Source organism: Pithys albifrons, chromosome 8, assembly GCF_047495875.1.
Source record: "Pithys albifrons albifrons isolate INPA30051 chromosome 8, PitAlb_v1, whole genome shotgun sequence".
NCBI lineage: Eukaryota > Metazoa > Chordata > Aves > Passeriformes > Thamnophilidae > Pithys > Pithys albifrons.
The window spans coordinates 35995716-36064660 of NC_092465.1; the positions used below are offsets into that span (position 1 = coordinate 35995716).

The window sequence follows — 68945 nt, forward strand, 5'->3', positions numbered from 1 at the left end:
TAGCCAAGACCTCTCCCGGATCGCGGAGCGCCCGCGGCAAAGCGCGCAGAATTTACAGCAGTTTCTTTACACCGAAGCATCGAGGGGCTGAGCGCCACAATTCCTTCCCTTTTCCAGCCCAGAAGTGTGGGGAACACCTCTGGATGACCCTGCAACACAGAGCATCCTAATTTTGGATTGGGGTGGTGGAGCTTTTGAGCAGGGCTTGGGGGAACCACCCGTATGAAGAAGAAGTGGTTTGGGGAGTTGATGTTTGGGGATGAAGGTGCTGAGAAGTGCTGGGGTCAGGCTTTGTTCAAGGGTTGTGGGGCTGAGGAAAAGCAAATCCATCGTATCAGAAAGGCAAAGGTTTGCAGAAAAGGAGCCCCCTCATTAAGGTTAATTTTACCCTAAAACTGTGAGGTTACACCTACGGCCCCAGAAGTTGCAAAGATTGGGGATGATCTTGCCATTTTCCATCAATTCTCGCCTCAAACTGGGCTGCAAACACGTTCAACTCCCTCCAGCCAGAAATATGGCCCATGAGCCTGATTTTGGGGGGCAGGTGGGCAGGACTGGGGGTCCTGGTGTCACCCCAGACAGGACCACGCTGGGGGTGGAACCGGAGACATGGAAAGGCCACAGCAGAGGGTGGGAGGCTCTACCTGCAGAATATTGCACGTGCTGATATGGGGTTATGATGGGCTGTTTCATTGGGTATAAGCACAGGTAGGGATGATTTGTTGTATATGTGTTGAATCCTGGATTGTGGATGTATCAAATGCTGTATTGTACATATATTGAATCCTGTACTGTGGATATATTGAACAGTGTATTGTACATATATTGGAGCTGTGCCAGGGCAGGTATGGGGGATCTCAAGGAAAGGTCCTTCCCCCAGAGGGTGGTGGGCACTGCCCAGGCTCCCCAGGGCAGGTTTGGGTGGATCTCAGGACAAGGTCCTTCCTCCAGAGGGTGGTGGGCACTGACCAGGCTCCCCAGGGCAGGTTTGGGTGGATCTCAGGACAAGGCTCTGACCCCAGAGGGTGGTGGGCACTGACCAGGCTCCCCAGGGCAAGTTTTGGTGGATCTCAGGACAAGGTTCTTCCCCCAGAGGGTGGTGGGCACTGACCAGGCTCCCCAGGGCAGTGGGCACAGCCCCAAGGCTGCCAGAGCTCCAGGAGTGTTTGGATGATGCTCTGAGGGACAGGGTGGGATTGTTGGGTGTCTGTGCAGGGCCAGGAGTTGGAGTTGATCCCGTGGGTCCCTCCCAGCTCAGGATATCCCACGGCTCTGCGTATCTCTCTCTCCGGCACCACAGCGGGGAGTTTTACAGGAAACATCATCAAACTGCTTTGAAAGCGCGGCAGACACAGGGGCGGAGCTGGGAAAGCGCTTCCCACGCCGGAGTGCGGGAGATGGCCAGGGAATGTGTGGGTCGGGATGCGGAGACCGGCCCTGGCCCCGCCCCCATGGAGACCACGCCCACTCCCGGGCACACGTAGTCGCGCCGCGTAGGGGGCCGGGCGGAAGACGGCGTCGGACGCCGACGGAAGTGACGCCATCTCTCGGGCAAGATGCCGGTGGCGGTGGCGTCGGAGGGCGCCGGGAGCTTCAGGAGGCTCCTGGAGCAGTGCGAGAGCCGCGAGTTGGAGGTGCGTGTGTTCCATGTGTTTGTGTTCTTGTGTGTGTTCGTGTGTGCGTGTTCTGTGCGTCCGTGTGTGTCCCCAGTCTTCAGAAGCGCCCCCCGGCCTGGCCAGGGAGGCCTCGGGGCACTCGCGCGTTTCGGGCACACTGGTGTGTTTGGGTTCCATTCCGTGCCCGAGCAGCGCCCGAGCGCGGCGGGACAGGGCCCTGTGCGGGTGGGGGAGCTGGATGGGGCTGGGGGGTGTGAGGGGCATTCCCGTCCCTTGGGAGCCGTGCGGGTGCATTCCCGTCCCTTGGGAGCCGTGCGGGTGCATTCCCGTCCCTTGGGAGCCGTGCGGGTGCATTCCCGTCCCTTGGGAGCCGTGCGGGTGCATTCCCGTCCCTTGGGAGCCGTGCGGGTGCATTCCCGTCCCTTGGGAGCCGTGCGGGTGCATTCCCGGCCCTTGGGAGCCGTGCGGGTGCATTCCCGGCCCTTGGGAGCCGTGCGGGTGCATTCCCGGCCCTTGGGAGCCGTGCGGGTGCATTCCCGGCCCTTGGGAGCCGTGCGGGTGCATTCCCGTCCCTTGGGAGCCGTGCAGGTGCATTCCCCTTCCTTTGGGAGCAGGGAAGGTTCATTCCCAGCCCTTGGGAGCCGTGCAGGTCCATCTTAATTAATACTGAAACATTTGCCTGAACTTACAATGTGATATTGGAGATAAAAACCCCAAATCACTTGTTTTGGAGTGTTCAGCTTCCCTGACTCTCGACGTCCCGCTGTGCTTTGTGTCCTCCTGCTCCTAACAATGTGTAACCCACCTCCTTGTGTTTGTTTTTAGGCCCCTGGAGGGATCGCGACGCCGCTGGTTTATGGGCAGCTCCTGGCGCTGTATTTGCTGCACAACGACATGTGAGTGGCTTTGGGTTTGTCACAGCAGCTCCAGCTGCAGGGCAGGAGGGCAGGAGTTGGTTGTGAGAGTAACAAAATGCCCGTGGGCGGTGCTGTGTTTGCATACAACGGGTGATATTCCCGGGATTGTGTCTGTGGTGTCTGGATGTGAATCGGAGGAGTTGATTGTGTGAGTGTGGGCGTGCTGTGTTTACAAACAACGGGTGATATTCCCGGGATTGTGTCTGTGGTGTCTGGATGTGAATCGGAGGAGTTGATTGTGTGAGTGTGGGCGTGCTGTGTTTACAAACAACGGGTGATATTCCCGGGATTGTGTCTGTGGTGTCTGGATGTGAATCGGAGGAGTTGATTGTGTGAGTGTGGGCGTGCTGTGTTTACAAACAACGGGTGATATTCCCGGGATTGTGTCTGTGGTGTCTGGATGTGAATCGGAGGAGTTGGTTGTCTGAGTGTGGGCGTGCTGTGTTTACAAACAACGGGTGATATTCACGGGATTGTCCCTTTCACCCTCAATCTGACCGGAAAATCACTTTCCTTTGCTCTTTGGAACTCTTTGGAACTGTCGGGAATTAAGGAGTGAAGTTCTTTAAGCAGTGAAATTGGCTGTTTTGGGAAAATCACCCTCCTTTGCTGCTGCCCACCCTTTGGAACTGTCGGGAAATGAAGGAATTAAGTTCCTTAAGCAGAGAGGTTGGCTGCTTTGGGCAGTGCCAGACATTCCAGGGTTTCCATTTGCAGCTGGTCAAGGCTGCAGCTGTTCTGAGCAGCTGCTCCTGGTGCTGAAATCACAACAGGGTAATAACTCTGGGCTGTCCCTCTTAGAAATGAGGGATCCTCTTGGCTTGAAGGAGCCAAACCTGCAGGGAGAAGAGCTCCTGTGGGTCCTGCCTGTGGTGGGATTGCCCTGTCCCTGTGGGAATTTGGTTCCCTGCACTTGGGGTTTCACTGAGGAGCTGCTGATGGTTTATTCAGGCAGAATAAATGTCACTGCCAGGTTTGGATTCCCAAGCCCCAAAGGAAGCCCTGCTTTGGAGAATTGCAGGATTGGTTGGATTCCCAAGCCCCAAAGGAAGCCCTGCTGTGAGGAATTGCAGGATTGGTTGGATTCCCAAGCCCCAAAGGAAGCCCTGCTGTGGGGAATTGCAGGATTGGTTGGATTCCCAAGCCCCAAAGGAAGCCCTGCTTTGGAGAATTGCAGGATTGGTTGGATTCCCAAGCCCCAAAGGAAGCCCTGCTGTGAGGAATTGGTTTGATTCCCAAGCCCCAAAGGAAGCCCTGCTGTGAGGAATTGCAGGATTGGTTGGATTCCCAAACCCCAAAGGAAGCCCTGCTGTGAGGAATTGCAGGATTGGTTGGATTCCCAAGCCCCAAAGGAAGCCCTGCTGTGGGGAATTGCAGGATTGGTTGGATTCCCAAGCCCCAAAGGAAGCCCTGCTGTGAGGAATTGGTTGGATTCCCAAGCTCCAAAGGAAGCCCTGCTGTGAGGAATTGGTTGGATTCCCAAGCCCCAAAGGAAGCCCTGCTGCAGGGAATTGCAGGATTGGTTGGATTCCCAAGCCCCAAAGGAAGCCCTGCTGTGGGGAATTGCAGGATTGGTTGGATTCCCAAGCCCCAAAGGAAGCCCTGCTGTGAGAAATTGCAGGATTGGTTGGATTCCCAAGCCCCAAAGGAAGCCCTGCTGTGGGGATTTGGTTTGATTCCCAAGCCCCAAAGGAAGCCCTGCTGTGAGAAATTGCAGGATTGGTTTGATTCCCAAGCCCCAAAGGAAGCCCTGCTGTGGGGAATTGCAGGATTGGTTGGATTCCCAAGCCCCAAAGGAAGCCCTGCTGTGGGGAATTGCAGGATTGGTTGGATTCCCAAGCCCCAAAGGAAGCCCTGCTGTGAGGAATTGCAGGATTGGTTGGATTCCCAAGCCCCAAAGGAAGCCCTGCTGTGGGGAATTGGTTTGATTCCCAAGCTCCAAAGGAAGCCCTGCTGTGGGGAATTGGTTTGATTCCCAAGCCCCAGAGGAAGCCCTGCTGTGAGGAATTGCAGGATTGGTTGGATTCCCAAGCTCCAAAGGAAGCCCTGCTTTGGAGAATTGCAGGATTGGTTGGATTCCCAAGCCCCAAAGGAAGCCCTGCTTTGGAGAATTGCAGGATTGGTTGGATTCCCAAGCCCCAAAGGAAGCCCTGCTGTGAGGAATTGGTTTGATTCCCAAGCTCCAAAGGAAGCCCTGTTGTGAGGAATTGCAGGATAGATTGGATTCCCAAGCCCCAAAGGAAGCCCTGCTGTGGGGAATTGCAGGATTGGTTTGATTCCCAAGCTCCAAAGGAAGCCCTGCTGTGGGGCATTGGTTGGATTCCCAAGCCCCAAAGGAAGCCCTGCTGTGAGGAACTGGTTTGATTCCCAAGCTCCAAAGGAAGCCCTGCTGTAGGGAATTGCAGGATTGGTTGGATTCCCAAGCCCCAAAGGAAGCCCTGCTGTAGGGAATTGCAGGATTGCTTTGATTCCCAAGCCCCAAAGGAAGCCCTGCTGTAGGGAATTGCAGGATTGGAGTGTTTTCCTGGATTTTAGGTGTATATTCTTCCAGGAAAAATTCCCTGAATGCTGACACTGAATATTTAATGCACAAAACTTGGCTCAGATGAGTCTTTCCCCCTATTTCACTTTTTAAATCTTGTAACCATTTCAGTTTGGTTTCTGTGCTCTAAAGATCAATAACTCAGTGTTCCAATATGTCCCAGTCCCCAGGATGTGTGTGACCAAACTGGGCTAGGGAAAACATGCCCAAACAGTGTGAAATATTCCTGCTGGAGGGAACATTTTAAAGCACTGGGACTGTTCATTGCAGATCTGAGCAGACCTGTTGGTGTCTCCTTCCACCAAGCATTTGGTTGGTTACCCAGGAGTATTTTCAACTGAATTTTTGGTTTTTTTTCAGGAACAATGCACGGTATCTCTGGAAAAGAATCCCTCCTGCCATCAAATCTGTAAGTCCTTCCTCAGCTGCCTTTTGGTGTTTGAACAGGTTCATGTTTCAAGCTTGCAAATGGTGACTTTTGCCCCGAGGACTCTGTGAGAGCCTTGGGCTCAGTTCTGTGCTGGGAACAGCTCAGCCAGTGGGTTGGGGTTTAACATCTCCTGGTCTTTCCCCTCCCAAAGGATCTGGGGCAATAAAGTTCACTCAGTCTGTGGTCTTTGTAGCAGAACATCTCCTGATAACGGGTGATCAGCTGGAGAGAAGCAATGGATCAGACTCTGGGATGGGGCACATTCCACAGGTGGGGACAGAAATCTTTGGGAAGGGCAAAGTGGCTTCAGATAAAGTTGCATCTCCAACTTGATGGGCTTTCTGCAAGCACTTGTTTTCCACTTCATTTGGATCAAAGCTGTGTTTGGAGGATTCACTAAAGAGAACCCCAGAAATGCTTCCAGACTCCTTTCTTGTTAGGTTTTTAATTTGAAAAATCATACATTTTCCAAGAAAACAAGTGTTCTGTAGCCTTGTTTAAGAAATCTCGTGGTCAAGGAGGGACAGTGAGATGGTTCTGGAATAATTGTCTTTCTCCTTAGAGAGAAAAGTAGTTGATCAGTGGAGTCAGTGGTGATGTTACCTTGGAATGCTGCTGTATTTGGTGCACTGTGTGGAAACCTGGAGTGGAAATGGGTTTGTAGCTGTGGCTTCTCTAGTGAAGACATTCCTCTGGATTAACACCTGGGAGGGGTTTTGTCTCAACAGGCAAATGCTGAGCTTGGTGCAGTTTGGTCAGTGGGACAGAGAATCTGGCAGAGAGACTTCCCAGGGATCTACTCAACAATCAGTGCCCATCAGTGGTCTGAGACCATCCAGCCCATCATGGAAGCGCTCAGAGGTACGAAGGGAACTCGTGTGGCCAGCAGGGAATGGCCTGGAATGTTTTCTGTGTGCTCAAACACAGAGAGACAAATGATCAACTGAGAAATCAGAACTGTTGTCAAATTTCTGTAGGTTTTCCTGAAAGGATTTTAGGTATCAGGTGTAAATAAAACCTTCATGACAAACCTTGTAGAAACAGACAAAATTGTTTGTATTTGGGTTATGTTATTGTATATTCTTTCCTACTGGAATTTCATGAACCATGTGGTTTGTTCTGTAACAGCAAAACAGACCATTAGTTACCCAGCTTGATCAGACTTCTGAGAATCATGTAGGGAACTTGGCTTGGCATTTCAGACCCTTGGGAGGCTTTGAAAAAGGTTTCTCTGTTACCTGTGACTTGCGATGCGTTTTAGAGCCTGTGAAATGCAAGTTGTTGCCACCAGAGGGCAGCACAGACCGCCGAGAAGCCTCAGGAGGTGTTTTGCAATAACAAATTCTCTGCAGCTTTAGAAACAACTGATCTTTGGATGCCAATAGTAGTTTAACTAATTGTTTTCTTGCATCTTTTTCCTGCTTCTGAACCGTTTGACACACAAGCTTATTGGAAACAGGGAATGCCATTGGATGAGGGTTTGCTGAAGTGGTTTATGCACTGGGGGCAGTGCCCAGGATGCTGCATTTGGAGGCTCAGGGTGGTCTGAGGGGTTTTGTCCTGGCAGAGAGCGCGTTGTTGTCTCTGCCTGCTGACCGTGGTGCATCAGTGAAGGTTGGGACGGGAGGGGGAACTTCTGTTGTGCTCCCTTTTTAGCCTGGTAGTGATTTTTCCAGAGTCATCAGACTTGGGGAAATGTTCTCAGATGTTCTCCCTGTGGAGGTGAGTGTTCTGTCTGCTCACAGGTTTCTCTGCCCTCAGATGCCACCAGGAGACGAGCCTTTGCACTGGTGTCTCAGGCTTATACCTCGATAGTGGCGGATGATTTTGCAGCTTTCGTTGGACTTCCTGTAGAAGAGGCTGTGAAAGGTACTTGGCATCTCTGCCCTGAGTAGTTTTTGTCCAAAAAATACTTGCGCCTCTTCCCTGAGTAGTTTTTGTCCAAAAGGTGCTTGAATCTCTTTCCTGAGTCATTTTAATCCAAAAGGTGCTTGGCATCTCTTCCCTGAGTTGTTTTTGCCCAAAAGGTGCTTGAATCTCTTCCCTGAGTTGTTTTTGCCCAAAAGGTACTTGGCATTTCTTCCCTGAGTCGTTTTTGCCCAAAAGGTGATTGAGATCAGAGCTCTCAGTGATGATTAACAAATATGTGCCTATGGATTCTGAGACTGTTGTATTGGGGCAGTGAATAGACACCGTATCTTTGCTCTGGATGTGGCTGTATTGTTAAAAATGATTTCACACTAGTTGTTGTTTATTCTCCCCTTCCATATGTTAAAGCAATTCCATGGTGAGGGAGGAGTGAAAGCTGAGGCTGGTTCCATGTGCTGTTGCTTTCGTGGTGTTATTTGTTGAACTGCTTGTCTAACCATAGGCTTTCCAGTCAGAAACTGCCTTGGAGCTGTGGCATCCAGGCAGAGAGCAGAGATGCTTTTCTGCTGGCCTTGATGTGCATCTTTATTTTGCCAGTCTAGCAATCAGATAAGGAAATTGTTCCTCCTGCTGTAACTGCCTTTCCAGGTGTGCTGGAGCAGGGCTGGCAGGCAGACTTTGCAACCCGCATGGTGATGCCCAAAAAGCCAGGTAGGTGGAGCTGTTATTGCATGAAACCTTCAGTTCAGCCTTTCCCAGGAATTAGGGGTTAGTCTTTAATGCAAACTTTGCACAGAATTCTGTTAGATATTTTTGGAGGCTAATGCTGCTTCGAAACATGGGACTGGTATAAAGTGTAAGGGAGTACCAAGCAGTGGGTTTGGTTTGCATTTCTGAAGGGGTTGGATTAAATGACATCCTCACATCAACTTTTTTAAACAAAAGCTGTCAGGATCTGCTGTGGTTGCTGCTGCCCCTCCTCTGCTGCTGCTCTGACTCAGTGACACATTAACTGGATGACCTCCAATAACATGTCTTAATTTACTAAGGATGAGTAAAAAATACACCATTTTGAACCTGAGAATTTTTTCCAGAGAATCAGAACTTCTTTGGGCAGGGATTTATTGAATCCTTGTGTTCTGAGGGGCTCCAGTTGTTGGTTTAATTTCCTGTGCTGTTAAAATTTATTCTGCTGGATCTTTTCTTCACTGTTGTGGTGTTGACAAGAGAATCCCTGTTCCTGGACTTTCATGTGTTTTTCTTCAGGTGTTTTGGAAGCTTCCTTGAAGAGATTTATTCCTTCATCAGGTATTTTTGCTTATATATATTAAATGTGCAGTTAGATTAATCTGAGCAGTGTCACCAGCACCACCAAGTGGGAATTGAGTCCTGGAGAAGTGAATGTTGTCACTACCCCCTCAAAAAACCCAAATAAATCACCCCAATTAGGTGATACATAACCAGGATAATTTATCCCTTTGTCTTCTTCTCCCTCCTGTTTTAAGAGGTGCCTGAGACTGCTGAGTTTCCCACGTCCATAGCTGAAGGAGGGAGCAGATTCCAAGCCTCTAAAATGGAACAATTTTGGCTTAAACTGCTTCCTTGGAGGCAATTGCTTCACCAAGCAACTCTGGGCAGGTTTCATTGCTCCTGCCTGATGTGGGACAGTTAAGCTGTGCCCCCAGAAGCTGTTGAACTGTCTGATGCCTTTAATTTTCTCCTTACAGTTGTGATGGAAGGTATTGCTGATGGCTTTGCTTCCTAAATGATGCTTCTGTCTTCTCTTTCTAGAACCTGCTCCGGTCCCACCCATTCCCAACGAGCAGCAACTGGCCAGACTGACTGACTACGTGGCCTTCCTTGAAAACTGAGCACCCTGCTCCTTGTCCAGAGCAACTTGGGAATCCTGTGTACTGAGAGGGTTAGGAATCTCAGGTTTATTTTATTACCTGTTAAGCGTTACAATCTCCAGTGGATGTTGGCCCAGCTCCTGTTTTGCCAAAGCCCAGCTAGCAGTGGAAAGGCTGCTTTAACTCCTGCAACATTTTTCCAGTAGATACACAGCAGTATGATGTAGGAAATTTAACTGGCTACAAAGGGTGAGTAGTGCTGTGCTTAGCACAGAGCTGTGGCACGTTGATCTGAGGGACAGGGAGAGGGAGATGGAGTTGTCTCCGAGCCCAGATGCTGTTTGAGTGGTCCTGTGTGCACCTCTTGCCCTGGCCTGCTGTGAGTGTACTTGTGTTGCAGCTCATTAAAGTCCTTTTCAGTGGTGATTGTGATTTTGTGTGTAATTGTTTTGCCAGGGGTCGAGGGTCAGCACAAAACCCACAGACACCAACTTTAAAGAATAAGTGTATAAAGTTACTGTAGTGCAGAACAGCAAAGAATTATGAAAGAAGCAAAGAATTACAATGGGATAAGCTCAGCAATGTCCCCAGTCATTACTACAAAGGGTGTCCATAGTGATTAAGAAGGGTACAGTTACCCTGTGTTACTCCATTCCCATCACCCAGACCTGCCCATCAGTTGGGAAACCCAGCGAAGGGTTGGAGAACCACTCCTGGGAACTGGGAAATGCCAGGTCCTGTGTCCACTCAGAGGTGAGGCTTTTTATAAGGCCAAGCTTTTATACTGGTAAATAAAGCCCCTGGCATCTCCTAGTGTGGAGAATACCCAGCTTTCTTCCCTCCTTGGTTTTCACCCAAAGCCTGGCCAGGACTCAGGAACAGCAGGGAGTCGATCTGGACTAAACTCTGCCTCCATGGCCTTGCCCAGGCTGCAAACACAGACAGAGAGATTCATAACAGGCATCATCCAAGCAGACCTCCAGAGGGTTTGGGTGAGAGCTTGGGAGGAGACTCTGCTGTGAGGGTGTGAGGCAGACCCATCTCCCCCACCTTGAAGGGCAGTGTCTGCTGCCACTGCTGTCACCGTTGCTGTGTGTCAGGACAGGCTGAGCAGACCCAGAGGGGCAGAAACGTGTGTCGGGACAGGCTGAGCAGACCCAGAGGGCCAGAAACGTGTGTCGGGACAGGCTGAGCAGACCCAAAGGGGCAGAAACGTGTGTCGGGACAGGCTGAGCAGAGCCAGAGGGGCAGAACGTGTGTCGGGACAGGCTGAGCAGACCCAAAGGGGCAGAACGTGTGTCGGGACAGGCTGAACAGACCCAAAGGGGCAGAAACGTGTGTCGGGACAGGCTGAGCAGAGCCAGAGGGGCAGAACGTGTGTCGGGACAGGCTGAGCAGAGCCAGAGGGGCAGAACGTGTGTCGGGACAGGCTGAGCAGACCCAAAGGGGCAGAACATGTGTCGGGACAGGCTGAGCAGACCCATTTTCCCTAATACCCAATCTCAACCTCCCCTGACATAGCTTGAGGCTGTTTCCTCTTGTCCTGCCCCTTGTTCCCTGGGAGCAGAGCCAGACCCCCTCCTGTTAGGGAGCTGTAGAGACCAGGAAGTTCTTGGTCTGGCTCTGTCCTACAAGAACTGTCAGCACCAAAGCAAGTCCTGCCCTTAAGGAAAAGGGGAATAAATGAAATGAAGAGCAAAGGAAAGTCCCTTCCCCTCAAAAAGAAGGGAAGTTTAATTCCAAGCCTTCCCCTTAGCCTAAAACCCACAAATAGCCTTGCCCCATTCCTTTTTCCATCTCCAGAGATGTTCTGGGTTTGAATTCCCAGTATTGGCTGGGAAGCCATCCTGGGCCAGACAGCTGCTCCCAGCACAGCCACTGTCTCAACACCCCAGGAAACACCCCCAGCCCCTCTGGGCAGTAGAAGCAGAAGGAAGGGCAGAGTCAAGGGATGCCCCTGGGAGGCTGCCCACTGGTCATTGGCCTCAATGCCCAGCAGTGAGCCCCCTCCTCAGGGCAGGCAAGTCTCCTTATCCAGGGATGCCACAGACACTCGGGATCCTGACGCCCACCTCCTCAGCCCCCTCCCAGCAGAGAGGACACCCTGGGAACCACACAGGACAAAGTCACCTCCTCTCTGCTTTGCCCTTTTGCAAATGGACTTGCTCTGTGCCCTCTGCTTAATCGATGCTCTGCCCATCTCCAGCAAACAAATTGTTCTCCTGTCTCATTCCTAACGTGCTCCAAAGCGTGTTTCTGCCTGAGTTGACGCCCTTTGGGGGTACTTTGGACTTTGTGGCCATGCAGTAGCAAGAGGCAGCCCATTTCCAGGGACTGCCCAGTCAGAGTGTGCCTCTGTGCCAGGCTGCCAGGAAATACCAGCACAGAGAGCACTGAACCCCAGGGTGAGATGGGCACCCTGGCTCAGAGCAGAGCTGTGCATCCCGTGGGAATTCAGAGTCTCCAGACGGCTGCCCACGCTCCTGAAGTGCCACGCAGCAAAAGTGACTCTGCACTGATCTATTTAATCCTTTTACCTTTTGACTGAGGTTTGCTTTGGCCTTGCCTGGTCCCACTGAAGAGCAGGAACAGGCATAACTTAGTCATGGACTCACAAAAGCACCAGCACACACTGTTAGGTTGGGGTTTTTCTCTCTCCACCCACTGCACTGGTGGACAACACTCTGGGCCTGCCTGGTCTGTTTGCCTGGGCATTTTTAATTCTGCAGTGATGGATTTGTCGCCAGTCACCACACAGAACCCAGGCACCAATATTGGTACTTTCTGCAGGTTTGGGGCCTCTTGTGCATGTGGCTCCAGGTTTTTGTGTTTACAACCAACCCTCAGTTCTTGTTTACACTGTGCATTTTATTTATAAAACAGTGAAAACAATCCCAGGCTCACTAAGATTGAAAAGCCCTCTGAGAGCATCGAATCCAACCATGTCCCCAGCACTGCCAAGGCCAACACTAACCATGTCCCTGAGTGTCCCATCAGTGCCCCCAGGGTGGAACTGAGCCCACAGTAACACAGTTACCCATCCCAGGAGACCCTGCAGGGCATGAACTGCCATTTCTGGGATCAGGAATCTCCACAGTGTGTCTAACAACACAGCCATCACTTCCTGTCCCTTTTTATTCAGTGCAAGTGTGAAAATTTCTGAGATGAAACACAGTGTCACAATGTCCCGTGACCCCAAGTGCCCCTTCCCCCCCCACCTTCCCCCCCCTTCCCACCCCCTTTCCCCCCCGTATAAAGTTTGGAACGTTCAAACTCCCCCCCCCTTCCCCGTCCCCCTTCCCCCCCGACCCGCTGGGACCCGACCCCGCCCCGCGCATGCGCTCTCTGTCCCCGCACACCTGTGCTGGCCCCGCCCCGCTCACCTGTGCTGGCCCCGCCCCGCCCTCGCCCCCTTTTTCCCCGCCGCGCCGCACCCGGGGCAGTTCCCACAGGCGCCCGGAGATGGGAGGAGGGACCGGTCGGTCCTGCTGCCCACGCGAAGCCGCAGCCCCGGGTCCGGCGCTTCCCGACGCCGCGGAGCCGCAGCCCCGGGTCCGGCCACTTCCCGAGCCCTCGGAGCCGCAGCCCCGGGTCCGGCGCTTCCTCAGCTCCCGGAGCGACGAACCCTGATCCGGCCTTTGCTGACCCTGCGGAGCCCCGGCCCGGTCCCACGGCCGCGGGGAGGAGGAGCCGCGCTCCGGAGCTGGAGGTACCCGAGACCCGCCGTCCTTCCCCGCTCCCGTCCGGACTCCCGGTACGGCCCCGCCGCGGCTTTGTCGGTCCCGGGGGTGGTCGCGGCTCTCCGTCCGGTGCCGGCGGGCGGGGGTGGTCGCGGCTCTCCGTCCGGTGCCGGCGGGCGGGGGTGGTCGCGGCTCTCTGTCCGGTCTTGGGGTCTCTCCGCGCAGGTACCGAATAAAGGCTGGAACTAACGGCGGCGCCAGTGCTGCCCCGCACCGTCTGCCTGCCCGGTACTGCGGGCACATCCCTGGAGCGGCACCGGCCGCGAACCGCCCGGGAAGGCACATCCCGGTTTCAGACCCGCCTCCTGCCCCGGGACCGCGCCAGAGGAGTCCTGCCCGTGTCGGGAGCAGCCGCGGGGATTACAGAGCTGAAGCAGCGCCGGGGATGGTTCGGAGCCTCCCCGGGAGCCTCCCGGGGCCGTGTCGGGGCTGCAGGACCCACCCAGGTCAGGCTTGCCCTGTCCTCTCAGCCCCTGCCCCGCAGAGCCGGGCCCAGCCCTGCCAGCTGGGACTGCGCTCCGTGTGCCCGGCCCAGGCAGGGCTGGGGGGCTGTTCCGGACCCCCCAGCCGCAGGGTTTGGGCTTTCTGTTCCAGGCCTGCAACTGCCTGGATGGGGCTTGTTTTGTCTCCCTAAACAGGTGCAGATGTTACTCCACTGGATTCCTCCTGCAGACCTTGTTTGGGTCCAGCAGCTCAAGCTCACATCTGAAAAAGGTTTGTTGGGTTTAAGCACAGGTGAGGTGTGTTTGGGGAATCCTCTACCCAAAATGGGAAGGTTTGCTGTGCTGGGGCAGGTCCTTGGATCTCACTGTCCTACAGACACCAACAGATTCCAGGTGGAAACTGACCAATTTCCAGCCTCCCCTGAATCGAAGCCATGTAATGCAGCCTGTCTGCAGCCTGGACTGATCCTAATAATGGAATATTCTCTTCCCCAAATATACAGGTTTGCTGGGCCGCCTCGAGCGGTGCTGGTCAGTGCTGCGGGCACAGTGGAGGCACCGGGAACACCCCCGGGGCGGCTCGGGTTGATCCCAACAAAAGGGCTGGAAAATGCCAGCGCTGAGCAGTGCCCAGCAGGGGATGGGTCCTGGTGTTTCTCGTCGTGTCCCGCAGCTCAGGGTGAGGGAGCTCTGCCTGCTGCTGCCAGGGAGAACCTGCTGCCCAAGGGCACTGTCCCCCGTGGGCCTCCCCCAGGATTGCTGCGTTCCCATTCCAAGGGGCTGCCTCGCTCTTCAGGGTAAGTGTATATTTGGAAAGAATAAACCCCAAGCAGTCAAGGGCTGGGCCAGCCCCCAGTGCACAGGATGGTACCCCAGGAATGCCACCTGGGCCTGTCAGTCACATCGTGCACAGGGACTCGGTGTCAGGGGGTTTGTTCTCAGGCACAGGGGGCTTTGCCCGGAGCCAGAGGAAGATGTGGGTGCCCAAGGGGGGCCTGGCACTGGTTGTTCAGCAGAACCACAGGGGCAGCTGGAGGGAGGGGGAGAACTCACCCTGTGTTCCTGAGCACTATTGAGACACTGGCTATAAACATTCAATACTCATTTTAGGTTTAAAAAGCCCCCCACATCAGCTGACACCAAAAATCCCCCACAACTGACACCAATATGCATCCTGCCAAATACCCCCAATATCTGCAGGCTTCAAAACAAAAATAAACAGGTGGTTTTCCTTCTATGCAATTATATATAAGTAGGATTAAGAATGCCTGAGTATGTTTTCTTCCTTAAATCTCTAGGCCACTATTATGTTACTAACTAAATTTCAAAGCAGAAAGAGGTGAAAGTGATAAATGAAACCCAGTGCCCCCTGTTTGCATATTCAGCTTTCCATTCCACAAATCCCTGTACTGACCCACATGCTCTCCTGCTTGTGTTCTATTCTATTTTGTCTCACTCTGATCTCATTCCAACACCTTCAGTCTGACCTGTTCTGCCCTTTGTGCTGGAGACTTCTGTCCTGTCTCCTGACAGCAGCATGGGACACATTTTTACCAAATAGATAATGACAAACCAAATTGCATTTAGTTCTTTCTGCAATAAATAGCATAATTTAGGGAGCTGAGGCTGTGAAATGAAGTGACACAACTCATGAGAAGCTTTCAGTGTGCTGAACACGAAATCAGAGGCAAGTTAAGGCTCCAAACTCGTGAGTTTGCAGAATTTATGGTCAGGAAATGGCTGTATTCTCTAAGAAAATTTATCTTACTAGTCCTTCTATTTTTGTGAGCCAAAACTATAGTTAGTGAGGGACAAAAAACCAGAGCACATGTTTGGTTGCTCTCTCTGCTGCTCATTCTATGGACTGCTCTGGTTAAGGGGAAGTCACATTTCAGCAGGGGAATGAGTAACAAAAACCTCTTTGCCCATGTAAAGGTCAATTGGTTATTGAAAATTTGTTAAATTTTTAGAGCTTCCTCCATGCCTAAGTCTGACAACCATTGCATTAGATATCCTGAGTAACCCCTGCATGGCCACACTTAGCAATCAGATTGTCCCCACCTTTAGGCAATTACTGCCATGCCAAGCACTGCAGTTCTGGGAAATAAGGAGCAGGAGAACAGGAACATTGGGGGACTCTTTCACCAGGCACTGCAATAACCTGAGCTCACAAGAACAGACAGCTGTGATTTAAGGAAGGCTTTCAGTGTGACAGAAGAGGCTGTGAGTCACAGAGTGCTGTGGCCGCTCCAGAGGGAGGGCTGTGACACTTCCCAGCTCCAGCAGCTCATCCAAGCCAGGATGCTGCTCCTGTCAGCTCAAACTGGGTTCTGATTGGGCCCCAAACCTTCCAAACATTTCAGGATAAGGACACAGAAGCTCAGGGATAAACAAAGGTCTCTTGGAAGACAAAATAATCTATTTCATTACTACAGGGAAAATCAAATAATCTTTCTAACTTCCTGGTTTATGTTTTACATTTTCCTTGCTTGGATTTCTGCTCTTTGACTTTTGCTAGTCTTTAGCAAATGTAACTTCCACTATTTTCATCCTTTGTCCAGGCTGCCTCTGGTGCAGATCACCTGACACCGGTTAGTTTTATCTCTTTTTAACTTCAGACAGTGTCCCTTTCCACTGCTCCTCATTCCCAAGTGCTGCAGGAAGGTGAATCCCACCTGTGGACAGGCAGGGGTTTCTTGCCCTGCCCTGGAGCAGCATCCCCTGTGCCTGCATTGCAAGTGCCAGCTGGTGTTCTCTAACCCTTGGTGTTCCCAGAGCTCCCAGATCACTTGCAGGGCAGCATTTGGGAGCTGGAAGCCTGTCCTGGTGATCTCTGCTCATGGTTAGTACAAAATCAGTCCTGGATATTGAGCCCAGTGAGTGGGAAGAGGTGCAACCAAGAGCCCACAGTTCCTGCTCCCTGAGATAGCACAAACTTGAAACTGGATAAAATTAATACACCAATACATCCTCTGCTACACAACAACTTCAGTTACATTCATGAGAAGCCAAATAGAATGATCCTGAGTCTCAGTTTTGAGGCTGTGACCAAGATACATTTTCAGTAATTTTAAACAATTATTTCACCTCATTGCTGAAGTGGGAATCCAATAAGGGAGAAAGCACACACAGGGTATTGGAACCCCTTTCCTGCTAAAGCTGAGGCTCAGTGAGGTGCCCTGAGAGAAAGCACAGACAGTGCTTTGCTGCCCCTGCCCTGCTGGGATTGCTGGGAACTGGCTTCACAGTTCCCACTGAAATAATTTTGATCAGAAATAAGACTGTTGAGCATCCCTGAGCAGCAAAGGGAACACTCAGCAAACCTGATAACCCTGTAGAAATTGTTGTTGCTGACCTGAGCCCTGGGGTGAAAGGTAAAATGGTAACAGCAGGAATAGCAACACTAATATTCTTCAGTAATATTAGAAAATGCCTCTTCCACTTTGGGGGAAAGTGTCCATAGTGAATCTCCAAGTTACACCCTCAACACTCACTTGGCTTCTATAGATAATTCCTTAATTACACTCTCAACACTCACTTGGTTTCTACAGATAATTCCTTCAACATCACAAGGCATCCTCATCAGCTCCATCCTGCCTGTTGGGCTCTGTTCCCCCTCATTATTTCCCAAGTGATAGACAGGAACTTTGCAATTGGCCTTCACTGAGCTCCACTCACAATCTCTCTCATTTCTTTGCCAGGAAGGAGAAAGAGTCCAGGAAAGCCCAAAGTGTGTTCTGATCTGTGCAAGGCCAGAAAGGGGCCTGAAGAGTCACAGTTTGGACTAACTGTGGTTATGTAAACCCAAAGGCAATTAGGATTTCCTCTGAAAAAACCTTTATGATGATTCCCAAAGTTGTTTCAATAGTCTGAGTAAAGTCTGTTCCTGCTGCTCCCCAAGGTTTGGCCCTGGCCCTTCCCTGAGCAATGTGAAACACAGACTGGGAGGGACTGCACAGAACAGAACTTGGAGGGGGAATTCATTCCCCTCCAGATCCATTGGAATGGCCTTAGACAAGGGCAGCAATTCCCTTCAGACTGTCAGTCCTGCCCACTTATGGGAGGGTGACTTGGCCCACCCCCATTTGCCCTTCTAAAGCTCAGAGGCACCTGCAGGAGCTGCTGGGCCACCCCAGGCTCACTCCTTTGAAATTAGGCTTCAATTCCACTTTGAAATGCAGCACCTTTGCTTAGGAGCAGGTCTGTACATTAACTGGTTTGGGCAATTAGTCAGAGCTTTCCAACAGGCACAGGCAAACATGAGCATTCTGACAGAGCCTGGCCATGAGTTTAAACAGTTTCTGTTTGAAATCTGCTTTAAAATCACTCAGAGCCCTGCTGAGCTCTCTGTGGGCCCAAGATCAGCAAACACCAGGTGACACCAGTCCAGCAAAAACCAAGGGGAAGGGGAGTCTGAGGCTACTTCTGGGCCACAGGAACACTTGTGAACAAACTCTGTGTTTGAATCTTTTCAACTGAACTTGGGAAAGGAATGTGTTTGTGTTTTTACAGGTTTTCCTCAGAGCAGCATTCAAGGACCAAACAAACAGGTGGTTAAAATTGCTTATTTAGAGGTGATAATGATGATAATTTCTCTTTTTCTTTGCTTCTAAAAAGCAATCTTAACGTTTTCCCAACTGTTCTTATTTCCTCTCTCTGCACTCTTTAGCAATTAGTTGATTAATAAAGAATAAATCAGTTCTTAGAATTAACAGATAACTTGTTTGAGTTTGAATTTTGTTGGGGAAAATATTTTGAACCCGAGTTCTTTCTGCACTATTTCAGCAGAGTGTGAGACATGTCAGTGTGTGTGAGTGTGTGAACATGGGAGAATGTGCCCACTGGGGCACCCTCAGATAAAAGACACACAAACCCTGCATTGATTCAAGTTACTCATTTGCAGAGAGAGCTTGAATAAAGGTTTTTAGGATTGAACCCACCCTCAAATAAAGGTCTGCCACAATCTCCCTTGATTGCACATTCAGCATCAGATAAAAGTTGCAGGAACACAGAGACCCTGAATTAAAGTTACCTGTTCATTAAAGTTCCCTGCCCAGAAAAGGGGTTTGTTTGAATAAAGGTTTTCAGTTTCAGCCCCTGGTCTGCAGAGCCAGTTATGAGAAGGTCGTTTTATGCTAAGAAAAGTTTTCAAGTTGGATTGTTGTGTTCCTGGGGATGTTCCTCAGTGAGAGTTCTGGGCCCTTTGGTTTTTCTGTTCCTTATCCCACTCAACCCTGTTCTCAGCCTTTGTATCCTTATTAATTTTATGTGCCAACCCCCAGCTAAACCTGCAGTGCCACTGTGGGCATGCAAGGAACACACTGAGTTGGTTCAGGGTTTTAAAAAATACTTTAAAATCCCTTTTTCTATTAGTCAGCTCCCAAAACACATACTACAAAAATACAATGTACTTTCCTTTGGGCTCCTTTGCCAATGAGGTCCTTTAGAACTGCTCTGTCTGAGGGCACCTGTGCAGATTCAGCTCTATGGCCAAGGGCACTGATGGAGCAACCCTGAGGGGCTGGAAAACTTGGCCCCTGCCTTGGCCCCCAATATTGCTCAGATCTGACACCCATCAATTTTACAGCCTGTTGTGGGGGGCAGCTCAGGCTGAGCCTTCCACAGCCTCAGAAATGCTCATAGGGAACATCCCCAATCCCTTTCCCATGCAGAAGGGTGAGAAAAGGGAGATGAACCCATTAGGGAGGGCGTTTTCCTCAAGCACTGCTATTCTCCTTTGTCAGCTGTCCCTGGCAAGAAGCAGTTTGACCTTTAAGGCAGGAATATGTAAGATGATGCCAAAATGTGCCAGAACCTCAAATCCAGGAGGGGTGATCAGCATTGCCCAGCCTGGAGTGAGAGTTCCCTCCCTGTGCCTGCCCAGAGGAGCCCCTTGGACACAGCAGGGCCAGACCCACCAAACCCCTGCCCCCCCTGCAACATACTGGAGGGAATTTTACCAGGCTGCAAGGGAGGGGTGAACAATAAACATGGGCTGGGGCAGCCCAAGCTCTCTGCAGGGGCACAGTGGGGACCTGCAGCTGTGGTCCCTTTGCCCTGGCAGAGTGTGGGGCTGGGCATTGTGAGTGTGCAAAGGGAGTGGCAGGAGCTGCCGTGGCACAGCTGTGCCCCTTGGTCAGTGAGTGTGCAAAGGGAGTGCCAGGGGCTGCCGTGGCACAGCTGTGCCCCTTGGTCAGTGAGTGTGCAAAGGAAGTGCCAGGAGCTGCCGTGGCACAGCTGTGCCCCTTGGTCAGTGAGTGTGCAAAGGAAGTGCCAGGAGCTGCCATGGCACAGCTGTGCCCCTTGGTCAGTGAGTGTGCAAAGGGAGTGGCAGGAGCTGCCATGGCACAGCTGTGTCCCTTGGTCAGTGAGTGTGCAAAGGGAGTGGCAGGAGCTGCCATGGCAAAGCTCTGCTGACTGTGAATGTTACTGACTTCAACACACCCTCGGGTTTCTGTGGATATAACCTGTTTCTCCTGGAATTGAAGGATTGAGCTGCTCTTTTTCACACCTGATACAGCACTAATTATTACCTCATTATGTGGGACTTGGTAAGTGCAGGGTTTTTGAAATGGTCTTACAGAGTATTTCTAGAAAAGAATCTGTGAGAGATGGAAATCCCAGTGCTGAGCTTTCATCTCCTCCCAACATCCATCATGATCCAGTGGAACAATGTAAGGCCTGGCCTTGTCTTATCTCAGTAATTACCCTCATCTTCCCAATTTGCTGAATGACCATTTGCAGTTTCCTGCTTTGGCTGATCAGGAATTTATTGGTAAAGCTCACACAGAACTGGTTCAGAATCACACTGGAATTCAGTGGCAGGGCTGAAAATGGAAGCCCTGTCTCCAAGCACCCATCCCACAGCTCCTCATCCAACCAAACTTTTCCCAGGGACAATCCTGCCCCCAGGAATGGAACATCCCCAGTGCTGGGTAGGGGCAGCCCCTGGGCCTGGCTCTGAACTCCTGCAATGGGCACAAAGGGCCCAAGGAGGGATTGCCACCTGTGCCCAAATTCACTGCTCTGCTGAAGACCTGAGCCACTGCCAAAGAACTCCAACAATTCAGCAATTCCTGCACTGGTTCTGGTGCTCAGGGAATGCTGTACCCCCAGAGGACACGAGCACTGCCCATTCCCTGCTGCTGCCACTGCCCCAGAGCTGTGCCCAGCCCGGGCCATGGGGCAGGGAGTTCTCTGGCCAGGACCAGTCCCTCAGGCACAGGAGGGCTCTGCAGCCTCATGTCCCACAGTGAGGAGTGAAGGGGCTGATGCAGCAGCCTGGCATTTGTTTGGGGACAGGTAACTGTGCCCACCCAAACTGCTGCAGTCCCAGCACCGCTTGGATTGGCTCCAAACCTGGCACCAGAGTGCCCAGGAGCTGGAGGGGAACCTGCCCATTCCCTTTTCCCTGCACTCCTCCCCTATTCACAAGAAAATGTTAATTATTCACAAATTCAAACCAGTGCTTTGATGTTTCCTTTTCACAAGCCAAAGCATAATCTGCTCTGGTAAAATACAAGACCCAAAGTCATCCCACTCAGCCAAAGAAGACAAACATTTCTAATTGCAGCTTTCAAAGGGAGTTTCCTTCCTCAAGTTATTTCTTCAGATTTCCCACAAAACCCCTCAACATAATGAACAATTCTAATTAGCTCACTAGCAAAGGATTTGGCCTCTTCCCAATAAATCCAAATAGTGTCAGTAGAACAAGTTCACAGTCATTTTTATTTTCTATCCCTTGCTTCAAAACTTGACTCTTCACTTTTTTCTACTCAATTTTATATACAGATTTTAAGCTGGAGAAAAATCCTTCTCTCTGCAGAAGATTTTCTCATCAATGAGTCATATATATATTTTTTTAATAGGAATATCAAAGCCAGCCTGACAGAACAAACACCCCAACACATCCTCTGGACATGGATGTCTCTCTAAAAATATTAAAGCTCCAAAGATTGAACAGAAAGAATAAGAGCCATTGCAATCAGACAAAGTGAGGACTCAGGTCTCTGGCACACAACCCACAGCACAGGATTCCTTCAGCCCCCCTGCCCTCAGTGGGGCCACCATGCTCAGCCTCCTTTGGAAAGAAGGTTCAAATGGTCACGTCCATGGCTCCAAAATACTTACTGTTGCTCAAGTCTAAAAACCTGTACTTTACATGAGACTTCTCTCTCTGCTACAGGAATCTTTAGGGAGCCAAACAGTGAGTGAACTTCCATCATTCCTGACCCTTGAATGTGAAGCCAAAGTGCAGGATGGCAGAGCAGTCCCTGTGCCCTCCCTGCAGGCACTGATGCTGTGTCTGCTCTGGGCAGGCTGTGCTGTGCCCAGGGGGACTCGACTCTGTGCCCACCCTCTGCTGTGCCCAGGGGGACTCTGTGCCCACCCTCTGCTGTGCCCAGGGGGACTCGGTGCCCTCCCTACAGCCACTGATGCTGTCTCTGCTCTGGGCAGACCCTGCTGTGCCCAGGGGGACTCTGTGCCCACCCTCTGCTGAGCCCAGGGGGACTCTGTGCCCACCCTCTGCTGTGCCCAGGGAGACTCTGTGCCCACCCTCTGCTGTGCCCAGGGAGACTCTGTGCCCACCCTCTGCAGCCACTGATGCTGTCTCTGCTCTGGGCAGGCTGTGCTGTGCCCAGGGGGACTCTGCGCCCACCCTCTGCTGTGCCCAGGGGGACTCTGCGCCCACCCTCTGCTGTGCCCAGGGGGATTCTGTGCCCACCCTGCAGCCACTGATGCTGTGTGTGCTCTGGGCAGGCTGTGCTGTGCCCAGGGGGACTCTGTGTCCTCCCTGCAGCCACTGATGCTGTTTCTGCTCTGGGCAGGCTGTGCTGTGCCCAGGGGGACTCTCACAGATACACAAATACTTCACTAACCACATCTCCAGGATGCCCACAGTGCATTACTCAGCCAAAGCAGCAGCAGAAGGCAACACATCAACCAAGTTACTGACACCCAGAGAGACTCAGGGTCTCACCAGCACTGAGAGTGCTTAGCTGGGCTCTGCTCCTGCTTTCCTGGTTCCTCCTTTGTGCCAGCACAGTGTGGGGACCACCAATCACACAATATTTGCAAAGAAGAAACACAAAACCCAAAGAGTACTTTACTGTGTTGCCAAGTGCAGTTTGACACCATCAGTGACCCTGCTAGAAAACCTCAATCCTTGCCAAGACATCCCTCAGTGATGCTGAAGGCAAATCAGAGAGAATAGAAGCAGCTTTGAACTCTGAACTCATCACAATCCACAGTGGTAATTATGTGAAATGAATAAATGGAGCTGGATTCAGTGATGACCCTGACCAGGTTCCAAAGGGGGCATTTGCTGAACCAGCATTGAGGAAAAGGGATTAGAAATGAGGCCAACCTGTCAGGAAAATACTGCTCATCTTCACTGACATTTCAGGTAGTTTTGTGCTCTAGAGATCATTATCATTTTTCATTTCCCACCCTGTTGCTGAGGCCTCCAAACTGCACAGGAGCTTTCCATGGTGCCACCTGCCCTCTGTCCCTGCTCAGGGCCCCTCTGTAGAAGGTCCTGGAGAAGAGGAGGCTCAGAGGTGACCTCAGCACTGTCTGGAACTGCCTGAAGGGAAGTTGTGGCCAGGTGGGGGTTGGTCTCTTCTCCCAGGCACTCAGCAATAGGACAAGGGGGCACGATGGGCTCAAGCTCTGCCAGGGGAAATTGAAGTTGGAGAGCAGAAAGAAATTCTTTGCAGAGAGAGTGCTCAGGCATTGGAATGGGCTGCCCAGAGAGGGGGTGGATTCCCCATCCCTGGAGGTTTTTAAACTGAGCTTGGCCGTGGCACTGAGTGCCATGATCTGGTAAAGGGACTGGAGTTGGACCAAGGGTTGGACTTGATGATCTCAGAGGTCTTTTCCAACCCAATCCATTCTGTGATTCTATGATTCTATGGACCCACTGAGGGGCTGGGAAGGAGGGAGGAGGCCCAGGAACCTTCAAATGGTGCACAGAGAGGGCAAAGGGGCTTTGTCAGAGCACTTTATCAGGTGCACGTGGCATTATTGCTGCAGTGAGGACAGAGAGCTCTTCAAAAAGCACAACATCATAAATAAACCTCCCAGAAGTGCACAAAGAGATAGACCTTAAACATATGTCATGGTTTAACCCCAGCCAGCAACGAAACCTCCCCCAGCCACTCATTCTTTGCCCTCGTGGGATGGGGGAAAGAATCAGCACTGCTCAGCAGTAACAAAACCCCCCTGATTTACCAACAGGGTCCAGCACAAATCCAAAGCACATCCCTGTGCCAGCTGCTATGAGGGAAATGAACTCTTTCCCAGCCCAAACCAGCACACAGACCAAAAGCATCACATCTTCACCCTGAATAGCAGATTTGGTGTGTCCTGACCAAGTATTTTGATTTCATGTTGACTTACAGAAAAACATCACCCAGGAAATCTTTGGCTTCACAAATCCCCTTTCCCCACCTCCCTCTGCAGGGCAGTGTATTAGCTGTGAATTCAGCAACAGATATTCCACTTGCTGAGCTTTTAACTCCTCCTACACCTCTCACTGTAGTGCAACTTGAGCATCACACTTTAACTTCAGGAGATTTGTAACACCTGAGAAGTCTTAACACAAAGTTTACTATGAGGAGTGACACTCAGATTGTCTGTGCCCTTTGGGAATTCTCTCCCCCACAGTCAGACTGTTGGTGCAATGTGTGTTCCTGCCCCTTTCTGACATGTCCACATGGAGCTGTCAGGGGGTTCAGTCACTAAACCACACTCAGGGCAAGAGACACTTCAATGCACTGCAATAATTCCTTATAGAGCACAAGAACAAACACCTGTGGCCAACTCCTCCCAGTCCCTGCAGGCCCCAGGAGTGCTGCCAGCTCTGCCCCATTGCCACAGGAAGGCTCTCACACCCCACAGAGGGGTTGGCACCCCTGCAGGGGGCACTGCCTGAGGGCCCCAGGCTGCAGGGGAGCTGCCACCAGCAGGGTCCCTGCTTTGCCTCTCTCAGTGTCTCTGGTGGCTTTAAATCAGGGACACAGTGGCAAAAGTCCCCTGAGATTGGCAAACACATGGGGATGATGTGGGGCTGTTATTGTTGTCAGAGTGTGCTCAGCAGCACCCACAAAGCACACGCTGGTTTCTCTCCAGAAGCCAAGCAGTTCTTCCTCATGGACAAAACAAACCAAAAACCAAACTGAAACATTCCACGGTCTTTGTCCCTCTCATAAATCCCTTTTAAACCCCCATATTCTCCCTCTCATTTTCCAGCTTACACAGCCTGGATCCAAACCCTCTCCCAGCAAACATGACCAAACCAGTGACAGCTCTTTCAGAACAAACATTGCCTGCCAGGTCTGTCCAGAGCCTGCTCTGCATTCCTGCTCTGTCCTGCAGGCAGTGCCACCACTCCTGCCAGGTCTGCCCAGAGCCTGCTCTGCATTCCTGCCCTGTCCTGCAGGCAGTGCCACCACTCCTGCCAGGTCTGCCCAGAGCCTGCTCTGCATTCCTGCTCTGTCCTGCAGGCAGTGCCACCACTCCTGCCAGGTCTCCAGAGCCTGCTCTGCATTCCTGCCCCACCCTGCAGGCAGTGCCACCACTCCTGCCAGGTCTCCAGAGCCTGCTCTGCATTCCTGCCCTGTCCTGCAGGCAGTGCCACCACTCCTGCCAGGTCTCCAGAGCCTGCTCTGCATTCCTGCCCTGTCTTGCAGGCAGTGCCACCACTCCTGCAGCTTCCCTGGCAAACCCTCAGAGCTCCTGCCAGGCCTCACAACCAGTTCCACACTGACCTGCTGTGCCCTCACCAGCTCAGGGGACACTCAGGACACCTCTTGCCATTCCTGTGCACCAAGGTTGATGTCTGGATATCATGTCATTCCTCACCACCTGCCAAGCACTTGGCATTGTTTGAAACCAGGCAAATTATTAAGGAGCCTTAGGAAGACCTTCAGGACAGAACTGTCAGCCTCTTCTTTCTGTTAAATATCAGGAGCTGATTTAGTTCACTACATTTCCCATGCAGGTGGAAGTTGTTTTCTCAGCCACACCAGGCAAACCCCCAGATTTCCCTGAATTCCACAGTAAAATCTGTTCTTCAGCACACCAAATGTCACAAAGTTTACAACATGGGCAGGTAAGTGAGAGTGTGAGACTTATTGAAAAAGCTGGTCTGACCTTCCAGAGAAACTGCAAGCACATGGGCAATACATTTCCTCCTAACTTTGCTGGGCTTCCCCACATGTTACACAAACACATCTTTAAAGACAAAAACCAGCAGCAACACCTACCCCAATGTCAGAAACTGCTCCTTCCTCTGCTGTTCCTCCTTCCCCTGCTGTTCCTCCTTCCTCTGCAAACCTTAGGCTGTGCCACTGTTCCAGCTGGGGAAATGCTAAAGTGAAGGCACCTGGTTCCTCAGGCTTTCAGAGCCCACTTTCAGCTGCCTTGGGGAACCAGAAAGCAAAGCTGAGAGGAAACAGAAATCCATGCAGAGCATGCAGCAATAACCAAGGCCTTCCTTGGGCCTGACTGTTTTACTGCAGTGAAATATTTATAGCAAAAATAAATCCTTCAGTACAACCATCCACAACATATTTCAGAGCACAGTTGGCTTTATTCAAGTCTGCATCTTCCCAATTCTAACCAGGAAAGGGGTTCATATCAGCTACCCTGTATGGAAACACAACTGCTGCAAATATTCCAACACTTGTAGGAGCGAAGGTTCAGACCAAGCAAAAGCACATCCTCACAGTATCATAATAGCAATAATCACAAAGAGTTCTCTGTGGATTACCTGTGCCAGTTCACTTTTCCAAAGCTGTAAATGAGGGTTTTTTTCTAATACAAAAGAGATCAGTGGCTCCTCTGTGTGCTCGGTAGGAAGATTCGACTGGAACTTTCCACCAATTCCTGCAGGTGAATGAATGTGCAGAGATCTGCACCAGAGCTGCACACGTGGGGTGAAAGGGGAAATAACCAAATGCGCCTCAAGGACATGGAGTTTGCCTTGGGACGGTGAAGACTCTGACATTCCTGAAAGCAAAGATAATTTTTTAAAAATAAGTTTTTATTCACTCAAACTGCAGTTCCAGCGTTTAGTCACTCAAACTGCAGTTCCTGCATTTGCTCACGAGAGGGCGCTGCTTTTAGTCACCCAAGCTGCAGTTCCTGGATTTACTCACCAGATGGCGCTGTTTTTGTCACCAAAGCTGCAGTTCCTGAGTTTACTCGCCAGAGGGCGCTGTTTTTAGTCACTCAAGCTGCAGTTCCCGATTTGACTCGCCAGAGGGCGCTGCTTTATTCACCCAAGCTGCAGTTCCTGAGTTTACTCGCCAGAGGGCACTGCTTTTAGTAACCCAAGCTGCAGTTCCTGAGTTTACTCGCCAGACGGCGCTGTTTTAGTCACTTAAGCTGCAGTTCCTGCGTTTGCTCGCCAGATGGCGCTGCTTTTATTTACTCAAGCTGCAGTTCCCGATTTGACTCACCAGATGGCGCTGTTTTAGCCACCAAAGCTGCAGTTCCTGAGTTTACTCGCCAGAGGGCGCTGTTTTAGTCACTCAAGCTGCAGTTCCCGATTTGACTCGCCAGAGGGCGCTGTTTTCAGTCACTCAAGCTGCAGTTCCTGCGTTTACTCGCCAGACGGCGCTGTTTTGGGGTGCTGTGCCTTCATTGCCCCGTTTCTTTCACCAGGGGGAGGTATTTGGGGCACTGTGCCTGTAATGCCAGGCTTAATTTCCATTGGGAATGTCTGGGGGCACTGTACCTGCAGTTCCCGTGGGACTTGGCAGGGATTTGCCCTCGGCACTCTCAGCCTGGAGAGCTGTGTGACATTTTGGAGGGGGAGCCATCGGTCCCTGCACATCCTGCAGCACCACAGGGGCACCCTGCATCCATCTGCTGCTGAATTCCATGCAGTCCTCCAGGCTGCAGGTGTCTGGAGAACTGATTTCCCTGGATCCCAGCCCCATTCTACACTGCCCAGGAACTCAGCTGCTTCTCTGTGTCCCAGTGTGGGGCAGGTGGCACCAGGACAGAGCTCTGAAGCACTCAAAGCAGCATCTTAAGCCTTAGTGGTGATGTGGGTTGGAAAATTCCTACTCCAGAGCTTTTGGTCCTTTGTTGAGCCATGTCCTTGTATTCCCAGGCTCTCCTTGGGCTGGGCCTTTCCACAGCTGCCATTTTTTGCCATCTGGGTTAGTTTCTAATGGACTCCCCTCCCTTTTCCCTGCAGAGTCAGAGCTGAGAAAGAGATGCCAGAGCACACCTGCAGCTGGACCCAAACCTGCACCTGGACAGAGTGTTCTTGAACCACTTCAGAGCTGCCTAAAGAGATGGGAAAGCTGCCCTGGCTGCCTGGCCCCTGTGACAGTGACAGTGCCCCCCTGCCCTGGCTTCCTGGCACTTGTGCCCCTTTACCCAAAATTTGAGTGTCTTTTTCCCAAAAATTTGAGTGCCCCTTTGCTGAGAATTTTTACCTCAAATTTTGAGTGCCTCTTTCCCCAAAATTTTAGTGCTTCTCCAAAAAATTTGAGTGCACTTTTCTGTAGAATTCGAATGGCCTTTCCCTAAACATTGAGAGCTCCTCCACCAAATTTGAATTCCCCTCTCAAATATTTGAGTGTCCCTTTCCCCAAAATTTGGGTGCCCCTCCCATAATTTTTGACTGCCCCTTTCCCCAATTTTGACTGGCCCTGCCCAAAATTTGAGGACACCTCCCCAAAAATTTGAGTGCCACTTTCCCAAAAATTTGAGTGCCGTGCCCCTCCACAATTTTTGAGCACAGCTCCCCCAAAATTTGAGTGCTCCTTCCCCAGTTTTTCAGTGCCCCTTTATCTTGGCGCAAAGCTCAAGCATTCCTGGGCACCAGTGGGTCTGGGAAATTGATCCAGGCCCTGAGCCCTCAGGGGGCAGAGGAACTCCAACACCACCAGTCTGGTGAGTCAGGGAGTACTTAATGCTGCAGAAAAAGCTTCAGGAGCACAACCCGTGGCATCCTCAGAGCTGGTTTATCTGTGTTACTTTAAACTTTAAATATTTGGATTCCCTGTGCCTGCCAGGTCAGCAGGAACAGCTCCTGCAGGGTCACTGGCACGACTCTGCAGCTGATGCAAGGCAAGAATTACCTCCAGCCCCAAAGACTGGTACCTGAAAAGCCACAGAGCATGTGTCTATTTTTAAAATTTCTTATTTATTTGTTTTGCTAACTCTGCTGGTAATTGTCAAGGTTTTCTCCCCCTGTCCCTGGGGAACGTTCTCTGTCAGTTCTGCTGTTGCATCCTTTTGCATTTAGTGAAAGTTACCTGCTATCAACAGTCAAACCAAGCCCTGGGAAAACTTGAAATCCTGGGGGAATCCAGGCAAAACATTCCCCTTGTGTTTCTGGAGCCACTGACTGCCAAGTACAGTCCTCAGTGTCATACCCTGTCCCCTCTCTGAGCTTCCCTCTGCCTTTTAGAGGGACTTGAAACGAAAACAATTTTTAAATATTTTTGTAATTTCCCCACAGGCATTAAAAAAAATCACAAGTCCAAATTTCCAAGATTCTTAAATACTAAAGCTGCCATTTTCACCTCTGGATTTCAGAGTCTTTGAGCAGTCACACAAGGTTTTAGACATTAGTCACTGGAGGTGAGCTCAAGCCTTAAATCAGCACATACTTTAGATAATTACTTTGAACAGCAAAGCCAAAAATTACCCAAACAGGCTGTTCAAGGCACTGCTTTGTTCTCACATCCTGCACAGCAGCAACTGGGAATTCAGTGAGAGGTTCAGAAGTCTCAGGCTACACATGAAGCCACAAAGACTTTCAGACACTGAAATGGGCCAAGCTGGTGCCTGAGGTTGGGCTGTACAGGCCTGAGCTCAAAATACATTGTCTTCCAAGGGCTGAATGGATGGATATACATCCCACTGGAAATGTCTATTCCTAATTCTGTGAGCCTACAAAATTCACCTTTAACTGATTATCTTCACATTAGCTCGAAAACCGTGGGGGGAAAACCTGTGAGGTTCTGCTCCAGCCTGAGGTGTTTTAGCTCACCCATCAGGTGGGTGTTACTGAGGTTTTGGTTGCTGTAACTTTTGCTTTCTGTTCCTTCACCCTCAACAACTCCAGCAACACCAGCAGGAGCTCTGGAGGGTGGGGTTGTGTCCACTGGACCTGCAGTGCCAGAGGGATTAGACACTGCTTAGAATCCCAGGATCCCTGAGGCTGGAAAAGCCCTTGCAGACTCTGGAGCCCACCCTGTGCCCAATGCCCACCTTGGCAAAGCCCTGCCAGCCCCTGGAGCCCACCCTGTGCCCCATGCCCACCTTGGCAAAGCCCTCCCAGACCACAGAGCCCACCCTGTGCCCGATGCCCACCTTGGCAAAGCCCTCCCAGACCACAGAGCCCACCCTGTGCCTGATGCCCACCTTGGCAAAGCCCTCCCAGACCACAGAGCCCACCCTGTGCCCAATGCCCACCTTGGAAAAGCCCTCCCAGCCCCTGGAGCCCACCCTGTGCCCAATGCCCACCTTGTCCCCCAGCCCCTGGAGCCCACCCTGTGCCCGATGCCCACCATGGCAAAGCCCTGCCAGCCCCTGGAGCCCACCCTGTGCCCGATGCCCACCTTGGCAAAGCCCTGCCAGCCCCTGGAGCCCACCCTGTGCCCGATGCCCACCTTGGCAAAGCCCTGCCAGCCCCTGGAGCCCACCCTGTGCCCGATGCCCACCTTGGCAAAGCCCTCCCAGCCCATGGAGCCCACCCTGTGCCTGATGCCCACCTTGTCCCCCAGCCCAGAGCACTGAGTGCCACATCCAGTTACTCCTTGCACACCTCCAGGGGTGGGCACTCCAAACCTCCCTGGGCAGCCCCTGCCAGTGCCTGCCCACCCATCCCATGAAAAAAATCCTCCTGATGTTCAGTGGGCTGGGTAAAGTGCTTAGGAAAGATTTGAGTCGCCCCACAGGAAACTAATGATTAAAAGTGAACTAAATAGCTCTGTTGTGCCTTTGGCTGTGGAGGTTTTGGGAATTCAGTGCTCCCTGCATTCTCCTGTTGGCAATTTAGCCCAAGGAAAAAGGCACTGCAGCCCCACCCTGATCAGAGAACTACTGCTAAAGGGAGAAAAGCTGACAGCAAATATTTGTCCTGGGATCAATTCTGTTTAAAGTGCAACGTTTGTAGCAGAGCTGGGACAGGGGGAGGTCAGGCATGGGATCAAGGCTGCATTTATATAAAGACAGAGGGATATGCACTGGAAATGCTTGTTTAGAAAGGGAAAAGACCAGAGAATTTTGAGACACACACCATGAGGATCCTAATTTTTGTCCTCACACTGAGCATTTTCTCGTGTTCGGGTAAGTTGGAGCCACATCCTCTTCCTTAGGGTGGTTTTGGGGGGGAAAACACAACTCCACAGTGAACTTGTGATGGAACTGTCCTTGTCCCTCAGGATTTCCAGCCTATGACTATGATTTCCCTGTCATGGAAGAGGCTCTCAATGCTTCCCTTACACGGATCAATTCCCAGTCGTGGGGGAGAAACCTCTATGGTGTTGTCAGGAGCCACATCACAGGAGTAAGTGCACAGACAACAGAGATCCTTCCCCTGTCATGCTTTGCTGGGGTGGAAAATTCCTTTCTACAAAGAAACCCGGATTTAGTTGGAGTTTGCTGCTTGGAAGAGGGTGGGTTTGGGGCACTACCTGGAGTTATGGCTTTAGGAACTTAAAAATGCTTTGTAAGGTGGTTTGTAATTAAAAATACTTTAGGAGTTCAGGGTTTCACCCTTAGAATAGAAACCTTTGAAGGATGTCTTGAAGGATTTTGTTCAAAAGTGCTGGTTTGGGCATCAAGCAATTGAAGGCTGATTAAATGCCCCTACACAATCAGGATTCTTTCTCCAGCCTGTATTTCTCATCTGTCTAAACCCCTAAATGTGGTTTAACTCTGCTGCAGTCTAAATGCAGGCAGGAAGGGTCTATCTGTTTTAATTTGTGGTGCTCAAACTCACAGTGGATACCCAGAGTTAAGGAGTGAAAGCTTTTTAATGCAGTTAGCATGTGTTAACTGTGTCTCCAGGCAGCATGGATCAAACCTTCTGCAGGAAGGAAGGACAAAATGACTTGAATTTACACAGTCTGGTGAGAAGAAAACCACACAAGTATTTGAAAGCAATGCTCATTTGTTCTTTGTTGGGGTTTTTTGGGGGGGAGTGGGAGTTGCTTTTCTTTTTCAGTCTCTCATCTTGAGCTGGAAACCTTGATTAGATGGGGAGAAGGAGAAAAGAATAACCAAAAAGCAGTCAGGCTGTCTAAGTCTTTCAGTGTTTTGTACACGCTGCCCATTTGGGCCCCTGAGCTGACACGATTTAACTTTGATTTAATCACTTTAACTTTTTAATCCTTTTAACTTTGATTTATTCACTTTCTTGAGCTCGTGGAATGTGCTTCCCAAGCCAGGGGTTTGCAATGCACAGTCTGGATATTCAACAGAGGGCTTTTGGCACCCCAGGTCTCACAAAAGAGGGCAGATTTCGGCCTATTCAGAAGACCAGTTCGGAGCATACCCTGAAAAAAACCCCTTGAAAATAAGGAGGTACAGGAGGGATGGACGTGCTTCAAGAAGCAAGTCTTGAGTGCACAGGAATGGGCTGTCCCAGTGTGCTGAAAGGCCAGCCGGGGGCGGGGGGGGGAGAACATCAGCTTGGCTGAACAGGGAGATTCTGAAGGAAATCAGGGATAAAAGGAGAGTTTACCAACTATTGAAGAAAGGGCTGGTTACTCATGAAGAGTTGAGGGACTTAGTTAGGTCTTGTAGGAAGAAAATTGGAGAGACAAAAGTGCAGTTTGAAACAATATTGGCTACTTCTGTGAGGGACAACAAAAAGAGCTTCTATAAATACATCAATAACAAAAGGAGGGGCAAGGCAAACCTCCAGTCTTTGCTGGACTCGAGGGGGAACAGAGTTAATCTGGAGGAGGAGAAGCCTGAGGTACTTAACACCTACTTTGCCTCAGTTTTCACCAGCAAGACAGGTGGCCCTCAGGACAACTGGCCTCTGGAGCTGATAGACAATGACAGGAAGCTGAATAACCCCCCTAAATTCCAGGAGGATACAGTCAGTGATTAACTAAAACACTTGGATCATCAGAAGTCTATGGGACCAGATGGGATCCACCCTAGGGAGATGAGGGAGCTGGCAAAGGGCTTGCCAAGCCACTCTCCATCATCTACCAGCAGTCCTGGCTCTCTGGGGAGGTCCCAGATGATTGGAAGTTGGCAAATGTCATGCCAATCCACAAAAATGGCTGCAAGGTGGACCCTGGCAACTCCAGACCTGTCAGTCTGACCTCGGTGCCTGGGAAGGTTATGGAGCAGGCATTGGAATGGCCTACCCAGGGAGATGGTGGGTTCTCCAACCCTGGAGGTTTTTAAGGTGAGACTGGACGTGGCACTGAGTGCCATGATCTAGTAACCAAAGTGGAGTTGGATTAAGGGTTGGACCTGATGATCTCGGAGGTCTCTTCCAACCCAACTGAGTCTATGATTCTAGGAAAAGGAGGGATAACATGCAGGGATAATGCTGTGCCCATCTACCTTTGACAGCTCAGGTCCTCACAGCTCTGAGCAGCAGGAGGGTACAGCAATGACTGGGGGGTTCAAGTGGGGTGGGATTCAATAACAATGAGTGAGGTTTCAATTGAAATTCCTGTGGAAAACTCTCCTGTGTTGCTGTTACCAAAAAGCCAGCCTTTTTCAGCTCAAAATTGGGCACTGCCCCCAGTAGTGCCCTCGTGTCATCTTCTGCTTGACAAACGTCAATGCAGTGGGCACAGGAGAGTGGCAAAGCACAAGTTGTATGTTGTGTTGCCCTTCCTTTCACCAGGCTGACATGTGGAGCAGTGATGCCTACAGGCTGGAGCTGCAGTTCAGCATCCGTGAGACCGTGTGCTCGAAGGCATCGGGGAGAGACCCCTCCACCTGTGCCTTCAGAACTGGGCCTTATGTGGTGAGTGCCTCTGGTGGGAGTGGGAAGCCTCCCTTCTGAGCAGGATGCCCTCAGGATGGATTGGGAATGCCGGTGGTGCTGAAAAATGAGGAATGAGTGGCTTTCTGAGAGTCTGAACAGACCCAACCTGCAGCGTGGAGTGGGTGCTGGGTGGGAAGGGTCAGTGCTGGAAGCTCCTCTGCCTGCTCCATGGGAATGCTGTGAACTGAAAGGAGGGTTTGTGCCTCGGAGCAGTGTGTAGTGAAAGTGTCTGTGTGCTTTGGGGCCAAATCCCAGAAGGAATGACCTCTTCTTCCCTGTACTCTGCGCTGGTGAGGCCACACCTTGAGTGTTGTGTTCAGTTCTGGGCCCCTCAGCTGAGGAAAGAGATTGAGGGGCTGGAGCGGGGCCAGAGAAGAGCAACGAGGCTGGAGAAGGGACTGGAGCACAAATGCTGTGGGGAGAGGCTGAGGGAGCTGGGGGTGTTTAGCCTGGAGAAGAGGAGGCTCAGTGGAAACCTTATTACTCTCTACAACTCCCTGAAGGGAAGTTCTGGCCAGGTGGGGGTCGGTCTCTTCTCTCAGGCAACCAACAGGAGAACAAAAGGGCATGGGCTTAAGCTCTGCCAGGGGAGGTTCAGGTTGGATATTCAGAAAGAAATTCTGTACAGAGAGAGTGCTCAGGCATTGGAATGGGCTGCCCAGAGAGGGAGTGGATTCTCCATTCCTGGAGGTTTTTAAGGTGAGACTGGACGTGGCATTGAGTGCCATGATCTGGTAATCACCGTGGGGTTGGATCAAGGGTTGGAGTTGATGATCTCAGAAGTCTCTTACAACTCAGCTAATTCTGTGATTCTCTAAGACCTGCTTCAGCCTGTCATGCATCTGGACACTACATTAAGGTTTCTCTTCCCTGGCAGTGCAGATTCCCTCTCTGTGCTGGCAGTGCTGATTTCTCTCAGCTCTTCAACCCTCAGCCACAAAGAACCAGGCTCTTGATACAACTCTTGCTCTGCCCTTAATTCTTAAATCCCCATCTTTGGTGGAAAGACATCATCTTTGAGTCTGAACTTCTCTGTGCACAGTGGTTTTGGCCAAATCACAGCTCCACTGCAGGCTCCTGAGGGCTTGTGTCCCAACTGCTGGCACTGATCTTCCAGAGCCTGTGGAGCAGCTCTCGAGTGCTGGTGTGTCAGCCTTACACAGACATTACCTCAGCTTTTGTGCTGCTCCAAGATGAACTCTTCTCACCTCTTTTCCCTCTGGGAACAGCTGCCAAACTTCCCTGTCCTTCCTGGGCACAATCTCTGGGAAAGAGCAGGGTTCTGGGAGGACAGGGAACAAGGTGCAAAGGCTTTCCTACACCTGAGTCGTGTTGCTCCCTCAGGAGGCAATTTAACCCTTGAGGAGAGGACCAGAACTTCTTTGAGCATCTCCACTTGTGAGCTGAGCAGCTCCTGTGTGTGCAGATGGCACCACACAGAATTGATGTTATTACTTGGTTTTCTTTGATGGTTATGACTTGGTTTTCTATAAAAACACAAGGGTTGGCTGTTATGGTGTTATCCCTAGATGCTAAACAGATACCATTCCTCTTCTTGGGGCAATACAGTATGAAAGATGGTGTGAGGATGTGTTTTCCAGACTTGTGTGCAGGTTTTGCTGGAGCTTCTCTTAAATGGCAAGGACAACTTCTTTAAAAAAGGCAATTTAATTCCAGAGCTGGAGCTGCCATGGGCATCGCCCTGCACTGACCTTTTTATTTGGGGTTGGTGATGCCAGAGCATGTGGAGGTTTTCTCCAACTCAAGGCTTTGTGCAGCCAACAAGTAGTTGTGGAGCAATAACCTGTGTGTGGTCATGTACAATCTTTCTGGAGTTTCTTTCTTGGGATTTCTTTTTAAATCTTTCTACAGGTTCCCACCCCTCAGGTAGACCCTGAGATGAGCTCAGCTGGTTAAAACTTGGTAGTAATAATGCCAAGGTCATGGATTCAATCCCCTCTGTGGGCCATTGACTTAAGAGTTGGACTCGATGATGCTTGTGGGTCCCTTCCAACTCAGAATGGTCTGTGATTCTGTGACTCCCACCAGAGGGTTTGTGCTGGAGGTTTGCTCTAAGAGAAGTGCTCTGTTTCCTTCTGTTCCAGCCAACTGCTTCCTGCAGGAGTGTTGTGGAGGTCTCTGGGGAGCAGCTCTCCAGTGTCCTGGTGCGGTGCCATCGTGGCACCTTCAGCTCCGAATCCATGAGCAGCGAGGAGGTAAGGAAAGGGAAACTGCTTTTGGGGGGAGCAAAGGGAGAAGTCAGACAAGTCAGGTGTCTGTGTGTGAACTGCAGCTTCAAAACTGGAGGTCTTAATCAGAGAACTGGCTGTGGTTTGAGATCCAGCTGCCTCCTGTTCTGCTTCCCTTTCCATCAGCTCAGGGGTTTGACCTCTGTGGATCCACACTCTGGATCTCTGCAGCCTTCTGGCACATCCAACCCCAACACTTCCTTCCATGAGCGTGTGCCTGCAGAGCAGTGATTGTCATGTCTTGGGCAGAAATAAATCCTGCTGGCTTTGGCCCCATCACCCAAGCCAGCTCTCAGCTGAGCATGCCATCCCAGCACAGCTTTGCTCTGCTGAGACCTGTGTGTTCCTTTTCTGAGCTCGTGTTTGGTTTTCAGGGTGTGATGAAATGCTGCCCAAACCTGGCAGTTCCTGCTGCCTAATTTAAAAATCATGCCAGTGTTCACTTTCTCCAAGAAGTGACACCTGAACCTGGGTGCCTGCACTTCCAACACAGCTCTGCAAGGGGGGTTGTGCTTGAGGGAACAAAGTTTCACAGGCAAGAATAGGGACAGCTTTAATTTTGGAAAGTGTAAGGGACTAAATAAATAAGTTGAATTAAAGAATGGTTTGGATTGGAAGTGATCTGAAAGCTCATCCAGTCTCAGTTCCTGCCATGGCCAGGGACACTTTCCACCAGCTCAGGTTGCTCCAAACCCTGTCCAACCTGGCCTGGGACACTTCCAGGGATGAGGCACTCTGGGAAAACTCTACCAGGGCCTCACAACCCTCACAGGGAAGAATTTCTTCCCAGTATCCCATCTATCCCTGCCCTCCTTCAGCTTAAGGCCATCCCCCTTGTCCTGTCACTACAAGCCCTTGTGAATTCCCTCTCCAGCTGCCTTGTACACAAATAGGACTCTGTGTCACCTTGGCTTGAATTGCCAAATTAGCTTGTCATTTATTCTTTTTTTCCCTCAGAATCTCTATTCAGAGCTATTTGGTGGGTGCACCACAGGAAGGCTTGATTTGCAGAGCAGATCAGAGCATGTGAAGCTCTGAAATGTGCAACACAGTGTTGGATGTTCAGTCAGTCCTCTGTGGGTTGACAGAACTTGTTTAATAGGGCACTCAACACAAACACTTGCTCTTACAAGCAGACATCTTCCTGCAGGTCTTCCTTAACCAGCACTTCAAATTCAGTGCTCCTGCCAATAGTCCTGCTGGGGAATATGTTTCCTGCAATGTTAATAAGGAATAAATGCCAACGGGAATTATTGCATTTGAAAAGGGAAGTGTTTCCCCTGCAGAGAGTGCTCTGGAGCTCTTGCTGGAGAGCTGTGACTCGGCTCAAGGGACCTCAGCCTGGCTGTGGCTGTGGTGGTGTTTGGGGAGAAGGAATTCTGATTGACTGAGGCTGCTCAGGAGGATTCCCACACTCAAAATAAACCACAACTGAGGTAGCAAAGCTAATTTATTAGTGAGCAAAGTAAATCCATCCTGTTACTTGTGACAGGAAACAACACATCCCGACCCTTGGAATCTTGACAAGCTGCTGAGCAGGAGGAGATGGAGCTGGCACTGGGTGTGAGGGGCAGGCAGGCTGTGCAGCTTCAGGGCATCCCCTGGATCAAAATGATGGACATGTGGCCCAGAACCACCCCTCATGTCTTCTCTCTCTGCAGTGGAGCTTTGCCAGCTGCAGCAGCAGCCCTTGCCTGGCCCGCACACAAGCCAAGGCTGCAGCAGCTCAAGGTGCTGACTCTGGGCCAACAACAGCTCTGTCCTTTATTGTTCCTTTGTCCAAGGCCAAGCTCCCACTGGTTCCATGTCACAGTGGTGTTTCTACCTCCAAGATTGACTTTTCCACAGTGAAACTCTGCAGTATTTTCTATCACATTGACGAGCACAACCACGGACCAAAGGACCATCCAGTCCCACTCCTGGCCCTGCCCACCCCAACAATCCCACCCTGTCCCTGTCCCATTGTCCAAACACTGCTGGAGCTCTGGCAGCCTTGGGGCTGTGCCCACTGCCCTGGGGAGCCTGGTCAGTGCCCCCCACCCTCTGGGAGAGGACCTTTCCCTGAGATCCACCAAAACCTGCCCTGGCACAGCCCCAGCCATTCCCTGGGTGCCGTCCCTGCCCTGGCCCAGCTCCAGCCCTTCCCTGGGTGCTGTCCCTGCCCCAGCACAGCTCCGGCCATTCCCTGGGTGCTGTCCCTGCCCCGGCACAGCTCCGGCCCTTCCCTGGGTGCTGTCCCTGCCCTGGCCCAGCTCCGGCCCTTCCCTGGGTGCCGTCCCTGCCTTGGCCCAGCTCCAGCCGTTCCCTGGGTGCCGTCCCTGCCCTGGCCCAGCTCCGGCCCTTCCCTGGGTGCCGTCCCTGCCCTGGCCCAGCTCCAGCCGTTCCCTGGGTGCCGTCCCTGCCCTGGCCCAGCTCCAGCCATTCCCTGGGTGCCGTCCCTGCCCTGGCCCAGCTCCAGCCGTTCCCTGGGTGCCGTCCCTGCCCTGGCCCAGCTCCGGCCCTTCCCTGGGTGCTGTCCCTGCCCTGGCACAGCTCCGGCCCTTCCCTGGGTGCCGTCCCTGCCCTGGCCCAGCTCCGGCCCTTCCCTGGGTGCTGTCCCTGCCCTGGCCCAGCTCTGGCCCTTCCCTGGGTGCTGTCCCTGCCCTGGCACAGCTCCAGCCGTTCCCTGGGTGCTGTCCCTGCCCTGGCACAGCTCCGGCCCTTCCCTGGGTGTTGTCCCTGCTCACAGGGAGCAGAGGTTGGAGCTGCCCCTCAGGGGGAGGCTGCAGACCCCCATGGGCTCTGAGCTCTGTCTCCTTCAGGCTGAAGAAGTCAAGTGATCATGAGCAATGGGGTCTCATTAGTTGGTTAGAGACCAAAAAAACAAGGGTATAGAGAGCTTTTAAAAACCCACCTTTGGATGAATGAGACCAGAAGGTCCTCCCTGTGGCAGTGACAGACTAAGAGCTCTGCAGGTTCTGCTCCCCTGGCTGTACCTGCACCCCAGGGAGCTGAGGTGAGGTGTGAGGCATGAAGGATTTTGTCTGAGAGCCTCCCTGCAAGCCCAAACTCCCTGAGCAACACCACTGCTTTGCAGCACTATCAGCAATACTTGTTCTCAGCCATATTATTAATGAGGTTTGGAATGACTTTAGTGATCACCCAATGCCTGGGGAAAGGGAGAGATGGGCTTGTTGCCAGATGAGCTTTCTCAAGCAATGTCTTTCATTTATAGATAATGCACGTGCCAATATCGACCCCCAGCAGGAGAGGCAGCACTCACAGGGAAGGTAAGTCAGTCCTGCCAGGATGGACTGCCCTGGCCCAGCTTTTGGAATACCTCAAGGTCTTCTGTCTGAGAGATAAGACAATGTGGAAGATGAGCAGTTTGCCCAGGTCGTGGGCAGCTGGTTTTATCTTTGTTGAGGACACAAGGAGGGCATTTTGTTGCCAGGCAGGGCCATGCTGAGGTTGATTCATTTTCTGGATTGCCAGATTTGTGCTCTCAGAACTGGTATTTGTGTGCAGCCCTGAGGGTGCCTTGATGTTGTGCTGAATGCTGGTTATTGTCTATTATAGTAGCACAGAGTGGGTTGGGTTGGAAAGGACCTTAAAGCCCATCCCATCCCACAGGCAGGGACACATCCCACCAGCCCAGGCTGCTCCAAGCCCTGTCCAGCCTGACCTGGGACACTTCCAGAGATGGGGCAGCCACAGCTTCTCTGGGCAGCAATGAACACATGTTTGAAAGCATCTGATTCTCCTGTCTGTCTCCATGCTCTTTTCCAGAAGATGTCTTTGCTCCTGAGGCCTTCCCTTCAGGGGGAAGAGGCAGCAGCCGTGGGGATTGGCACAAACCTGGCAGGATGGAATAACCCCCTTGGAGTGAGTACAATTCCAAGTGGAACATTTATACACCCAGAGTCTGCAGGTTTTGGGGCAGGGTGGGAAAGGGACTGCTCACTCTGAAAGGGCTCTTGTTCCTTCACTCCTCAAAGGACACTCCAGCTACAGAGCTCATTTTGGAGTTGGCCATCCCATACACTCCCACAAGTGTCCCGGGGTGCAGGAGTGTGAACAGTGAGCAGGAAAATTAATCTGCTGAGATTGGAGTTTAGCACAGGGTTCAAACCTTTTTGCCTTCATTTCCCTTACTCCAAGAAGGACACTGAGGGGCTGGAGCATTTCCAGAGAAGGGAATGGAGGTAGGGAAGGGGCTGGAGCAGCAGGAGGGGCTGAGGGAGCTCAACCTGGAGAAAAGGAGGCTCAGGGGTCACCTTCTGGCTCTGCAATCCCTGCCAGGAGGGGGTCAGGCTCTGCTCCAGGGCACAGGGACAGAAGGAGAGGGAATGGCCTCAAGCTGTGCCAGGGCAGGTTTAGATCGGATATTGGGGGCAAAAAATTCAGTGAAAGGGTTGGTAAGCTTTGGACAAACTGCCCAGGGCAGTGGTGGAGTCACTATCCTGGAAATGTTCAAAAAACATATGGATGTGGCACTTGAGGATGTGGTTCAGTGGTGAACAAGGCTGTGGTGCTGGGATGTGATGACCTTTTCCAGCCTTAGAGATTCTTGTGTGACTCTGTCTCTACTGGTTGGCAGAGATGTGTTTCTGCCTGATCTTATTTGGAGTCTTTGGACCTCATCCCAAAATACTTTGAGCTGAGGCCACACAGCTTGTCACAAAACCTGCCTGTGATATGAGGTGTCTGGGAGAACACAGTGTGCTTTGCCCAGGAAAAGCATTTGTTGCAGGAGATCTGTGAAGATGTTTGGAGCCTAATTAATGGGGATGATCATGAAAGACACACATGATTTATTAGAGCTGGCAAGGCCTGTCCCACACAATCCACTTTTGGTGCCCTGCTCCCGAGGCTCTGTGTGGGAGCAGCTCTAATTGCTGCTGACGGTTTGCCTGCCATTTTAGGGAGTTAATCTGAAGGGCAGTGCTTGGAAAGAGTTTTGGTAACACAGAATGAGCTGTTCTTTGGAGTGCTAAACAGGGTTGAAGCAGTCGGGAAAAGGAGGTTGGTGCTGTGTCTCTGTGAGTCAAAGGAATTCCAGCACTGCTTGGGTCCATATCATTAGCAGGTTTCTGTGCCCGGAGGGTGCCAGGACTGAGTGCTGGGTGTGTGGAGCTCAGCTCAAACCTCCTGCACTGGAACCAGTTTGAAATGGAATTTGACACCATTGACTCACCAAAAACCAGCACATGTTACTCATAAGCAGAAGGAGACAAACCCCCTGCTCTCTAGAAACGAGATAGCAAAGGAAAACCCAGCCAGTCAGCTCTGCTTGTAAAAATGGTTTCATTAAATCCATGTGCTGTTTCAGTTCAGCCACTAAAGCCAATAGGCTGTTTTAATCACTGCCTGTCTTCTTACAGGAATCTAAATTTTCCTTTGCATTTGGGAACTGCCAGGGATCTTTCATCCTGCAGCTCTCAAGACGAGCTGTCCCCAAAGCAGTGACACAAATGCTTTGTGTTCTTCCATCCAGTGTCTAACAAATCCCCAAGCCAAAAGCAAGCTGGAAAAATCTTCTCCAAAGAGAAGGTGAAACAAAAGGGGAGAAATTTACAGTTCTTGAAATCCTGAGAGGTTTGAAATTTAACCCTTTCTGCTTGCTCTTGAAGATGGGTTGGAAGTGTCATTTATGGAGCTGTTTCATCCCAGTGTGTCCTGGATTTTGGATATCTCAGAGGCAGATACACCATGAGATTGGGAGGGAATATCAAACCCCCTCAAAGGTCTTTGTTTCTCTCGTTTTTATCAGTTTAACTTATGAGTTGTCAAGAGTAGAGAAAGGTCTTCTTGATTTCAGAGTGGGCAGGTTTCATTCCTGGGTTTAATTTGCAACCACACACCCTCAGATAATTCCATATTTTTGAGACCTGGGCAAGTTATTCCCAGCTGTTCTCCCTGGGTTTTGGCACCTGTGTGATTCTGGCTGGAATTCTCACAAGCCATGCTGGGATGGCAGAGGTTGGTGGGGCCTGGGCAATGAGTGTTCTGAGCTGGCAGCAGCTCAGCTGGCTTGGCTTAGCCAAGAATATTTTGGGGGTGGCTGAGAAATGGCAATTTAATAATAGAAGACTTTCATCTCTTCTCTCAAAGAACTTGGAGCTGACAGGCAAAGCTAGATGGAAGTTCAGGTGAGAAATGAAATGTGATGCTTTATTTTACACAACAGGATGGGTCACTGACTGCTGCAAAAATCACTCAGGCAAGTGGCTGACAGAGTTTTTCATGCTGGATTTTACGTTTTCTAAGCCAGCTCTTCTCATCATTTTGGCCACAGGAATTATTTCAGGGGAATTCTGGGCCTGGCCCTGTGCAAGAAGCTGAATGATCTCACTGGTGCTCTGTATCTCTTTATTTATGAGGGTGTGCTAAATATCCAAGAGGGGGGGAAAAATCAGTGCCATAGTTATATAAAGAACTTTTCAAGTCTGCAGTTGTCAGACCCACCAGTCTGCTGGTGCCTGCAGGACTCAGAAACTGCATATGAACAGCCCTATCAATGATTAATGAGCTTATTGCAGTGACAAACCCTAATCAGATTTTCTGGATTTATTTCCTAGGGCATCTCCAGAACTGGGGAGATCTAAAATTCCCACTGCATGCTGTGGGCCAGTCTTTCCAACAACAGGCACATGAGGGAGTGACAGGAGGAGGAGGGAAAGCTGCTGTACAAGAGCTGATCCCCTGTTACCAACCTGCAACAAGGCTTAAGGCCTTTAGTGAGCATGGCCAGGGATGTTCAGAGCTTGTGGAGGCACCAAGGGGTGTGTCAGTGCTGCTGAACCCCTGGGAAATCTGCTCTGAAAAGATGCTGTTTAACACACACAGTATCAGAGACCTTTGAGTGTGCACAGGACAAGGAATTTTGGCTTCTCCTAAGGGGGAACTGCTCAGTGGTGCTTGTGGCTCTGAAGTGCAAAGAGGAGCCTAAAAATGGTTCAAACTCCACAAACACCTCGAAGGGCAGAAAGCAAAGGGGTCTCAGCTCTCTGCTGCTCCAAACCCACCTGCCTAAGGAAGTATTTTATTGCAGGGGAAAGCCTGGCCCATGGCTAATATATCTGGAATCTCACCAGCAGTGCTTCATGTCCTTGTACAGGAAAATAAAGAAAGGAGTTCCTGCCTTTGCAATGTACATGCAGATGGTGAATGCTGATTTTATCTTACTAATCACACAAGGAAAGATTTTTTTTTAAGAGAAAAACAAATCCCTTTAGCATCAAGCCTGTGATTCCCTCTCTTTCCTTGGAATTGTGCTCTGGCTGAGGTGTCTCACCTGGCAGGCCTTGCTGCTGGCAGAGTGTGGTGGTGGTGGGGGTTGAGGGCTGGTTAGCAGCCCTGCAGATGCACTGGTGAAGGAATTGGCATTCTTGGATATCACTGTGAGGTTTTATTCAATGCAAGAGTGTCTGGCAGCGTTGGGGCTCTGTCCCTACCAAGAAACCCAGGGTCCCACCTTCAGAGTGAAATGGGTACTTGTTTATCTGTCTTTTATAAATACAATACCCAAGCAGGGTGAAAAGCCCTCCTGGGGCATGGCAAAACCAGCTTTAATCCCCAGTGTCCTCATTAAGCAGCTCCTTGATTTTAGTTACAGTTTTATATCCTCATTTCTTTGATTTTGGGTTTTTTTTCCCCCTCTCCCATTCGCCCACCCACTTCCTTCAGTTCTCAGTAAGCAGCTTATTTCTTTCTGGGGAAAAAAAAGGCAAAGTGAAGCAGCAGAGAGGAGCCAAATCCCTGGAGAGTGGGATCTGCTGCAGAGTGAGAGCTCCACGTCGGATCAGCTTTGGGAGCAGGAGCTGGAGCACTCATGGCTTGGGGAATGACAGTGTTGCCAGTTCCTGTGAAAACAGACACTCACAAACAGTTTTAATGGAGAAAGATATATATGTTACCTTTATTAGAAGCTTCTAAGGTGCACACCAGAAGGTCTGCACATGCCTGACCAGGAATGTTACAATTTTATAACTTCTCCAGTGATTTACAGATGAGATATGGATATCCAACCACGATCTTCATTTCTCTTTGTGCCCCACCCATGGGGGTCCCCAGAACTGCCCCTTGGAGATCTTCCAGCACCTCCAGGCTGCCTTCTTGTCCTTTATCTTCTTGCTGTCTACAGGTGGCTCCTCACAAACACCACGGCCTTGGCAGGGCAGGAGAAAGCTCACAATTGGTGAGAAAGAGCTTTAGGAACTGGCTTTAGGATGTGAGCAATGTGGAAGAATCTCTGCAACTTATGTGGCTCTAAAAATCTACAAAAACACACTGAAATCCTTAGGCATCAACATGCTGCTGTTTCATTCCTCTGTGTGCTGGCTGAGCCCTTGGTGGCAGCAAGGACAGCGAGCTTTGCTCTGCTCACAGGCAAAGGAGGGAGCCTGAACCAGAGGCCAGAGCATGGCACAGGGATGAGGCAGAGCTGTCCCAGCAGAGGGGGCAAGTGCTGTGACAATCTCCTGTTGCTACTCTGAGCAGCAGCAATTTTTGTCTCACCTTTTGTCCACCTCTTCTTGATCTGTTTTGAAAGATTAGACCCACAGCAGCACGGAGGAAACTGTCCCTGCTCCTGGAGGATGCACAGCCTGGATGAGCGCTTAAACTTCCCAAGCCTCTGAATGGAATTCCTGGAGGAAACCAACAAGGATTCCTTCACTGGAGGAGCAGAAAGGGCTCTCACCTGCCCTCAAACTGCTGCTCAGGGTTGGATTTTGGAAGCATCAGAAATAATCTTGTCAAAGGATCAGGCAGGTTGGGAAGGAGTCCTCAAAGCCAGGCTGTGGATCTGAGGATTGGATACCTTGGGATGTAGATCCCTCATCCTCTTTGGGCTCTAAACAGCAGCACTCCTGAGGAAAGAATCTTTTTCCTTTAGCTGAGGTGGAATTTCGCATGTTCCCACTGGTTCCTGTTTCTTCTCCTGTCACTTGGTGCCCAATGATGATGCATGGCTGGTCCTGGTCCTTTGGCCTGGCCTGGACCCTGGACAAGCTGCTCTCATATGGTCACTCCTTTTAATCACTTCCATGGGTGTGGTTGCTCCTTCCTGGCCTGAATCTATCCCTCAAATTTTACTGACAAAGTGGTCTCACAGAAAAATGTCAGGTTGCCATGGTGACCAGCTTGCTGAAGACACAGTGTAGGCTACAGAGTGCTGGAGAACAGTCACATGTTCCCTCTAAAAAGCAAATCTCCAGTTCCTTCTGCAGATTGAAGCTCTTAGTTCAGACCCATTTCAGAGCAGCTTAAAGCCTTGACCAGCTCTGCCTTTGGGACTTGACCATATGTGTTGATTTGTGTCCCATGGTACTTATTTCACTGGTGTTAATTTTTCTAACAATCTGCTTCCTTTATTTCCCCCCTTTTTTCACTCTAATTAGCTTTTACCATGACATTTGTGCACATATGAAGAGTTCTGCATGTGCAGTTTTCTTCTGCCAGATGCCACATGGTGGGACTCCGATGTTAAACAAGTTAATAAGCAACTTGGTGAAGCTGAACACACTTTTCCCAGGCTGTGGAGCTTTGGTTGGTTCTGTGAAGTGTGAGACAAATTCTCAGCTCTGATATTTCTCCTTTCTCACAGTTTTTCAAATCAGATTGGAGAATGAGAAGAATCAAGATGAAGTGAAGTCTTTCCCCAAACTCAGTTCCTGCTGTGATGGCAACTGGATGAGCTCATGAGCTCAATACACACTTGTCCATCGCCAGCTCCTTCTGATGTGTGAGATCTCCTCAGGAGTGTAACTGTGTCCAGGACATTTGTACCATCCCATAATGATGCTATTAAAAACTCATTCCATCTGTTCGTTCTGCGTTGCTCTCTGGCTGCTTGTAATTTTCTGTAATGGTCTCAGCTAATTATTGATTATTCAAACTAATAAACCCACTCAATTCCTTTTTCTCCGAGGGTGTAGCAGCACGGAGAACGTGTCTTGCTACAAATCCAAGGGCTTGAGTTGCAGCCCTTCAGGAATTTGGCTTTAATGGGAATTCCGCCGCTGATGTGGGGAGCTGAGGGCTGCTAATGACGATAATTGTCAGGTACTAATTACTTTTGGAAGGAGGCCAGGTTAGAGCAGACTCTGATGTGTTCCTCTGCTGGGAAACAAATCTTGGAAGTCCTGTGCCCTCCTCTCCACTCAACGCAGAGCCCACCCTGCAGCTCCTTGGTAAGGGAAAGGTGGTGGTGAAGTTTTGGAGGGCTCCTGTTTAGATTTTTAATGCCCTATCTGTCAAAATGAGCTGATTTTTCTGTTTGAAGCAGCTCTCCCACCCAGCTGATTGCAGCAGGGTCACCAGGTTCGTAGGAATTTCTATCTCAAAAACATGGAAACACTTACTCAGAGCCCTCGATGAACACCTGGAGCAGCAGCTGGGATTGAAGGAGGTGGAAGGTGCAGAGATCCAACAAAGGAAGGGGATGTTTTCCTTTTCCAGGGTGGTTTTGCTTTGCTTGGCTCAACAGGACTGGGAACAATCACCCCTTCGAGGCCACCTTGGACAGGGCTTGGAGCCACCTGGGCTAGTGGAAGGTGACCAGAAAACCCTCTGGGCTGTTCCTCCAAGGCCTGGCTTTGCCTCCTGGGCAGGACTGCGGCATGAACTGACTTCAGCTGGGCTTGTGCTCCTCCCTGTTTCACTCCTGCCTTTCCCAGCTCCTCACAGGCAGCTCTCTTGGCCTAAAAGCACTCCTGTGGGGCCAGGAGTTGGACTCAGTGATCCTTGGGGGTCCCTTCCAACCTGGGACACTCCATCACTCTATGTCTTGTTGATATATAATAATCAAATATGTGCTTCTCTACCACAGGGAAAAAAAAAGACAAAGAGAACCCTTTATTTTTCCCCAGCAAAATGAACTGCAGATATTTTCTGCTCCTTGCAAATGCCTTCTCACCTAGAAGCTGATGTGGCATCTGCTGTGCAGATGTTTATCTGGCAGCAGGGAGTAATATTTCCTTTGTCCTCATTCCTCCAGTCTTTGCTGGGCTCAAATCGCTGACTCAGGCACTTGATGCTCCAACATTCCAGTGATAGTTGCTATGGATGTTCCCCTCCAGCTCCCCTGGCTGAGGGATCAGCTCTGTGTGAGCACAGCAGGAGTTTTTTCGTTGCATTTCACTCGGGGAGTGGAGATTTATAGAATCATAGAATGGATTGGGTTGGAAAAGACCTCCAAGATCATCAAGTCCAACCCTTGGTCCAACTCCAGTCCCTTTACCAGATCATGGCACTCAGTGCCACAGCCAAGCTCAGCTGAAAAACCTCCAGGGATGGGGAATCCACCCCCTCTCTGGGCAGCCCATTCCAATGCCTGAGCACTCTCTCTGCAAACAAGTTTTTTCTGCTCTCCAACTTCAATTTCCCCTGGCACAGCTTGAGCCCATCGTGCCCCCTTGTCCTATTGCTGAGTGCCTGCAGCACCAGGGACAGGGAGGGAGCTTTCCCCACACCCTTAGAGAGGCTGCTTGTCCTGGGAGGAATGTGCAGGGTAGAACTTCTCCTCGTGCAGACTTTGAGGTCGTTCAGAAACTCTGAGGCAGCAGGAAAAGGAGGGAGGGCTGAAGGGGAGGGATTAGTCAGGGACTTGCTGTGCCTTTGTGGCAGTTTGTTTGAGAGTTGCCTCACCACGGGGTGAAACACAGTCACCCTTTGGATGCAAAGCATGAGGAAAGAGGGGAGGGTTGACCTTGATTTGGGCTTGTGTAATAATGTGGAGGATGAGCAGGAGCAACCTCAGCCACCTGCAGGGCAGGGACAGTGGCAGGACATCTGCTTCCTGCAGAGCTCCAGCACTGCAGTGTGTCCCTGGGGAAGGCTGGAAACTGCTGAATTTGTTCTCTATGAGAAGTGGTTAAAACCTGCATCCATGGCAGAATCCCTCTTTTATCTGCATTTTCTCTAGGTTTGTGTTGGTTTTTTTTTCCGTACACCCCAACACGTTTTATGCTGAAAGTGTCCGGGCAGGAATTCCCGTGGTGTGGGATGGATGAATGACAACACCATCCAGTGGTGCTGCAAAAACCCAGGCTTGGTTCCCTTCTCCCCCTTCAGCCAACACTTGTGGACACACAGTGGGATTTGGGCCCAGCGTGTCACAGCATCTTATTTCCCAAACCTGCCTTTTGGCATCATGCCATGGATGGACACCCCACCCCTGGAAGTGTCCAAGGCTGGGTTGGACAGGGCTTGGAGCATCCTGGAATAGTGGAAGGTGCCCTGACCATGGCAGGTGGTGAAAAGAGATGAGCTTTAAGGTCCATTCCAGTCTGGACCAGTTTGTGGTTCTATGGTCGTTGCTGGGCACTGGTGTGGTTTGTGCCACCACAGGATGGGTACCAGTGCCTTGTAGAATAGTAGAATCATAGAATGGATTGGGTTGGAAAAGACCTCTGAGATCATCAAGTCCAACCCTTGGTCCAACTCCAGACCCTTTACCAGATCATGGCACTCAGTGCCACGGCCAAGCTCAGCTGAAAAACCTCCAGGGATGGGGAATCCACCCCCTCTCTGGGCAGCCCATTCCAATGCCTGAGCACTCTCTCTGCAAAGTTTTTTCTGCTCTCCAACTTCAATTTGCCCTGGCAGAGCTTGAGCTCATCGTGCCCCCTTGTCCTATTGCTGAGTGCCTGGGAGAAGAGACCAACCCCCACCTGGCCAGAACTTCCTTTCAGGCAGTTCCAGACAGTGCTGAGGTCACCTCTGAGCCTCCTCTTCTCCAGGCTAAACACCCCCAGCTCCCTCAGCCTCTCCCCACAGCACTTGTGCTCCAGTCCCTTCTCCAGCCTCGTTGCTCTTCTCTGGCCCTGCTCCAGCCCCTCAATCTCTTGCCTCAACTGAGTGGCCCAGAACTGAACACAACACTCAAGGTGTGGCCTCGCTAGTCCTGTGGCTAATTCAGTTCATGTGGTAGCTGGGAATGGGTAGAACTACCACCAGTGGTGGTGGGGTCTCAGTCCCACATGAAACCAGCCTAAAAACTCTTCCACGAGCAGAGTGGAGCCTGGGCCATGTCACAGAGGATGTTACTGCTCATCCTGGAGGAATGTGGAGATTTCCTGGAGGAATGTGGAGATTTCCTGGCGTGCACTCTGCTGTCAGCAACCTCATCTCAGGTTGCTCCTTCGGCCTGACCCCTGGATGATCTCTCTGGAACAAAGGAGAGGTCCTAATTGCCAACCCCACGCCCTGAACCAGAGCAGGGAGATGCCAGGACTGGGACCTGTCAGTGAGCTTGGCCACTCTGCTCCCGCTTGGCACTGGAGGTGAATCCCACTAGATGGCAGAATAGACCAAATGCAAGGGCAGGAAGGATATCAGTGCTCAGATGATTCCCATTTATTTTTTTCTCTCTGATTTCTGGCCTGCTGTGTGAGCAAATGACCTTTGGGCAAGGAGGATCCGTGTATTTGAAAGGAGAAGAGAGCCGGGGATGAGGAGGAGAAATGACTGAGGGAAGAACTCCTGGCCAGGTTGAAGTGCTTGTTTTGCCTGTGGCAGCTCAGAGCTTAAATTCTGCTCCAGGCACAAAGATGGTTTTGCTTTTTACTCCAAGGCACAGTGGAGTTTTCTCTCTCCTGCATGACAAACTTACCCTTCTTGATAGAATGGCTTTAAATCAACTTTTAATCGGATTTTCCAGCCACCCCTTGCCTGGGCTGTAAAGTGCCTTTGGTAAGAGGAAAGGTGGAGGAATAAATGCTGGCTGTGGAAAGGGTTTAATTTTAGAGTTCAAGTTTTCTACCTGCTCCCATCTCTCCTCTCCTTCAGGAGCTCAGCTCATTCTCTGCAGCTGGTTAACATCAGCAAGGGCATCTTAATGGTTCATGTAGATTAGATGTGCTAATTAACACTTCCAAAACCAGCAAGAAATTTGCTGCTGCCTGACATTCACAACTGCCACTGTGTTTGCTCCTTTCAGACCTTCTGCAGCCTTTAAAATCCTGATTCTTCCCCCCAGTTTTCCCAGGACAGTCTCATGGCACAAGTGGAGATTCTCTGAAGGAAATGGAGCACCAGCACTTGACCATCATCATGTAGTGAAGGACCTGAGAAGGTGGTGGTGACATGTCCATGGGCATTGCTTGTTCTCTGTGACACACAAGGAGGCTGGAAAGGGGAGCTTAAAACACAGGTCTGAACTCTCCCAAGGAAGGAAAACTCCTGGAAGTGATCTGGATGTTCATTTGAGATTAAATCAGGGGGAGATTAAATGTAGCCCAAGAAGGAAATTGGGATTTTGTGTTGGCCTCCCAAGTGGTGTTGGGCATGATTTATCTGTGAGATTTGAAGGAGGAGACCACCAGGAAAACCACAGAGCCTGGCAGGGTCCCAGGGATTACAGGCCATGATTAATGAGGATTTAAAAAGAATCTTTTGTGCTGTTGGACCTTTTCCTGAGCAGTGGGAAGGTGCTGGTGCTGGCTGAGCCTCCTGATCTGGGAGGAGTAAGGGAGAGGAGAAAATAACAGCATCCCAAATGGAGGGCTGTGGATTTAGAGAGGAAAAGCAAACCCACCATCCCATCCCATCCCAGAGACACTTAAACCTTCAATGACACCTGTGGGTTACTGGGAGAGACTCACTGAAGCTTTTAGGTTGGAAAAGACCCTTAAAATCAGTGAGTCCAACTGCCAACTGAATGATGGGGCAGCAAAAGCCCAACGATTTTTTCTGTGCCGATTTCAAAGGGCCTTAATTTCCTTTGGTGTTTGAATGCTGAACTCAGTCTTGTGCAACAGTGAGAAATAACCTCCATTAAACAGGTTTTCCAGGTATTTTGGAAGTAGATAGAGAGGATTAAAAAGACCCTCAAAAAGCCATCAGAAAACCCTGGGATGGTCTCTGATGAAGGGGCTGGTAAGGAATATTTTTCGACCTTTCCTGGTTATTGGAATGGGCTTGCAAAGGTATTTTGAGGGGAAGAAGTGCTATAGAAAATGGTAGAATTGATTGCAAGAGCCTTTGATTTGTTTGGTTTCCTAAGCTGGTTAAAACCTGTTGGTTTATTAATTGCAAACTTGGAAAGAGCAGAAGGAAACACTTGCCCATGGAAATTTGTTTTCAGCTTCTTGAGCTCCTGAGTGCTTTTAAAGGATTCACAGGCCCTGCTGGTGAAATTTTGTGGGACCTTTCCCAGCAGAGAGAAAAGGGCTCCCATAGATGAGGTTTGTGCTTCAGGAAAGACCTCCCGCCCCTTTTCAAAGGGTTGGAGCAGCAGATCTGTGATCCTGCAATGTGGTCAGTGAACCAAAACACAGCTTTTTGTCCCACAATCCCACGTGCCAATGCCTGCAAATGGACCTACTGAAGTGGGGGTGTCTGGAAAAGGCCAGAAGGGAATGGTTGGGTTGCTGTTGCTGTTTGAAGAGTGTCACAGATTTTAATTCTTTTGCTGAAAGAGAGTGAACAAAATAGAGCTGAAATATGAGGCCTTGTTTTTCTGCCATGATTATCTGACTGTGTCTTCTTTAAAATGACAATTCATGATGACTGTTTCCTCATGACATGACTCTTCAGGCAACAGGCTGTGTTCTGACTCTTCTGCGTTTCTCACCCCTCTCTGGCTGGAACAACTCAGCAAAAAAAGCTGCCAAAAATTCCCTAAAAATCCTGTTTTCAGGAGAACTTACTCTCTGGTTTGTGGGTGTTGAGTGTGATCTTTGGGATCTGTCCCTCTGAGCAGGCAGAGAAACTGCAAAGGGTCAAGTCTGGGGTTTCAAACTCTCCTTGATGCTGGGGCTGCTGGTTTAAGGATGAGGAACCACTGAAACCTGCTGGGAGTGGTCTTCCTTCCAGCCCTGAGCACTTCCAGACCTGCCATCCTTTGCACAGCCCCAGGGGTGGAAAGAACTGGGCTTGTTTCCTCTCAAAGCCGCCAGAGCCAAGGACCAATTTGGCCAAAGAGGAGGTTTCTGGCGCTTGTGCCTCCTCTGTCATCTTAGAGAGAAGGAGCACCAGAAGACATCTGTGCAAGAGCTTGGCTTTTTTGCCCATGATTTGCCAAGAGCAGGGAATTCCCTCTTTAGGAGCCCATGGCACAGGGCGGAGCTCAGCCAAGGCTCAGCTGGAAGTCCTGGGAACCCTTTCCCTGCCCTTGCTCAGGTGTGTTCTCTCTTCTCTGCTGTCTGTGCAGAGAGTGATGTGATTCCTGTCCTGCAAACGCACCTTTTTTGTTAACAAAACATGGCAAGTGCTCCTTGCAGAGCCGGTGAATGATGTTCTGAGTGGCTGAAATGATGTTCAGAGTGGCTGAACCCTGTGCCAGGTCCCAGTGCACAAACCCCAATTAATGGAACCACAGGACCTGCTGCTGCAAGAAGCCACAGAGCACAAATACTTGGCCATGATTAGGGACCTGGAGGAACTTGCCAGCTTGGAGTGCTGCCCACTTGGAGGTTATTTGCTCTTTTCAGTCCACTTTTAGGGGAGAATTAAACAAGTCAGACACCATCTGGTTCCAAGACACTGATTTTAGCAAAGAAAATCCCCAGTCCTAAGAAGTCTGTGTTCCCCTCTTTGTCTCCCCTCATCCTGCTCCTCACTGATCAGGGACAGGCAGTTCAAGTGTGCAGGGAAACCACGAGCTGAGGACATGAAAGGCAGCTCTGAAAGTAGGTTAGAGATGAAAGGAGCCTGAGATTTGGCAGCTGCAGGCAAGGCTGGGTGGCCCAGGGGAAATGGCTGGAAGTGATTGATGAGCTAAATGATTAATGAAATGGTGTGATTAGCCTGATGTTTGAATCCCAGAGACACAACCCAAGAGGAGGAGGATGCAAAGCATCAAGTGCAAGGGCAGCATCTCCCAGGAGACAAGTAGATCACTCAAGTCAGCCTGCAGGGTGTAAACCAAACCCCTTGCTATGACCCTGTTTGAAGGATGGACTTATCAGGTGGGACAGGATTTGCCATCTGCACAGCTCTGTTTAGGCAGCTCAGGTGGAGCTGCTTTTGAATTTCATTTGACACATCAGTTGTGCTCTTACCTTCTCTTCCATCCGCTGTGCAGAGCAGGTTTGTGACAATCCAGGAGTCCTGAGTCTCCTGGGTTTGTGGCATTCCAGGAGTCCTGAGTCTCCTGGGTTTGTGACATCCCAGGAGTCCTGAGTCTCCTGGGTTTGTGACATCCCAGGAGTCCTGAGTCTCCTGGGTTTGTGGCATTCCAGGAGTCCTGAGTCTCCTGGGTTTGTGGCATTCCAGGAGTCCTGTGTCTCCTGGGTTTGTGACATCCCAGGAGTCCTGAGTCTCCTGGGTTTGTGGCATTCCAGGAGTCCTGAGTCTCCTGGGTTTGTGGCAGTCCAGGAGTCCTGAGTCTCCTGGGTTTGTGGCATTCCAGGAGTCCTGAGTCTCCTGGGTTTGTGGCATTCCAGGAGTCCTCAGTCTCCTGGGTTTGTGGCAGTCCAGGAGTCCTGAGTCTCCTGGGCTGGGGGTGTAGGGGTGGTAGTACCCTTGGGGAATGTCCAGGTCCCATTCTGCTTTTCCCTGGCAGATGGTTCTTCCAGGACAGCAGGATGTTGGTGTGAGTTGTTCCAACAGCAGCTGATGGTTGTATCAGTGAGATGGATCTGTGTTTGCACTCCCCTCCAGCTTCCTGGAAGAGTTTGGAACCAGGAGAGTGGCTTGTGGGAACTCCATCAGATTCATAGACCCAGACTCATCAGCTCATTACTTTGTGCTCACCAAATTCCCAAGGGCCTGAAACCCACCTCAGCACTTAAGGGTGATGCCACCCAAGCCTTGGAACCAGCACATAGCCCCCAAAACATGGTCTTATGAAGAAAAGAATGAGCAAAGAAGAGACACAGAAATATATTGACTTTTTCCCCCCTAATTCACTCCAGTCATTCCAGAACTTACATCCAGCCTAGAGAGCCCTTCCCTTGTCCTGTCCCTCCAGGCCCTTGTGAATAGACTCTCTCTATCTTTTTTGTAGGACCCCTTCAGGTCCTGAAAGACTGCAGTCAGGTCACCCTAGAGCTCCTCTTTCCTGGGCTGGAAAATCCCAATTTTCTCAGCCTTTCCTCCTAGGAATGCTGCTCCATCCTCTGACCATCCTGGTGCCTCCTCTGGACTCTCTCCAGCAGCTCCATGTCCTTCCTGTGCTGGGAACCCCAGGTTGGATGCAGCTCTGCAGGTGGGATCTCACTGCTTTCCTGGAAGCTCTGGGGAGCTGAGAAGCCTTAGGAGAAATGTCCCAGCCCAATTTCTCGCTCTCAGACTCCTCTACAACATTCCCAGGCTTCTGCAAGGGCACATCCTGCAGTCTCCCAGGGATGCCTGGGATACAGAGACTCTTTTCCTGCCTGTTCTCCTTCCCTTCTGCTGGATGTGCCATTCCCAGCTCAGGCTGTTGGGAATCCTGACAGTTCCCCAATCCTCTTCCAGAAGCCAGGCTGTGCTTGTGATCTGAGGGTAAAATGAAGGCTAAAAAAATCAAATAATTCCTTTTTTAAAGACGGAATGTGAGGAGAAAATGGTGCAGAACAAAATGAAATGCTGAAAGATTTGACAGGGTGGTTTCATCAACTGCTTGCTCTCACTGTAACCATATAATTTTTTTTTTATCCAGGCATTAAAAAGAAGCTTTCCCAAGTGAAAAACATCTTCAGTGCTGCAGGTTTGTCTGCTCTCAGGGAGGCAGTGCTGAGTGTCCCCTGAACTGGCAGTGAAGAAGCCAGTCCTGCTGCCAGCACATTCCCAGGGAAGAGGCTTTGGGCAAATGCCAGGAGTGTCTCTGTCTCCAGACTTCAAAATTCAGCTGTCATTGCTTTCTCCTTCACATGAAATAAGATGCAAAGGGTGTGGAGAGGAGAGGACAGACAAAAACTGAGCTCCAAGCCAAATTAGGTCTGCTCTGAAAGCAGTTTTCTGTTCCAGAGGTGCCTTTCTCTCCGCATGGGGTGGGTTGGCCTTGGGCAGCTGCCAGACATTCTCCTGGATGCTCTCTCAGTGCTCCTCCTTGGCAGGACAGAGGGAGAAAACAGGATGGAAAATCTCCTGAATCAAGATAAAGACAAGGAGATCATTCATGAGTTACTGTCATGGGCAAAACTAGACTTGCCTTGGAGAAAATTAATTTAATTTACTGCTAAAATTTGTGCAGCCTGGGCAAGAGGAGACCAAGGGGAGAACTCACAGGAGTCTAAAACTTCCTCCTGAGGGGCAGCTCCAATCTCTGCTCTGGTGACCAGTGACAGCACCCAGGGAATGGCTGGAGCTGTGCCAGGGCAGGTTTGGGTGGATCTCAGGACAAGGCTCTGCCCCCAGAGGGTGGTGGGCACTGACCAGGCTCCCCAGGGCAGGTTTGGTTGGATCTCAGGACAAGATCCTTCCCCCAGAGCGTGGTGGGCACTGACCAGGCTCCCCAGGGCAGGTTTGGGTGGATCTCAGGACAAGGTTCTTCCCCCAGAGGGTGGTGGGCACTGACCAGGCTCCCCAGGGCAGGTTTGGGTGGATCTCAGGACAAGGTTTTTCGGCCAGAGGGTGGTGGGCACTGAACAGGCTCCCCAGGGCAGGTTTGGTGGATCTCAGGACAAGGTTCTTCCCCCAGAGGGTGGTGGGCACTGACCAGGCTCCCCAGGGCAGTGGACACAGCCCCAAGGCTGCCAGAGCTCCAGGAGGGTTTGGATGATCCTCTCAGGGACAGGGTGGGATAGTTGGGGTGTCTGTGCAGGGCTGGAGTTGGACTGGATGGTCCCTGTGGGTCCCTTACACATATTTTTGGGTGATATCTTTATGCTTTTGTATTGCCCCATTACTATAGATAAGAAAACCCAAATGGCTACACACCTGTTTTCCTTTGCAAGCAAACAGGTCTAAAAGAACCACGCACATCATCTCTTATCAGTTTACTTTAATTCACCCCAAGGGATTCATCAGCAAAGAACAAAAGTTGCTCCTGTCCTGCAGTGTGGGTTGTGACAGTCCCTTCCAACCCTCGTGTTTCTCTGATTAAAATTCATTTGGATAGTGAGAAACAAAGACAGGATTAAAGCAACACCTTCTATCCACCCTTCTTTTCCCAAGTCCAGCTTCAGTCCATTCCCAACTCTCTGTCCCTGGGCAGAAGCAACAGAGCAGCTGCAGTGGAGGAAAACTTGGGCTGAGACATCCAAAACCTCCTCTGTGGAAAAATGGATTTATCCTTAGGGCTTTCCTTTCCAAGTCCAGTGCAGGAAACAACCTTGACCTTCTCTGGTGGAATCTTTGGGGTTCGGTTGAGAACTGTCCTATTTGAGGGTGTAACAAAATGGCCAAGGTGTTTAAAATTCCCACTTCCCTGTCTGTTCTGGCCTTGCAGCAGAGCAGTGTTTCACAAACCCTTTACAACTCCGAGAATGAAAGGCCTCTTAACAGCTTGTCACTTGGAGTTTGTGTCATTCCAGCATTTGCATAACTGTGCTCAGGGTTTTGGTGCTCCACATGAAGTTGGAGCTCCCTGGCTCTCCCAGCAGCAGGGGGCAGGTTGGGGGCAGATCACAGGGGTTCATTTGCTGTGGGATGGGCAGGAATGTTCTGGTAGCTTCTCCTTGAGTCAGGCTGATGTGTCTGAAGTCTGTGGTCCTCCCACCTCTCCTCTTATCTGGCAGCAATTCCAGCAGAAACAGCTGGTGCTTCAGCCCAGGCAGCTGAGATCTTCCTCCAGCACAGAGAAACCTGGGCCCAATTCATCATCCCTGTTAAATACCTCCCTGTCACATCATACCCAGTTAGGCAAAACCCCCAAATCCCTGGAAGCTGCCAGGACTTCAGCTGAAGCTCCAGAATAAAGAATCTTTCTACCCTTCTCCCGCTTTTGTCATCCCCTCTGAGCCCCACCACATTTTCTCAGGGGGTGTGTTCTAAGAACCCAGCCTGCAGTATGTTGGAATTCATCCCAGCTCTTTGTTTGGAAGGGATTATTTGCCCATGCCAGTCAGACCTGGCTGAGGTTCCTTTGCCAGAAGATTTGTAGCCCTGAAGGGTAACCAGAGTTTCATATCTGGGTTCCCAAAGCTGCTCAATCCCAGCTGCTGGTGCAGGAGGGCCCCATCTCACAGCCCTCCAGCTGCTTTCTGCCTGCTCAGGGATGGGGAGAGGGATGGTGAGCTCCTGTTTTATATACAATTTTCCCACCTGTAACTGTCCTGGAATGCCATTTTAAAGCCAGTTTCTAAATCTTAGAGGAGAACTTCTTCCCCAGACCCCTGACTACCCTGTCATGATCTTTACCAGGTGTGTTCCTCCCTGTCCCTGTTATCTCTTACCACACTGGTTTTGTTCTAAAGTCCACATTAAACATTTTTGCTCTGTCTGTCAATGGAAGTACTTTCCTACTTCTCTTTTGTAAGGCAGATTCCTCAAACTCTTCCAGTTCCTGGCATCTTTCTGGGAAGCAGCAGGTGCCCAGGCAGAACCACACCATCCACAGAACTCTGCCAGTTTTGCCACCTTTGTGAAATCTTCCTGAGCTCTCTTTTAAAACCATTCTTTCTAATTTTGGGGGGCCTTTCGTTGAATCTTGACCTCAAAAAATATCTGAGTGAACCAATATCAGATTGGATACTCCTCAAGTTTTGAGTGGAGGGGTTGGTTTTTTTGCCACTTCCACTTTGCACCAGCCGTGGTAAAGGAGATTTCTTAGGATTTCTGAAGGAAAACGCTCCCTGCTAATGTGCTGGGAGGATGGTGCCAGCTGCTGTGGGTTGGCAGTGCCCCTGGAGGCTCCTGGAGTTCAGAGATCAGGGCAGAGCGAGACAGGGGAGGTGAAACAGCAGCTGGGGGAACGTGGGGACTGAAATCAAGCCAAGAATACCCTTCAGTCATAGCCTTTAGTCATGCCAAGTGTAAATGGGAACATTCCCTATCGCTGGCATCCAGCTAAAGAGCGGAAATGAGGGAGCTAATGAGCTGCTGGAATTAATGCAGCGTGTGAGAAAGCCGCGGATCCCGAGCAGCTCCGGGAGCAGCGCTGGGAAGCAGAGGGAGGTGGAACTGAGGTGATGGTCTCATTAACATCTCTCCCCCCGATGTTTCTGCATGCTCACAAAGCCTTTGCTGAGTTAGAGAAGCCTGAAACGTGTCTCCTTGTCTTCCAGGGGAGTGTTTGCTGCTGTCTGTGCTCCCTGGTTTTAAATTATTCAGGTGGAACAGAAGAGCAGCTTGTTGAACAAGGAACCTGTTGGAGAGCGTGGGAGAGACAGAGGGAGAAGCTGGTGGAGCTGTGTTGGCTGCCTCAGTTCCTTGGATTCCAACCTTGAGACAAAGACAGGCTGGAGAAGTGGAAGTCCAAGGCTCTCCACATCCCTGGCTCTGCCTTTCCCAATTTGTTCCTCTTGCCCTTCCATAGGAGGATCAACTTCTCTGCAGCTCTGCCAGGGAGGGTTCCTGTTCCCTCACCCTGACAATGACTTCAGCAGACACTCCAATCCACCCCATGGCTCAGAAACTGGAGAACTAAAAGAGCTGAAATGTGTCTTTTCACTTCCTCTGCACTCAGGGTGAAAAGCTGAACGTTCTCAGCATGTCTGTGCGTTGCCTGAGTCAGAAGTGGAGAACAAGAACCTCTCTGCCCCTTCATCCTTCCACAGCCATCAATGACAGGCTGTAAGTGGCACAGTATGAACGTTGGCATCTTCTGCCAGGGCTGCTGGGAGCCACATTTTCCAGCATTTAGCTCTTGTGTGACAAGTGAGCTGAGAAGGGGTTGGTTGAGGAGCTGGGCTGTGCCAGGAGGGGCTCCCCCTGCCAGCAGGAGCAGCTGACCTTGGCCACACGGGGGTGTGGGGTGTGCCTTTGGAGATGCTCTCAAGCTTGGACAAGTGCCACCTCAGGGAGAGTGGCAGGTGGCAGTGAGCATCAGTTGCCCGTGGCTTTTCCCATTCCTGTCCCTTTTCACACCAAATGTGGGCAGCAATGGGTGGTCTTGGGGCTCACCTGCAGCCCCAAGGAGTTTCCAGCAGTGGTTAATTCTTCATACGACAAATAGGTCATTGAAATAGTGTTTGTGTCTCAACTCTTTTTGGGAGGGAGGGGTGGTAGATGCTGCTATAACTCATGGAATTATCCAGGTTGGAAAAGACCTTTAAATTCATCAAGTCCAACCTTGAATGTTGTGACTTCAGGACAGAGCTGGGCTCAATGCCAGAACACCACTAGAGCTGTCAAGCAGTCAGGGTGTCTGTCTTCAGCAACCTTCAGGGTTATTTTTGCCCCAAATTAATTTTTATCTTGTAGTATGAATCAGTTGTGTCCTTAAAAAAGCCACCAAACCTGAGTCAGCACCCTCTGCCTTCACTCAAACCCTGGCAAGGCCAATATCAGTGGCTGTGGAAAGGGGCAAAACATCACTGGGATGTGCCAGTCCCTCCATCCATCCAGATGGAAACTCAAATCCTGGCAAGGCCAATATCAGTGGCTCTAGAATGTGGCAAAACATCACTGGGATGTGCCAGTCCCTCCATCCATCCAGATGGAAACTCAAATCCTGGCAAGGCCAATATCAGTGGCTCTAGAATGTGGCAAAACATCACTGGCATGTGCCAGTCCCTCCATCCATCCAGATGGAAACTCAAATCCTGGCAAGGCCAATATCAGTGGCTCTAGAATGTGGCAAAACATCACTGGCATGTGCCAGTCCCTCCATCCATCCAGATGGAAACTCAAATCCTGGCAAGGCCAATATCAGTGGCTCTAGAATGTGGCAAAACATCACTGGCATGTGCCAGTCCCTCCATCCATCCAGATGGAAACCACTTCCAGCTGGGGAGCCTTGCTGTGAAGTGTTGGGATCACAGGGAGCCTGACCTACATAAATCTCTGGCAATTCCCATTTCACCCCTTAGTTAACTTGCCTTCCAGAAATGTTTTCACCACCCAGTTTGCACTGGTCAAAATTCCCCTCTGTGATACCAACTTGGTTCCCTGATTATCACAGAATCATTTCCTTTGGAAAACACTTCCCAGATCATTGAGTCCAACCCAAGCAACGCTGTGGCTTTTGAATGCAGGTCAGTGATGCTGCTGTGGTGGTGGAGACCAAACCACACTCTGGTTTGGGTTGGAAGAGACCTTGAGGATCATCTCCTTCCAGCACATTGCCCTGGGCAGGGAATGCTGCTGTTCATTCCCATGGGCAAACCCAAGGCCATCCTCTGGTGACCTTCCTGGCTCATGTGAGTGGAGAATGAGTCAAGCCAGGCTTTAATTAGCTGTACAACCTGTCATTGCTCTTACCTGGGAATGTCACTAAGGAGGGACTGCCAAATACCCTGTTTCACTTCCAGTGCCAATCCCACTTCAGCTTTTTTTTAGAGCAAACCTATTTGTGTCATGTGTAAACTCTCTATTTTGTGTTCAGTGGCCCATGTAAGTCACAAAAACAGGGAGAAAAAAGCTATTTTAAAGTTTGACACCCCAAACTTGACTGGTAGTTCCAAAATCAGGGTCAGCTTTGCTGCCTGTCACTTCTCAGCCAAGGTGACAAAATGCCCTTGGACAAGGATTTGGAAAGCTTTCCTTGCAGCAGCAGTTGTGGGAGCTTGGATTCTGCAGGACCCAAATGCCAGGCAGCCTGAAAGGAGTCTTGCAATCCCCTTTGACACGGTTTGCAGCAGCTTTCTGAGGCACATCACAGAGAAAGGAGCAAAACTCAGCACCCCTGGCACTCCTGGTGTCCTTCCAAATCATGTAGCACCAAGATGGTGTTGTCCTCTGAGGACCTCAGGGTTGGATTGGGCTTGGAGCAACCTGGGCTAGTGGAAGGTGTCCCTGCCCTGTCTGGTTTGTGATGGATTTTTTACCCCTCCTCTTTGTTCTTTCCTTCTTTTTTTTTTTTAGCATTATTTATTTGGAGGGTTGTAAAATTCTCCCTGGGAAAGTGCAAGTAGAGAGCAGAGCTGAATTTTAATTTAATTTAATTTAATTTAATCTCTGGCTTGATAGGTGAGCTTGAATCCTCTAACCTGGCTGGGCTTGAAGTTGTTGAAACAAACTGAAAAGTACTAATTGAAAGCTCTTCAATCACAAAAATTTATCCTGGGATATTTTTCAGGATCTTTCTTTCCTGTATTTTCACAGCAAAGCCAATGGTGCCTTGGGGGAATAACTGCAAGAAATCCTAGACTGAAAAGAAGAGGTAAAACCTTTCTAATCTTCCCAAAACAGTAACTGAGAATTGTCAGGGAAGGAGAGTCCAACACATATTGGATTCTTGCTTTGAGGTGACAGCCCTGCCCATGTTGAGGTCTCCTCCTTCTACCACCAAGGTGCCAAACGAGCATTTTCAGCTATTTATTGACACACCAGAAGGAGGATTTGTATTTTTAACCCTGTTTTTATTTTTAAGTGCCTTTTCCAGTGGCAGTGCTCGTCCCTGAGGAATGGAAATGCCAACCCAGAGCTCTGTGCCAGCTTTTCCCTTCTTGGAACATCTGTTGGTGCCACAGGCAGGCTCTGGAAGAGGTTGTGCCGCTGTCAGCAGGCAGGAGGGGATCAGCCTGGCCAGTGTCAGTTCCATCTCTGGCTGATTGCAATGGGATGGAGTTCAACAAGGCCAAGTGCAGGTCCTGCCCTTTGGCCACCCCAACCCCCTGCAGCGCTCCAGGCTGGGCACAGAGTGGCTGGAGAGCAGCCAGACAGAGGGACCTGGGGGGACTGAGGGACAGGAAGCTCAACAGGAGCCACCAGTGTGCCCAGGTGGCCAAGAAGGCCAATGGGATCCTGGCCTGGATCCAAACTAGCGTGGCCAGCAGGCCCAGGGCAGTGACCCTTCCCCTGGACTCTGCCTTGGGGAGGCCACACCTTGAGTGTTGTGTTCAGTTCTGGGCCCCTCAGTTGAGGCAAGAGATTGAGGGGCTGGAGCGGGGCCAGAGAAGAGCAACGAGGCTGGAGAAGGGACTGGAGCACAAGTGCTGTGGGGAGAGGCTGAGGGAGCTGGGGGTGTTTAGCCTGGAGAAGAGGAGGCTCAGAGGTGACCTCAGCACTGTCTGGAACTGCCTGAAGGGAAGTTGTGGCCAGGTGGGGGTTGGTCTCTTCTCCCAGGCAACCAACCGTAGGACAAGGGGGCACAGCTTAAGCTCTGCCAAGGGGGGGGTTAGGTTGGATATGAGCAAGAAGTTCTTTGCAGAGAGAGTGCTCAGGCATGGGAATGGGCTGCCCAGAGAGGGGGTGGATTCCCCATCCCTGGAGGTTTTTCAACTGAGCTTGGCCGTGGCACTGAGTGCCATGATCTGGGAAAGGGACTGGAGTTGGACCAAGGGTTGGACTTGATGATCTCGGAGGTCTCTTGAAGTCAGTCAATTCTATGATTCTATGCTATGGAATCCCTTGGTGGGGCTGTGTGATGTACCAGCAGCACAGCTGAGCAATGGGAAGAGCTCATTCCAGTGCTCCACATCCATCTTCCATCAAATGACACCCTTCAGTGCTTCTTGTTGCAGTGAATAACTCTGACAAGTTGCTTGAGGCACCTCAAGGATTCTCCCAGTGTTGTCATTGTTCTGGCATAGGGGATCTCTCCTGGAAAAGGAAGGATGTGGATTATTTCGTGGGGTGGTGTTTTTCCATTGGAAAGCATCTCCTTTGCAGACAATTGCCCTGTGCTAGCAGAGCACATTGCAGTGAGCAGCTGATGAAATTCATAATTAATGAGCTTTGGCTACCACAATGCTGATTCTGTTCAAAATAAGCTCCCATTCCATGCTTGTTTTTCCAGATATAAATGAATCTGCCTTTAGTGGAATCAAATGTCATTTAGCCATATGTAGCCTAAGGGGGAAAGAACATTCTTCAGCTGTTTAGTACCTGTCCCAGTCTGTTTGCAGGGATGTGTTGATTTTGGCCTTCTGGGCACAAAGCAGTAAGGAGAAGTTTCTCCTCTGTTCTGTGTAAAGTGCTGCCTGTGGGGCAGGATGGAGTTGTGTTGGGTGAACACTGAAAGCATGAACTGGGTGGAGAAGGCTCTGTGAGCTGTCTGTGATATCCTTGTCTCTGCCTCCTGGAGGAAATACCAAAAGAACTTTTCAGTCTGGAGACATCCCTTAGCCAGATGACAGTGCTAGTGATTGGCTTGGAGGGTTAAAAAGCCTTTGAGCTCCCCGTGGAAAGGGGGAAAGAAATTTCAAAGAATCTTCAACCATAGAAGGGGGAGAGTAATTTTGAAGAGATGCCCACAGGAACACCAGGATTTTGTCCTGAAGGGGGAAAGCCAAGCAGTTCAGAGGACAGCACAGAGCAGGAAACATCTGTGCTGGAGGTGGCAGTGGAGAACATCACCCCCTCTTGTGCCACTGGAGCTGAGAACTGCAGGACAGAACCTTCCTTGTCCTCCAGGGCTTGCTGTGGCTCTCCTTGCTCAGAGATGTCTCCTGTTGAGGCTGACCCAATAGTTGGGCTGTGATACAGAACTGAGAAGCTCCAGAAAGTGGTAGCAATAAATCCTGACTTTTTTTGTTGGTGCCAACAGTTGAAGAAGTCACTGGAAGTGGTGGTTGTGCATCTCCAAGCAGTGCTGGTGGGTCCTGCAAAGCACCTGGCACATATTGGAGGTGTTTGTGTAGGTATTGAAGGGCCTGACCTGTTCATGGTGCTGTGTTGGCTCCTTCTCCCCAAAGTCACCTCCCTGTGTCCCCACCAATGGCCATGAGAAGTGGGGTGGAAAAGGACAAGCTCTGATGTCCCTTCCAACCCAAACCACTCCAATTCTGTTTCTGTCATTGTTGGTGGGGCTTGGAGCAACCTGGTCTGGTGGCAGATGACCCTGCCCATGGTGGGGGGGTGGAATGAGGTGATTTAAGGTCCCTTCCAAGCCAAACCATTCTAGGATTGTTCAGATTGGGTTGATTGCTGCAGAACATCACAAATGAGCTCTGTCTGCTCAGATAACCAGGAGAACATTCCTGAAACAATTAGAGCTGAGAAAAGGTGGTCTGGGGAAGTGTAATTGGTGAAGGTGAAGCAAACCTCAGAGCCAGCTCAAGTGATTCAGGAATTGCTGTGTGATAGATGCTCCTGCCTGCCAAGCCAGGGCAGGGCTTTAATCTCCAAACCAGCCTTAGATCAGCTGTGCCCCGGCACAGAGGCTGTAATTTGCAATTTCTCATCTAATTGAGTGAGATGGTTGCCTGAGGAGTGGTGAGAATCTCTCACCTGTGGACCTACTGGGGAGGTCAGAGTGTTTTCCCTGCTCTTGGATCTTGGAGACTGTGTCTTGTAGGAAATTAATACGTGTCTGAAGAGGCTTAATTCTTTCCTGATGAAAACCACTTCATCTTTTTTCTCCCCTGCATATCTTTGCCCTGCTGTCAGCCCTTAGACAAGAGAAGCTGACTGTGAAATTTTGTGTAGATGCAACTAATCTCCTGTCCTGGGTGGGTTCAAATGTCAGCTGGAGATGTCCATGGTCACTTCAAAGCTCTAACTCCTCTTACAGTGAGTTGAGGTGGGGTCAGGCCAGGTCAGGGACCCTCAGGAGGTGCCTCATCCTGGGTGGGAGGTCCTGGGGGCATCCAAGGTGACACAGGAAAGGGGTGAGAGGAGGGTGCAAGCACCTGGCACCTCCCACAGATTTGGGGATGGGTTTAACATTCCTGTGTATCCCACTCCCTTCATGGTGTGATGCAGTTTGCAGGGCATGGAAGAAAATCCAACTTTGTACCAGAATTCAAAGGGGAAAAAATGACTTGTGCTCTGTTTCAAATAATTAAAATTATTTAGTGATCTATCAAGGGATATGAGGGAGTAATAAGACACTCTGTCCAATTTGTTTTAGAGCTGGAGTTGGAGCACTGTAGTATAAAATTATAACCTACAAATTAATCACAAGAATGTTCCCTGTATGTAGGTCAAATCCACATGTGAACCTCCACAAAACATCTACTTCATTCAGCTTTTTCATGATCATCTTTTCTTTCTGGTACCTCAAGGGAGGTAAAATCCCTTTGATTTTTTAAAGAGGAAAAAAAAAGCTATTTTTTCCCTCCCTGTTTCTCTTTAACTTCTCCTTCCTGCTTCATTTTTAACATAGGAAGATTTTTTTCTTTTTAAAAAGGAAGGAGAAAAAAAGGAATTTTTTATGCATGTTTTTCACTGAGGTTTGCTTGAATTCAACCAATCCTGTTGTGGTTGCGAATAAACCACAAAATTTCATTGCTGCTTTTCCACAGAAACCATTTTGAGTGTCCAAGGCTTAGCCTGGTGGTTTGAAGATGTCCCCAAGTTCAGTTTGTGTCTGCCCAAGGGTTTCTTTTGGGCCTGGAACCAGTTAAACCCAGGATGAGGTAGAGGTTCTCCAGTCAGGCCCAGGATGAGGTAGAGGTTCTCCAGTTAGGCCCAGGATGAGGTAGAGGTTCTCCAGTTAAGCCCAGGCTGAGGTGGAGGTTCTCCAGTTAAGCCCAGGATGAGGTGGAGGTTCTCCAGTTAAGCCCAGACTGAAGTAGAGGTTCTCCAGTTAAGCCCAGGCTGAGGTGGAGGTTCTCCAGTTAAGCCCAGGATGAGGTGGAGGTTCTTCAATTAAGCCCAGGATGAGGTAGAGGTTCTCCAGTTAGGCCCAGGATGAGGTAGAGGTTCTCCAGTTAAGCCCAGGCTGAGGTGGAGGTTCTCCAGTTAAGCCCAGGCTGAGGTGCAGGTTCTCCAATTAAGCCCAGGATGGGGTAGAGGTTCTCCAGTTAAGCCCAGGCTGAGGTAGAGGTTCTCCAGTTAAGCCCAGGCTGAGGTGGAGGTTCTCCAGTTAAGCCCAGGCTGAGGTGCAGGTTCTCCAGTTAAGCCCAGACTGAGGTGTAGGTTCTCCAGTTAAGCCCAGACTGAGGTGGAGGTTCTCCAGTTAAGCCCAGACTGAGGTGGAGGTTCTCCAATTAAGCCCAGGCTGAGGTAGAGGTTCTCCAGTTAAGCCCAGACTGAGGTGGAGGTTCTCCAATTAAGCCCAGGCTGAGGTGGAGGTTTTCCAGTTAAGCCCAGGCTGAGGTGGAGGTTCTCCAGTTAAGCCCAGACTGAGGTGGAGGTTCTCCAGTTAAGCCCAGGCTGAGGTGGAGGTTCTCCAGTTAAGCCCAGGATGGGGTAGAGGTTTTTGCTTCTGGCTGAGCTCTGTCTTGGCTTGCTGTGCATGCTCATCCCACTCTGCAGGTGCCTCTGGGAGGTTGGATGTGCTCCTGCTCCTTCTCACTCACAGGGAGAAGGATGAAGAAGGAGCTCTGTGGTGTACAACAATCTGATTTTAGCTGAAGGTCTGAAGGGTGGTTGTAGTTTTGGGGTTTGTGTGGCTTTTTTCCTGTGATAGGCACTCCAAAAGCATCCTCTTGTATTGATCTTTCCTTGGTGAGGTCCAGCCTCTTCCTCTTCAGGAATGTGACCTCAAGGCATGATTGGATGAGCAACCTGACCTAGTGGGAGTTGTCCCTGCCCATGGCACGGTTGGAATGGGATGAAATTCCAGCTCCCTTCCAACCTAAACCGATCTGTGGTTCTATGAACACTGTGTAGGACGACTTGGAGGTTTTTTGGGATTGGTGGCACTGCCTGGGAGTCTTTGCCTTCCCATTCCCAAGGTAGGCACAGAAGGTCTCTCCCTCCTCCAGGAAGAAGTGGGATGAACGGCATGGGATGGAGGAAGTAGTGCAAAGGAATCTTATTTCACTCATAGACCTGTGATTGCTTTTCATTAATAGCCCTTCAAAGAGCTTTAAAGTGGCCATAAAAATAAGAATCAAAACATTTAGCTCCTATTTTCTCCTTTTATGTTAAAACTCTTAAGCTCAGATTCCTTTCAAAATGTAACAGCTCCTCAGGTCGGAAGCACCAGGAATAGTTCCTGGAAATCTTCCACTTCGAGGGGTGAGGAGAGTTGGAATTTCAGAGCATGTCTAGAATGTTTTAAGGCATTTTCCTGCTAAATGGTGTCTGGGATGTGCCAGGGTGGTGGGTGAACTCCTGGACCCTGAAACTGGGGCAAGATCCAACCCACAGCAGCTCTTTGGTACCCTTGTTAGTGAGAGAAGAAAACCAGGGTGCTTTGGTGAGCACTTCATGGGTGTAACTCCCTCATTGCCACCCAAAATTTGCCCTCCTGGGCATGTTTGTGGCAGGGTTTTCACTGAGCCACACACAAAGCCTGGGGCTGCATCTCCCATTCCTGTCACATGCCATGGAATGTCCTGGGAGCTGCACAGCTGAGCTGGCACCACCTCAGAGCTGGCACCTGATTCCCAAAGCTGCTCCAGCTCACACAGCCACAGTCTGGGGTGGGATGGAAGAGACCTGAAAGCCTATCCAGTGCCACCCCCTGCCATGGGACACCTCCCACTGTCCCAGAGTGCTCCAACCTGGCCTTGGACACTGCCAGGGCTGGGGCAGCCACAGCTTCTCTGTCCAACCTCTCCCAGGGCCAGCCCACCCTCCCAGCCAAGAATTCCATCCCAATATCCCACCTAACCCTGCCCTCTGGCAGTGGGAAGCCATTGCCTGTGTCCTCTCCCTTCATCCCTTGTCCAAAGTCCCTCCCCAGATCTTCTGGAGCCCTTTTGGGCACTGGAAGAGGCTCTCAGGTCTCCCTGGAGCCTTCTCTTCTCCAGGTGAGCCCCCCAGCTCTCCCAGCCTGGCTTCAGAGGGGCTCCAGTCACAATAAAACACTGGCTTAAAATACCTCTCTGCTCTTTCAAGGATCAGAGTCTCACTCGCCCTAAAGTCACCCCTCCCACTCTGCCTTACATTAGCCTTGACCTCCACCCCAGGGCTTGCTGTAGTTCTGACCAGTGCCACCAGGTCTGACCCTTTCCCTCCCTAAATATCCTCCTTGTGTCCCCAAGGGATCAGTCACCTCCTGTGGAGCAGCAGTGTGAGAGCAGTGGGTCTGGAGCAGGAAGGTTGGGACTCTTCCATTAGGGTGAGGCCACACCTCGAGTGTTGTGTTCAGTTCTGGGCCCCTCAGTTGAGGCAAGAGATTGAGGGGCTGGAGCGGGGCCAGAGAAGAGCAACGAGGCTGGAGAAGGGACTGGAGCACAAGTGCTGTGGGGAGAGGCTGAGGGAGCTGGGGGTGTTCAGCCTGGAGAAGAGGAGGCTCAGAGGTGACCTCAGCACTGTCTGGAACTGCCTGAAGGGAAGTTCTGGCCAGGTGGGGGTTGGTCTCTTCTCCCAGGCACTCAGCAACTGGACAAGGGGGCACGATGGGCTCAAGCTCTGCCAGGGGAAATTGAAGTTGGAGATGGGAAAAAACTTCTTTGCAGAGAGAGTGCTCAGGCCTTGGAATGGGCTGCCCAGAGAGGGGGTGGATTCCCCATCCCTGGAGGTTTTTCAGCTGAGCTTGGCCGTGGCACTGAGTGCCATGATCTGGGAAAGGGACTGGAGTTGGCCCAAGGGTTGGACTTGATGATCTCAGAGGTCTTTTCCAACCCAATCCATTCTATGATCTACTGGTTAAACTGGAGAGGACCCTTGCCAAATTGCTGCTTGTTCCCTCATGCAGTTCCAAGCAAAGGGCTCCTCAGGAGCCTGAACAGCCCCTGCCCTTGGCTCCTCTGCCTTGCTGAGTCACAGGAGTGGGGATGGAGCTCATCCCTGGGCATCCCAAAAGGGCTGTGTCCCATCCTGGCTTCCTCAGGGAGATCTGGGCTTTCCCACTGCTCTTCTATCTCCAGGTAAGGGCCCTCACCTCTTCTGGGTGGCCTGTAGACAACAGCACAGCCTTTAACCAGAGCATACCCTTCTGACAGCCCCAGCCTCAATAAATCTCTTTGCCTCTTGCCAGCTTTTCATTCTGATTTTGCTTTCCCTGGAGATTTGCACTCTCATCACCACCACCAAGAAAACACGTTTATTTTTGGCTGTGTAGCCGAGCTGGCAGCAATGTAACACCTTCTCAGCTCTCACTGGGTGTAACTGCAGGAATAAATAACTCCTTTCTCTTTCTAGGCTCAGGAATATTTGAGCTTCCCATGGCTTTTCAGGAAATTTTGATTTATAGGTAGGTGCTGTTTGCATCTTACCAGAGTATGATTTTATTGCCCTGGAGGGGCAAAAAAATACCCCCCAGTGTACAAATCCCTCCTCACGGGCACAAGGTGAGGCTGAGCTTTGCTTCCACAGGAAAACCAAGGATTAAGCTGACAGCGATGGGCACAAGAGGCTTCCCAAAGCCCAAGGTGTGAGTGGGAGACCTTGGAGGTGTGGGATGTGCAGCAGGCACAGAAGCAGCTGCTCTGGAAGGGCTTTGTCAAGCTGGAGGAGCTGAATAGAAGTGCTCTTGGTGGTCATTCCTTAATGGGAGGAAAACTGGAGCTTGGATGTGCCAACTGGGAATAACCTGAGCCAGGCTGGGGGAGCTG

The 68945-nt window shown here is 50.7% G+C and overlaps 2 protein-coding genes across 5 annotated transcripts; both read left to right on the forward strand.

Moving 5' to 3' along the window:
• The first annotated feature begins 1516 nt into the window (after positions 1 to 1516).
• On the forward strand, positions 1517 to 9650 carry COPS8 (COP9 signalosome subunit 8). 2 transcript variants are annotated; one of them, XM_071562653.1, is made up of 8 exons: positions 1518 to 1634; positions 2442 to 2512; positions 5436 to 5484; positions 6234 to 6366; positions 7267 to 7374; positions 8023 to 8085; positions 8641 to 8682; positions 9166 to 9650. In XM_071562653.1, exons 1-8 carry the CDS (start codon positions 1557 to 1559, stop codon positions 9243 to 9245), a joined length of 624 nt encoding a protein of 207 aa, XP_071418754.1. In that variant the 5' UTR covers positions 1518 to 1556; the 3' UTR covers positions 9246 to 9650. The 2 variants fall into 2 exon arrangements, with proteins under 2 accessions (XP_071418755.1, XP_071418754.1); XM_071562654.1 differs by lacking the exons at positions 8023 to 8085; positions 8641 to 8682 and having other exon boundaries at positions 1517 to 1634.
• Positions 9651 to 30548: 20898 nt separating this feature from the next.
• SPP2 (secreted phosphoprotein 2) lies at positions 30549 to 45463 on the forward strand. Of its 3 annotated transcripts, XM_071562774.1 has the most exons (8): positions 30549 to 30729; positions 30825 to 30949; positions 33260 to 33382; positions 35509 to 35619; positions 38867 to 38921; positions 39421 to 39516; positions 41746 to 41783; positions 45242 to 45463. In XM_071562774.1, the coding sequence occupies exons 1-6, from the start codon at positions 30681 to 30683 to the stop codon at positions 39504 to 39506; spliced, it is 549 nt and encodes a 182-aa protein (XP_071418875.1). In that variant the 5' UTR covers positions 30549 to 30680; the 3' UTR covers positions 39507 to 39516; positions 41746 to 41783; positions 45242 to 45463. The 3 variants fall into 3 exon arrangements, with proteins under 3 accessions (XP_071418875.1, XP_071418876.1, XP_071418874.1); XM_071562775.1 differs by lacking the exon at positions 41746 to 41783 and having other exon boundaries at positions 39424 to 39516; XM_071562773.1 differs by lacking the exon at positions 41746 to 41783 and having other exon boundaries at positions 30550 to 30729.
• The last annotated feature ends 23482 nt before the right edge of the window (positions 45464 to 68945 follow it).

Coding starts and splice junctions, on each gene's coding strand:
- COPS8 (XM_071562653.1), top strand. CDS start 1,557: ATGCCGGTGGCGGTGGCGTCGGAGGGCGCCGGGAGCTTCAGGAGGCTC. Junction 1,635..2,441: donor GCGAGAGCCGCGAGTTGGAG/GTGCGTGTGTTC, acceptor GTTTGTTTTTAG/GCCCCTGGAGGGATCGCGAC. Junction 8,086..8,640: donor GGTGATGCCCAAAAAGCCAG/GTAGGTGGAGCT, acceptor GTTTTTCTTCAG/GTGTTTTGGAAGCTTCCTTG.
- SPP2 (XM_071562774.1), top strand. CDS start 30,681: ATGAGGATCCTAATTTTTGTCCTCACACTGAGCATTTTCTCGTGTTCG. Junction 30,730..30,824: donor GAGCATTTTCTCGTGTTCGG/GTAAGTTGGAGC, acceptor CTTGTCCCTCAG/GATTTCCAGCCTATGACTAT. Junction 30,950..33,259: donor TCAGGAGCCACATCACAGGA/GTAAGTGCACAG, acceptor TCCTTTCACCAG/GCTGACATGTGGAGCAGTGA.